Here is a 58,291-nt window from a genome sequence, read left to right as displayed (position 1 = left end):
GCAAGCTGCTTGGTAATGGAACACAGCAGCTATTTTATTTTCGGGAGCGATTGAGGGAGTAGTCTAGGCGGTGTATACACGCGGTGTGTAGGCGGTGTATACACGCGTATACACCGCCCAAATAAAGATAGACGTCTGAAGAATGTGCTGTATGTTTGGAACAAGATCGCCTATAGGGCAGGTACTCTGCTAGTACCAGCAAAAAACGGGAAGGAATAATGGAAGAAAGATAGAAGGGGTTTAAAATAAGGAAGGAGGGAAGGAAGTAGGGAAAGAATGAGTGCGTGTGGTAAAATAATGAAGGAATAGGTAAAGTAAGGCGATATTGAAAGAAAGATAGGTGAGGTAATACCAGTACAATACAGTACTGTAATACAGTATGGAAAGACGAAAAGAATGAAGGCGTAGTAAGAAGGAAGCACAAAATGAATGATGGCTGTAAAATTGGAAATATTACATTTGTATCATTAAATTGGACTGCAGGGCAGAAATAAAGAACGAACGTTCGTAATAGTTGTACGCTTCTGCCCCCAGAGCAGTTACAAAAACAATAATCTTGGCAAGACAGGTCTTCAGTGGGAGATTGGTAACGTTGAGTACCGGTAGTTTAATATTAAACAAACAATAGGTTCGGGATGGAGAATCGCTGCTATTCTTGTGCTTCTGGCTTTGGGTTTTTGAGAAAGGAGGTGAGTTTCACATATTTTATTCAACTCTACAGCGCCTCAAATCGGTTGGAAAAATCCTTCAAACAGACAAAATAACTAAAATTTGTAATTGTTGAAGTCCCAGACACCATGTTGGACACGTTACACGAAACACATAGTTAGGCCTACACGATTCGTTAGCGTGGTGGCCCTGCTCGTTCAGTCTCTTCATGTGAAGATACAACTGCGTACGGTACTGCCACTGCACTGGTCTCTTGGGACATTACATAGCGTCGATATACGTTGGCGGATAAGACAAGTAATGGATTCTGCTAATTATAGGTTCATGAAAATTCTGTATCGATGATAACCGCAGTGAGAAACGAGTTACGCCGGGCGTTTCGAACATTCGCCCTTCATCTTGGGTTGTGTTCGTTTACTAAGCAGCTATCTAGCGCTTGCCAGGCCAGCCGTTCCTGAGCAACGGTTTCGAATGGAGTGCTTGCTTGAATGCTTAAGCTGCTTGGCGAGCACCCGACAAGAAACATGGTAAATGAACACAGCCTTGAGCTCTTCTGGGGTGTGTTCCATAATGCCAACTACAACAGCACTCGGTAGAGAGCATATCTCCGTCAGGCTGAACTGTTTACATTTTGTATCCCACTGATTGAAAACTATCAAAAGTAATATACCAAAACTACCAAATACCAAAACCAACAAAAAGTCGAAAAACTACCAAATGTTTAAGTTACACCACACACACACCACACACACACACCACACACCACAACCATCTGTTTTCCAGAAATACATAACTACTTTACTACTTACCTTACCACCACAGTGATAGGGCAGATCTGGATCCAGACCCGAACCAAAATCTAATCGGTTTGTTCTTATCACTTACCAAACTCATCCACCAAGTTTTATAATCAGTCGTCCATAACTTTTAAAGATATCGTGATATATATCGTTTTTGACCCTGTCACTCAATGGTGAACTGAAGAATCTTAAAAACCCTCTGATCCGGATCCGGATGTTCACCAAAATCTAATGGATTCTTCCTTGTCACGCACCCAACCTGTCCACCAAGTTTTGTCATAATCCGTCCACAACTTTTTGAGATATCATGCTATATATCGGTTTTAGCGCTATCTATCACTAGTGAAGAAGCATTAAAAAATTCTCGTATCCCGATCCAAATCTTCACCAAAATCTAATCAATTCTTCGTTGTCATATACCCAACCTGTCCACCATGTTTCAGCCGAATCCATCCATAACTTTTCGAGATATCCTGTTCACAGACAGACAGGGATGAAAACATAACCCACGCCCGGTGCTCACCAAGTGGCTAGGTTTTTCCGGAACATCATTTGATTAATTTTAATAATCGAGCCTTTATTACCCGCTTGAATGAAGAAAATAAATAATGGTAAACAATGTTTTTACAAAAACATTTTTGGACTGGCAGGATGGTCTAGACTCTAGACTCTAGAGGTTAGAGCAGTGGTTGTCAAACTTTGTTTTCATGGACCACCTAAACATTGCTGAGGGTCTTGGTGGACTGCTCAATAAACGTTTTTTTTTTTGTTTTTTTTTGTTTTTTGTTCGACAAATCAAAACACACAACTCATGCTTTAATATCGTCGTCTTACTTTTCTAATGCAATGGGTGTGCCTGATTTTTTTTGAGCAAACTTCTGGGAAGTATGGTGTAATGTTTTAGCCTTAGGTTAGGTTCAGCATTCATCCTGCTTTTGTATTTGGACTTTAGGGCGGTAAGTGATGGAAATCCTGTCTTGCCCAGGTACGTCGAAGCAAAATTCATCAGGAAACGCACTGCTTTGTCTGCAAATTCCGAGTACTCTCCAGTTTTTGAATCCAAAACTCAAATAGGGAATGTGTTTTATATTCTGATGTTGATGTTCATCACGAGAAAGCTCCAACAAGGGCCCCATGCCTTATTGGAGAAACCAAAGGGCAGCTCACTGATTTCCATCCCGAAAAGATTGCGTATCCAGTTTTGTTTCAGCTTCCACTGAAAATTAATCTTCAAATTGTTTCTTCAGGGCAACAAGATTTTCTTCAGTCATTTTTTTTGGTCAAAAACTAGTTCATTTTGCCTGGCCAAAAAATAAACAAGTACAGGGCCAAGTACAGATATTTTAGATTGTTCTGTGGACCATATGAATGGTGCTCACAGACCACAGTTTGAGAACCCCTGGCTTAGAGGTATGCACACTCGAATCTGCGCTGTCTAGCCTGAGTTGGAATCTCAACCCAACTATACATATACACTGTCATCCCGGTCTTTCACAGGCACTGGCACAGTGATCTTATTCGCGATCAATGACACAATGTTATCCGCGATGAGTAGCCGAGCTATCGCCGGCACTGAACACGCTCCAAATTGCTGCCCTGACTTCCTGTGTCGGGAGAGGCGACTCGTCCGGGATTGTAACCCAAGCCAAGAAACTTCTTCGGCAGCACCTGCTCTCTTTACAAAGCATGGTCCTCTCCCACCCCCTTAATGTTTTATTCACTGATCACTTCCTTTGAGAGATATGTTAAGACTTTGTCATTGTGTCCTGCTTAATCCCACTTGCCTTTCCTGTCAGATCAAATCTCCATTTGGTTGTGCTTTGGCTGCTGGTTGCATCATTACTCTGGAAGTGCGTTTGTGCCGCTGACGCAGTGCCCCAATTACCATTGAGCCGGTACTCAATTTGCCGACCTCGGAAGGATGACAGGCTGAGTCGTCAATTCTAAATAATTAATGGCGTTAATTAATTATTTGGCGTTAATTCAACGATCAACCAGGATTCAAACTCAGGATCCTAGCTAGGATCCCAAGCCAGATCTATAATTTTGAACTTGTCTTGTATTGCTAATGTAATTTCACACATCCCTTGACTTGTTTCCATCTGAAGTTACATATCAAATAACTGACCAAATACAGCACTGGAGTATCAGAAGGAACCCAATTAGACAAAGATGGAGTCCACCAGGAGGAATCTGGATAGGATTTGGGTTTTTACTGCTACTCCTCTATCCTCAACCCCATCCAGACACAGCCAGGTGAACCTGACAAAAACTATTTGCAAGATTCACCTCACCGTAGACACAGAAAAAGAAAGAAAGAAGGGGAAACGGAGGACAAAAAGAAACCACCCACACAATCACAAGTCGCACGCACACACACGCACAACACACACACAACCATCTATTGTTCAGAAATCTCTTGTCTTCCCCCATCCAAAACCTCGATCTCTTCTACGCCCGTTAATTCACCCCAGATCCACTTTTTTTTTGAAATCCCGACTTCTTTCTTTCCTGGAAGTTCTAGCAGTGTGCATGTGTTTTATACCTTTCCCACCCCACCCCACCCCCTCCAGCCTTCCCGTGCCTCCTCCCCCCAAGCCCTCTCCCTCCCACGGATCTTCCGTTGTCCCTGTTCTCTGCTGTTGTACTTGTGTGCTTCCCTCTCTCTCCCCATCTTGTCTTCCGCTCCCCTTATTGCATGTTTTGTGTGTCCGTTTTTTTTTTGTGATTAATGTTAGCTCTTGCACGAGCCTTGATCTTGTATACAAAAAAACAAAAACAAAACCTTACTACCTTACCACCACAGAATACACACAGGAATTCAACAGCATATAAATGAATACACAAACCTTCTATTTATAATGAAGTTCCCTTTCCAGTAAATGCTAATGACATTGAAGTGAATGCATCAAATCAGGAAACGATGAATAAATTTTATATGATCCCTCCATGTCATTATAAGACCTGCCATTTCACAATAGGTTGATCCCCTGAAAGTACTGCATGGATGTAAATGAATTTGATGCAAAGTTTGTTTTCTTCATATGAAAGTTATTGCCTCTTGGTTTTCTGTGAATACATCTTCATACCGGTGGTTGCTGTCCCTCCCCCAGCTGGGCTGTAAGAATTGTGGACGTGCCTTCTGCTCCACCTGCCTGCCACATAGGATAACCTTATCTGGGCATGGAGATAAGTGTCATCGTGTCTGTGCAAAATGTTTCCAAAGCCTTACAGGGTGAGCAGTGTCAGCTTTGCTTTCATTTCAGTTTTCATTTGGGTTTTAGCTTCATTAAAGGGACCAAAGGAATGCTTTTTAAATTAACTCCATAAAGTATTTGATGATTTAGTCAGTAATGCTAATTGTCTGCAACATACTTTTCGCCAATTTGATGGCGATGACTGTTATATAAAGATGCCTCTAGTTATGCCGATGTGTACTGCAACAAAATAACACCGATGGGACAGTCTTGTGGTAGAGAATATGAAGATTAGAGTGATGACAGCAATATGTTAGTTTTTTAAAATAGATTTGAAGGTGGTGTGGTTAAAGTATGCATCTCCAACGGATATTTTTTGTTATTTTCTATGTGAATCTGATTATGCCCTTTGAAACGTAGTTAGAAGAGGGTTATGGGGGAATGCGTGGAGTTGGGAAATGGTTACTTCAAGGTTCTTCTCCACTACAGTGTGTGGTCATTTTACAATGTTTTTTTTATTGTCCAAATGCCCTTTTTAGACTCGCTTATCCCTGATGGTGTGTGTGTGTGTGTGTGTGTGTGTGTGTGTGTGTGTGTGTGTGTGTGTGTGTGTGTGTGTGTGTGTGTGTGTGTGTGTGTCACTTTTTAAACCATTTTAAAGCAGATGAACTACACAGATTCTGTGCAGCATGTGCAGCCATAACAGATAGTGTTTCAACATTGAATTTGCAGAGCACCTTATACCACTGGCTTCACTCGCTTGCCTGGGTGGCCTTTGGCATAGTTCACCAAAGTTATCAAATTTAACCACAAGTTGATTATTTCCAAGTTAACCACACAAATTCCCATGTGTGTGTTTGTCTGCACTGAGATCTACAGTAATCTATATCATTCATTCTAAGACATTTAAAAACACCATGTCGCATGCACACACACAAACACACACACACACACACACACACACACACACACACACACACACACACACGGAGGTGCATACTTTGAGACCTGGTAGGTCTCCGTTCCATCTCCTGAAACCCACCCATGTGTGGAGATAGCAACCAACAACAGCAACTTGCATGCGCAATACCCCATAATGTATATAATACATGTGCACGCACACACGGAGTTGGATACTTTGCGACCTGGGAGGGCTGAAACCTGCATATGGAGATAACAACCAAAGACACACACACACTTTACCACAGCAATTAAATATTTATAAAATCTTGCATTTAAAATACGTGTACTAAATCGCAAAAACGTGGTTTTGATCTATCATGTGGTCACACTCAGTGGTCTGTTACATATGAAAGAGGTCACCCGGACAAATCCCCATGTGAGAGTCTCCATTGGTAAATGCTCTGTCTTGCTTTCTAAATCTTGTAAATGCTCTGACAACATTGAACTTCCATTGTATGCTTTCTTTGCAGAAACCAAAGCAAAGCTTACCAACCTGGAACACGTTCACCACCTGCAAACTACAAAAAGTATGCTACAATTTAAGTGTCTTTCATGAATATATTTCACAATAATATATTCTTATCTTTGATTTACTTACATTATACGAGGCATATGTATGTACAGTGCTTTTAGAAAGTATTCACACCCCTTGACGTTTTTCACATTTTGGTTGGTGTGTTGTTACAGCCTGAATTTAAAATGGATTAAATTGAGATTTTTTTTGTCACTGATCTACACATAGTACTTCATAATGTCAAAGTGGCATTTAAACAAGTAATTTTTACAAATAATTAAAAGTGAAATACAGAAATATCGAATTTACATAAGTATCCAACCCCCTGAATAAATACTTCGAAGAAGTGCCTTTGGCAGTGATTACAGCTTCGAGTCTTCTTGGGTATGTCTATATGAGCTTTGTACATCTAGATTTGGAGAGTTTCTCCCATTCTTCCTTACAGATTTCCTCAAGCTCTGTCAAGTTGGATGGGGAGTGTCGGTGAACATTAATCTTCAAGTCTTTCCACAGATTCTCAATAGGATTTAAGTCTTGGCTTTGGCTGGGCCACTCAAGGACTTTCATGTTCTTGTTCTGAAGCCATTCCAGTGTTGCTTTGGCTGTATGCTTGGGGTCATTGTCCTGTTGGAATGTAAATCTTCACTGCAGTCTAAGGTCTTTTCCACTCTGAAGCAAGTTCTCCTCAAGGATTTGCTCGTATTTGTCTCCTTTCATTTTTCCCTCTATCCGTACAAGTCTCCCAATCCCTGCCACTGAAAAGCATCCCCATAACATGATGCTGCCACCACCATGCTTCATGGTAGGGATGGTGTTAGATAGATGATGAGCTTGGCTTGGTTTCCACCAGATGTATAGTTTGCATTCAAGCCAAAGAGTTCAATTATAATCATCTCATCAAACCACAGAATCTTTCGCTTCATGCTCTGAGTATTTCACGTGCCTTTTTGTAAACATCATTCGTGCTGTCATCTGCCTTTTTCTCAGGACTGGCTTCCATCTGGCCACTCTCCCGAAAAGCCTAGATTTGTTAAATGCTGCAGAGACTGTCATCCTTCCGGCAGGTTCTCTCAACTCTGTAGTTTGGGTTTTTGGTCAACTCCCTGATCAAGGTCCTGATTGCCCAGTTGCTCAGTTTGGTCAGACGGCCAGTTCTAGGAAGAGTCTGGGTAGTTCAATATTCTTTATATTTCCTAATGATGCAGTTCACTGTGCTCTTGGGAACTTTCAACACTAGAAATTGTTTTATACCCTTCCCTAGATCTATGTCTCTAAAGGTGGTTCTTCCTAGATCTATGTCTCCTCACAATTCTATATCAAAGTTCTACAGACAGTTCATTGGATTTCATGGTAGAGTTTCTGCTCTGACGTGCACTGTCAACTGTGAGACCTTGTATAGAAAGGTGTGTTTCTTTTTAAATCCTGTCCAATCAATTGAAGACCATAGAATTATAACCAGGCTGAGTCACATTTTAGTCATTTCGAGAAAAACGTGAAAAATATTTTGAAAAACGTGAAAAACGGGGGGGGGGGGGGGGGGGAGATGACTTAGCCTGGTTATAATTCTATGGTCTTCAATTGAATTGGCCACAGGCGGACTCTAATGAAGTTGTAGAGACTCCTCAAGGATGATCAAAGGAAATTGGTTGCACCTGAGCTCAATTTGGAGCATTATAACAAAGGGTTCAACACTTATTGACTCGACATTTCAGCTTTTCATTTTTAATTATTTTGTAAAAACTTCTAATAACAAAATTCCATATTATAATGTGAATATAATTATTATGTGTAAATAGTATTATTATGTATTATGTGTAAATATTTATTATGTGTATATCGGTGACAAAAAATCTCAATTTTATCCATTTTATATTCACGCTGCAACACAACAAAGTGTGAAAAATAGTCAAGGGGTATGAATACTTTCTGAAGGCACTGTATTTGCATTATAACTAGTACTAGTGCCTGAGCATGTGATCTGTGAGAGGAATTTGGTAAAAGAGGTGATGCAAAATGACTGTTATTGGTCTTATTGGCTGAGATTCTGTATCGCAATCTGGTATAGTGTCATCTATTCATTACTATCGGTAGGCACTGGGAGAATGATTGCTATCTTGATGTCATTGCATCATTTTGAATCATATTTACAATAGTTTATCATTGTGACAATGGCGACCTGAAACGAGTGTATCTGACTGTTCATGCTCTAGTTATACGGCCAATGAAAAACTTGTGTTTAATCAGCTAATATTATTGGATCTTGCTGGACAGTACCAGCATGGAAGCTCAGCGGATTTGGCAGGCCTGGCATTTCTGCATCATGTTGCGATGCAGCTCGGTAAGGCCAATGCGAATTGGTCTTATTCCGTGCAAGGGATTCCCAGCTGTCGTATAGTGGATCGTCACCAGGGAAAAGTAAGATAGACCAAGAGGTCAAGAAGAACAGTCAAACAAAAAAATTGTTTCTGATACAAAGAAAATGAAAATAAAATGAGTTGTTCATGACAAAAATCAGACTGTTTCACCAGAGGTGCCAAAATGGGTCCCAACAAAGTGGTGGCAATTCTCACTGCCCAAACATTGTTTATTTTGTGGAGTGGGCCATGTTTTGTCTTTGGTTTTTTTTTTTTAATCCCTTTTGTCAGTTTTGAGAGGCTTATTGGCTAATGCAGACCATAGTCTGCCAGATAACTCAAGGCAATTTACTCCAATCACATCACCCAAGTCAATCATCATGCTTTCAGGTCTATGCACACTGTTACGAATGTAGAAGGTTGAATTTTATGAGTGGTTGTGTTTGTTGTCGACATTGACCCTAGGAGGGTTGCAGCACTTCAGAAAAACGACATGAAATGGAATGCTACTGCTGTACCTGCTCAACCCCCAGCAAACAGTGTGAAGGGACTTGACTCCACAGACAAAGAAATTGCAGAAAGGCTTCAAAAACTCAAAGCCAACACCAAATCCAGTAAGATCACCATTGTAATGTGTGCAGGTGTGATTTGATGCAATTTGGTTAATTACCCTCGCCAGAGGAGAAAGCATTGCATTTGAGTCCGTTTGTCTGTCTGTCTGTCTGTCTGTCTGTTTGTTTGTCTGTCTGTTTGTCCGCACAGAATAAATATGATTTTCTCTGCAACCGTTGTCTGAAGGTCAGATTGACAGGAAATTTTCACGATATATCGTGAATTTTTTTTCAAGCCTCATCCTGTATAATTTTTTAATGATAATTATGACGTCATAGGTAACGTGGTATGGGTGCCATCTTGGAAAAAACAAAAAACTTTGCTCCTCTACATCTCCAAAAGCCATGCATAGAAAAAATTTCGACATGGCTCATTCTAAAATCACAATGGGGAATAATATATGTCAATGATGATGTCAATGAACCCTGGTGTTGGGCTAGCGGCAAGGGTGCCAGCTTAGGATCCTAGGATCCTGGATTCGAATCCCGGTCGATCGCTGAATTAACGCCAGGGGGGTTGACTCAGCCTGTCATCCTTCCGAGGTCGGCTAATTGAGTACCAGTTCACTGGTAATTCCCTGCTTGTCGTAAAAGGCGACAAAAAGGGTTGGCGGCAGGAAGGGCATCCGGCCGTAAAACATTGCTTCAAAAAGGGGACCGAAAAACAACAACAACCACGGTCCCCGAAAAAGGCCAACCCCCGCTTGCGGGGGAAAAAATGGCCTCTAAAGGTGGTTTTTTAAATGATGATGTCAATGGTACCTCCATTATGACGTCATCATTCGACAAGTACAAAACTTCATCCGATCAAGATGAAATTTCTTGAGCGTCATCTATGGATAAATTGGTGGAGGAAAAAAATGATAACGTCATCGGTCACGTGGTTCTGCCGCCATATTTGTTTTATTTTATATTGAGGACAGGATGTTGCATTCATCTTTGAGTAGTCTAGTCTGAGTTTGATCAATTGTGGGATTGGTGCTTCACAGGCAGGATGTTGTATCATAAAAAGCACCATCCCTTGGATGAATGTGAAGCTGGGAACCCATCTCGCCAGCATTAGCTAGTAGATGTTAACATGGTTCTCACAGTCCTCGAAAGTCCTGGAAAGAACGATGCATTCCGAGAATAAAAAGAAAATATTTTTCAGTACCGTAAAGTCCTGGAAAAATTGTCCAAGTACTGGAAACTCCTGTGAAATCGAGAAAAATGTGAAAATATAAAAATGTGCCACCTCCGGTCAATTCTTAATTGTTGACATTACCAATACCAATAATTAAATGTTAATTAGAGAACCTTTACGACTTTTATCTCCCCCTCGGGATTTTACAAAGCCAAGTCGAAATATTTTCGAACGTGTCATGCATAAATTATGCAAGTGTTTCCAGAAAGTCCTAGAGCAGCTATTTAGCATATACAATCCTGATGTGAAAGCTTTGCTATTTTAATTCCTTGTGGCTGAGTAATGTTGACTTCCAGGATCGGCTCATGAAGGAGTCTGCTCACAAGGCCAGATGCAGAGTCTGTGAGAAGATATTCTGTATCGGGAATATGGGGGAAAACGCACTTAGGAATTATTTTGAGAGGTGCCAAGCACCTAAGCATGGTGACACATGTGATTGCAAACGAACAGTCCAACTCCCCTATTATAGAAAAAACATTTTTGTCTCCAGGACAGGACTGGTATTTATGCTTCACTTGTATATTTCGTTTATATTTATTGTCTATTGTACCGAATCTATACCAAACGTTCATCTATATTGATTTGTTCTATCAAAAAATGTACCTTGTATCATCAGCTTGGACGATTGATTTTTAGGGGAGGGGGGGGGAATCTATGTTCAAGTGACATTGAAACAAGCCGATTCGACTTTGATTAAGGTCCAGATCCAGATCCGGCTTATAAGTGGTATACAAACTGTTCGCTGTGGCAGAGGCATGTGCTCCACCGAGTGCTGTTCTAGTTTATGTACATTTTTTTTTCTCTGTCACTTCTCTCTCCCACCCCTCCCAATTCCCTTCAAAATGAATCAGATAAAATAGTCTAAGACAAGCCAAAAAGATGTTTTAAGGTGTGTGTACATAAATAAAATAATATACATTTTACACAAGAATAAAAAGTACATTGAAAAATAAAACTCATTTGTGTGCCTTGGGCTGTTGTGAATATCTCAGTCGTATTTCTTTATTGAATGGCCTTTATATCCCTTCTCATCTCTTCTGTTTCTTCTTGTGCTTCCCCCATTACAATTTGTGGAAGCAAGTTGTACATTTGAAATGCACTCATTAAGATGACAGTTTGAAACTGTCCCATTGTAGGCAAAATGCCCTCAGACCAAGAGATGGCATCCAGGCTAGCAGCGCTTGGCCGTGATTATACGAGTGATCTCCCATCTGCATCCGAGATTGAAGACAGACTGGCCAAGCTGCAGGGGAAACTGCCAGCTGGCAGTCGGGGTCAAAGGCCAGTAAGTAATTAAAACTCTTTTTTGATAGTCGAAGGAAATTTTATAGACTTGCTCTCCATACCCAGAACAGTATATTTAAATCAAACGTTCAAGACAAGTGAGCATTTGTTTAATGGCATGTGTAACATATCTCCTGTAGATGTTTTATCACATTAAAGTTTGGAGCATATGAGACAGTGTATCATACAGTAATGTGAAAAATTCGTCGTGGCCAAAAATATAGGCACCCTTCCACTTTTTTCAAATAATGCACCATTTCTTCCAGAAAATTATTGAAATAAAAAAATATTTTGTTATCCACATATGTATGTCTTTGGTTTGCAGTGGAGCAAAACAAAAAAAGCTGAAAAAACTACTAAATCTTAGCTTATTCCACACAGAAATCCTAAAATGGCCCGGACAATATTGTCGTGTCCGTGGCCGATGAAAACCGGCTTCAGACATATAGCCGATCGGTTAACTTTGAGGCAGCAGTTCGAAACTTGGCGGAATCTTTTTGGCATGCACGGTCAGAAAGGTAAAGGTTATACTATGCCCAATAGTAGTAGTCGTGTGAATCCAACAATTAAATAATTTCCAGGGCTGACATATCACATGACAAACATGTAGAAATCAAAGTATAGGCTGGTGACAATATTCATTTTTTATCCCAGTGCGACGACTGCTTGTTCGCAGGTGCATCTCCCACCCGACTCGAGAACTCAGACTGAGCAAATGACTAATCTCCTTCGGCAGATGGCAGAGGAAGCAGAGCTGGACAACCACCAAGGAGCAACTGTGTCTGCAGATGGCGAGTTCTGTTCATATGTTGTACTGACATTATACTTGAATTTGGCTTCTTTCTTTTTTCAAATGGTAAAGCTTTTTTTTTCCCGAAATATACTGTACATGGGGATTTAATTTCTTATTGATGTGAACACAGCTTATCTGAAATGTTTGCATAATTTATTCATAGCATCATATTTATTGATTTCTGATTGTGGACAATTTATTATTCTGCAGCTGTATTGGAATATTTGTATAATGAGTTGGTTTATGGCTTTGATTTTGTTCCTTGGAGAAAGGTATGTTGTCAGGATCAGCCTAGTTCTATGCAGGTATTCTTTGGTAATTGTTTTCCGCATTTGTTTGTGACATATTTGGTGGCCCTCTTCTACTCCAAAGTATTTGTATGAGGCTTTTGTTGTCTTGCTTCTGTATCGATGTACAGTCATGGCCAAAAATATTGACACCCTGGCACTTTTTTCAAATAACGCACAATTTTCTAGAAAAATAAGTTGAAATTGACAAAAGTATTTTGTCACCACAATTCTTTATTTCACTGTTAATATTACAGAACCTTTGTTTTTGATTTAGAACTTAATATATACCCTTTTAAATCATAAAATAAAAAGAAATGGCGTTGACAAAATTATTGACGCCCTCGACTTAATATTTGGAAGCACAACCTTTGGCCAAAATAACTGCAGTCATGCTCTTTCTATAGCCATGAATGAGTTTCCTACACCTCTCGACTGGCAGTTTGGCCCATTCATCTTGTGCAAACTGGTCCAGTTCTTCCAGATTTGAAGGGTGCCTTCTCCCAACTGCTGTTTTCAGATCTCCTCACAGGTGTTCAATGGGATTTAAATCTGGACTCATTGCTGGCCACTTCAGAACAGTCCAGCGTTTTGTCTTGAACCATTCCTGGGTGCTTTTTGAAGTGTGTTTGGGATCATTGTCCTGCTGCAAGACCCATGACCTTCGACGGGCACCCAGATTTCTGACACTGGGTTGAATATTTCGCTCCAAAATGCCTTGGTAATCTCCTGATTTCATGATGCCTTGCACACATTCAAGATACCCAGTGCCAGAGGCAGCACAGCAACCCCAAAACATCACTGAACTTCCTCCATGTTTGACTGTAGGGAAGGTGTTCTTTTCTTTGAAGTCTTCATTTTGTTTTCTGTAAACAGAGATAATGTGCTTTACCAAAAAGCTCTAATTTGGTCTCATCTGTCCACAGGACATTCTCCCAGAAGGATTTTGCCTTGTTCAGGTGTGTTTTGGAAAACTCCAGTCGGGCTTTCTTATGTCTCTCTCTCAGTAGTGGGGTACTCCTGGGTCTCCTACCATAGAACATAGTTTCATTGAGTTGGTGATGGATGGTGTGAGTTGAAACTGTCGTACCTTGTGTCTGAAGGTCAGCTTGAATCTGTTTGGAAGTTGATCCAGGTGCTTTCTCCACCATTCAAACAATCCTTCACTGCAATATACGATCAAGTTTTCTCTTGCAGCCACGTCCAGGGAGGTTGGCTACAATGGCATGGGCCTTAAACATCCTGATAACATTGCGTACGGTGGACACAGGAACATCAAGGTCTCTGGAGATGGACTTGTAGCCTTGAAATTGTCCATGCTTGGCTAAAATCTGGTGTCTGACCTCCTCAGACAATTTTCTGGTTTTCTTTCTTTTCTCCATGCTCATTGCAGTACACACAGGGACACAAAACAGCAGAATGACTCCTTTTCTCTCTTCAAACTGGTTGAATGAGTGATTTTTATATTGCAGGCACCTGCAACTCACCACAGGTAAGTTCAATTCCAAAGTAAAGGAGAATCACCTGCTTAAAATCTAATTATTTCTGACAACTTCTAAAAGGTGCCAATAATATTGTCCGGGCCATTTTAGCATTTCTCTGTGGCATGAACTAAGATTTTGTAATATTTTCAGCTTTTTTTTATTTTCTTCCACTGCAAACCAAAGAACTACATTTGTGGATACCATAAGATTATTTAATTTCAACAATTTTCTGGAAGAAATGGTGCAGTATTTGAAAAAAGTGCAAGGGTGTCAATATATTTGGCCACGGCTGTATATGTGTCAATTTTATGTTGTCCGTTTTTGTTGGTCTACTTGTATGAATGTTCACTTGGCAGCACACTTATCCAGGGCAAATACCATTTGAATGTCGTCAGAGTACCGTTCCACTAATTTCAGTTGTTCTGCCGCTTTTTCATCGTTTGGTGCAGAGTTTTAAATCATCCATGTACAGTAGATGTGTCACTTTTTCTGTCTTTGGATGTTCTTTCATTTGATGTCAGGGTGTATCTGTGTCCTTGCTCGTTATTGAGGTTGCTCAGTAGATCCAGGGCCATGCAAAACGGGAGGGGCGAAAGGCTGTCTCCCTGGAAGATTCTTCGATGTATCTTCAACAACAACAACAACATGCATTTTAAGGCCATTTTCCCTGCAAGAGCGGGGCTAGCCTTGCGGTCCCCATGACAATCTTCTCCATTTTGTCCTATTTTCTGCATCTCTCCTTGTTAACCCCCTTGCCTGCATTTCTTCTTCCACCATCTTTAGCCAAGTCTTTCTCGGTCTTCCCCTTCCTCTACTTCCTTCTACGTTCATTTCCATCACTCTTCTCAACCAGTCACTTTCATCCTTCCTCAACACGTGACCAAACCATCTCAACCTGGTCCGCTTCACAGCATCAATCACAGGCTCTATTCCCATCATCTTTCGCAATTCATCATTTGTCTTCCTCTCTCTCAACGACACTCCGCACATCCACCGAACCATTCGCATTTCCACCCTTTCCAACCTTCGTTGCTGCTCTACGTTCATTACCCATGTCTCACTCCCATAAATCATAACACTTCTCACACATGCAGCATAGCATACACCTTTGCCTTCAGCTTCAACGACACTCCCCTCCTCATCAGCACGCCACTCAGTTCCCGAAACTTCATCCATGCACATCTCACTCTAGCAACCATTGCCGAGTCTGATCCACCTTCTCCATTCAGTATGTCTCCGAGGTAGCAAAATGTTTTCACACCTTCCAGCTTCACGCCATCTCCAAGATCCAACTCAACATTTCCTCCATCTGCAGCTCCCTCTGTGCACACGTTACATTTGAATGTAGCTGCCACACTGGTTAATGACCCTCTCAGACCACTACATTTTTGATGAACCCACTCAGCGCACATTGTACATTGAATGGAGTTCACTCCGACACCCTTCCTGCACACAGCATATGGCCACTTCCCAGTTCTTTCCACCTCACCACATGCTTTACCACTTGCCATAACCTTCGTCTTTCCTATATTCACCTTCAGACCTTTTGTCTCCATACATTCCTTCCACTTGTTCATCTTTTCCTTCAGTCCATCCATACTTTCCGCAATCAACACCAGATCATCTGCATACAACAACTCCCACGGTAAACCCTCCTTTACGGTCTGAGCCAGCACCTCCATCACAGCTACAAATAGTATTGGACTTGGTACCGACCCCTGATGCACTCCCACCTTCACCTCAAACTCACCACTGTTCCCGTCCTTCGTCCTTACAGCTGTGCGCGCTCTTTTGTACATTGCCATCACAACTCTGATCAACCATTCCTCCACTTCTAACTTCCTCAATGCCCATGTCAATACTTCGCGTGGAACCCTATCGAATGCTTTCTCCAGATCAACAAACCCAAGAAACAACTTCTTCCTCTTCTCCATGTACTTCTCCTGCAACTGCCTCACAATAAAGAGTGCGTCTGTCGTTCCTCTTCCTGGCATAAATCCAAACTGCATTTCGTCGATCTTCACCTTCTTCCTTATCCTCCTCTCCAACACCCTTTGCAATACCTTCATTCCATGCTCCAATAACTTTATCGCTCGTTACGAGCCACACTCCAGAGGGTCACCTTTCCCCTTGTATAGAGGGACGAGGGTACTCAGTTCCCAATCCACTGGAATGCGGCCTTCTTTCACCACCAGATTGCAGATCTCTGTCATTCTCTTCACACCCCTACTTCCTGCTGCCTTCAACATATCTCCCACAACTCCCGTCGGCCCTCCCGCTTTTCTACTCTTTATTGCTTTTATCGCTTCCTCAACTTCCTTCTCAGTTATCTTCTCTGCTGGTCCTAAAACTGGGCTACTCTCTATGTTGCCATCCCATTCATTCTCTGTATTCAACAGCATTTCCACATATCTTTTCCATCTTCCTTTAATTCCATCCCTTCGATGTATCTTCACTCCTGGAATTTCGATCTTTGCTTCCGAGTGCTGTAATATCAATGTGGTATTCCGAAGCTCCATTGCTTTCTCTATCAGTTTGATTATTCTGGGGTTGATCTTGTATAATAGCATGCATTTTATCATCCATGAGTGTGGGACACTATCAAAAGCTTTTTTGTAGTCTATCCATGCTTTGAATAATTTGGTTCTTCTTGTATTGCAATTTTTGAGTATAGTTTAGTATGAGGTGATCTATTGTTCCATAGCATACTCTTTTACTTCCCTTCTGTTCTGCCTCTAGGGCCCCTTCTGTTGGGTGATGGCACTGTATGTACTTCTGTGATGATTCCCGTCAGGAGTTTTTACATTGTTGGCAGACATGTTATTGGTCGACACTTGAGGTAGTTGGGTTTCTTCAGACTTTGGGCCACCAAACAGGATCTCCTCCCCTTGGATTAGTTTGTTGAATGCTCGAGCGTAGCGGTTGTGGAGAACATCTAGTTGCTTTAACCAGAAGTTTGGAATTCCATATGGGCCTGGGCTTTTAAAGTTTGGCATTTTTGCTTGTTGTTTTTCATTTTTTTTCTTCATTAAATATCACTGGAGGTATTTCCTTTAGATGTTCTGCCTCTTTTTGTGTTTTTTTGGGTCCTCATCGATTTATTTATATAAAATTTAAAGTTTATCTTTATTGGGGGAATTTGAACGTCATATTGTTTTGCTTTTGTTTCCCTTGTTCGCGGTGGAATATTTTTGGGTTTTAAACGTGCGGTTTTGTTTTCTCCCCTTTGTTGACTTTGTCGTAGTTTTTTTAATCTTCCTTGCGATCATTTATATTTTGAGTTTGTTTTCAACAGCATTACCTCCAGGTCCTTATTTACAATCTTCCTCCCGTTTTTTGTGTTCTCCTCATTAGCTTTGGGCTTTGATTTCCCCTTATAAATTGCTGTATTTTCCTGTTTCTTTTCTCAGTTGCTCCCTTTGTATCTCTTGCCTCTGTGGGAGAAATTATCAGCAAAACAACTGAATTTCTTGTTTTAAATTCATTTCTCGGGATAGAGTAACTCTTACGGAGGCAATGTTAGACCACCTCTTGTCATGGTTCCTTACAAAGCAAGCAATGGCAAATCAATTTGGTGTAGTTTTAATAAAGGTACTGTAATTATTTCTTCATGAATAAGGGTGATATAGTTAGATATACCACCTTTAGAGGCCATTTTTCCCCGCAAAGCGGGGGTTGGCCTTTTTCGGGCACCGTGGTTGTTGTTGTTTGTTGTTGTTGGTCCCCTTTTTGAAGCAATGTTTTACGGCCGGATGCCCTTCCTGCCGCCAACCCCGTTTGTCGCCTTTTACGACAAACAGGGAATTACCAGGGAACTGGTACTCAATTAGCCGACCTCGGAAGGATGACAGGCTGAGTCAACCCCCCTGGCGTTAATTCAGCGATCGACCGGGATTCGAACCCAGGATCCTAAGCTGGCACCCTAACCGCTAAGCCAACAGTTAGATATATACAACAACAACAACAACAACAACAACATGCATTTTAAGGCCATTTTCCCTGCTAGAGCGGGGGTTAGCCTTGCGGTCCCCATGACAATCTTCTCTATTTTGCCCTATTTTCTGCATCTCTCATTGTTAACCCCCTTGCCCACATTTCTTCTTCCACCATCTTTAGCCAAGTCTTTCTCGGTCTTCCCCGTCCTCCACTTCCTTCTACATTCATTTCCATCACTCTTCTCAACCAGTCACTTTCATCCTTCCTCAACACATGACCAAACCATCTCAACCTGTTCCTCTTCACAGCATCAATCACAGGCTCTATTCCCATCATCTTTCGCAATTCATCATTTGTCTTCCTCTCTCTCAACAATACTCCGCACATCCACCGAACCATTCGCATTTCCACCCTGTCCAGCCTTCGTTGCTGCTCTTCATTCATTACCCATGTCTCATAACACTTCTCACACATGCAGCATACACCTTTCCCTTCAGCTTCAACGACACTCCCCTCCTCATCAGCACGCCACTCAGTTCCCAAAACTTCTTCCATGCACATCTCACTCTAGCAACCGTTGCCGTGTCTGATCCACCTTCTCCATTCAGCATGTCTCCGAGGTAGCAAAATGTTCTCACACCTTCCAGCTTCACGCCATCTCCAAGATCCAACTCAACATTTCCTCCATCTGCAGCTCCCTCTGTGCACACCTTACATTTGAATGTAGCTGCCACACTGGTTAATGACCCTCTCAGACCACTACATTTTTGATGAACCCACTCAGCGCACATTGTACATTGAATGGAGTTCACTTTGACACCCTTCCTGCACACAGCACATGGCCACTTCCCAGTTCTTTCCACCTCACCACATGCTTTACCACTTGCCATCACCTTCGTCTTTCCGATATTCACCTTCAGACCTTTTGTCTCCATACATTCCTTCCACTTGTTCATCTTTTTCTTCAGTCCATCCATACTTTCCGCAATCAACACCAGATCATCTGCATACAACAACTCCCATGGTAAACCCTCCTTTACGTTCTGAGCCAGCACCTCCATCACAGCTACAAATGGTAGTGGACTTAGTACCGACCCCTGATGCACTCCCACCTTCACCTCAAACTCACCACTGTTCCCGTCCTTCGTCCTTACAGCTGTGCGCGCTCTTTTGTACATTGCCATCACTACTCTGATCAACCATTCCTCCACTTCTAACTTCCTCAATGCCCATGTCAATACTTCGCGTGGAACCCTATCGAATGCTTTCTCCAGATCAACAAACCCAAGAAACAATTTCTTCCTCTTCTCCATGTACTTCTCCTGCAACTGCCTCACAATAAAGAGCGCGTCTGTCGTTCCTCTTCCTGGCATAAATCCAAACTGCATTTCGTCGATCTTCACCTTCTTCCTTATCCTCCTCTCCAACACCCTTTCCAATACCTTCATTCCATGCTCCAATAACTTTATCGCTCGGTACGAGCCACACTCCAGAGGGTCACCTTTCCCCTTGTATACAGGGATGAGGGTACTCAGTTCCCAATCCACCGGAATGTGGCCTTCTTTCACCACCAGATTACAGATCTCTGTCATTCTCTTCACACCCCAACTTCCTGCTGCCTTCAACATATCTCCCACAACTCCCGTCGGCCCTCCCACTTTTCTACTGTTCATTGCTTTTATCGCTTCCTCAACTTCCTCCTCAGTTATCTTCTCTGCCGGTCCTAAAACTGGGTTACTCTCTATGTTGCCATCCCATTCATACTCTGTATTCAACAGCATTTCCATATATATTTTCCATCTTCCTTTAATTCCATCTGGGTCCACAACAATTTGTCCCACTTCATCCTTCAAGCAACTCACCCCCATCACATCACACCTCTCTTTCGCTATCTGCTTTGCAATCCTGAATACCGCTCTCTGACCCTCTTCCGAATCCAAGCGTTCTCCGAACATTTTCCTACATGCCTCCTGCGCCTTTGCTACCTCTTTCTTTGCAGCCTTCTTGGCTGCCTTATAACTTTCATGCTCTGCTTTTTCTGCTCCCGTACCCTTCGCCTTCTGCCACTCCTTGAACTTCTTCCTCTTCTAGTCAATCCTCTTTCCAACTTCATCATCCCACCACCATGTTTCCGAGTGCCTCGGTGGTCCTTTTGTCCATCCACATACCTCACCAACGGCTCCCAACAGACTATCTTTCATTGACATCCAACCACGTTCAAGCTCAACCACATCATCCTCTATCCGACTCAGCCTCTCTTTTAATGCCTCCCTTACTGTCACCTCTTTCAACCTCCACACCTTCATTCTCGGTTGGTACTTCACCCGCCGAGCTCTCCTCGCACCTTTCACCCTTATGTCGCAGACAACCAAGTGGTGCTGTGAAACAGCCTCCTCCCCCGGGATCACCTTTGTGTCCCGGAGGTGCCCCCTATCTCACCTATGCACCATCAGGTAGTCAACGGTTGTCGTCGACCCACCTGACGTGTATGTAACAAGCTTATTATTTCCTTTCTGGAACGAGTGTTACAAATCAACAAATCAGCTCCACCAGCAAACTCCAAAATCCTTTCACCTTCTCCATTTCTCACACCATATCCGTAACCCCCATGAACTCCCTCAAAACCGTCCTTACTCCTTCCCACATGTCCATTTAGGTCTCCTCCTACCACAACAACTTCCTCATCTTTCACGTTTTCCATCAGCTTCTCTATCGCACACCAGAACTTGTCCTTCTCTTCATCGCTCCGACCAACCTGCGGAGCATATCCCGAGATGACGTTCACCAAGAGCTTTCCAATCATCATTTTCACCATCATCAACCTATCACTAACTCTAGTCACACTCACCACACTGTCTACAAACTCCTCAGAAAACAGGACACCAACACCATTCACGCACTCCGGGCACCCTTGCCACACAAACTTGTATTTCTGTCCCTTCCTACCCTTCACCATTCTCACACCACTTCCCTTCCATCTCGTCTCTTGCACACAACATATGTCCACTCTTCTTCTGACCAAAGCTTCCACCACTTCTCCTGATCTCCCTGCCATGTGCTGTTTTTGTCTTTCCCTCGCGGTCCCCATGTACTGTCTTTCCCTCGCGGTCCCCATGTACTGTCTTTCCCTCGCGGTCCCCATGTACTGTCTTTGTCTTTCCCTCGCGGTCCCCATGTGCTGTCTTTGTCTTTCCCTCGTGGTCCCCATGTACTGTCTTTGTCTTTCCCTCGTGGTCCCCATGTGCTGTCTTTGTCTTTCCCTCGTGGTCCCCATGTACTGTCTTTGTCTTTCCCTCGCGGTCCCCATGTACTGTCTTTGTCTTTCCCTCGTGGTCCCCATGTACTGTCTTTGTCTTTCCCTCGCCGTCCCCATGTGCTGTTTTTGTCTTTCCCTCGCGGTCCCCATGTGCTGTCTTTGTCTTTCCCTCGCGGTCCCCATGTGCTGTCTTTGTCTTTCCCTCGCGGTCCCCATGTGCTGTTTTTGTCTTTCCCTCGCGGTCCCCATGTACTGTCTTTCCCTCGCGGTCCCCATGTACTGTCTTTGTCTTTCCCTCGCGGTCCCCATGTACTGTCTTTGTCTTTCCCTCGCGGTCCCTATGTGCTGTCTTTGTCTTTCCCTCGCGGTCCCCATGTGCTGTTTTTGTCTTTCCCTCGCGGTCCCCATGTACTGTCTTTCCCTCGCGGTCCCCATGTACTGTCTTTGTCTTTCCCTCGCGGTCCCCATGTGCTGTTTTTGTCTTTCCCTCGCGGTCCCCATGTACTGTCTTTGTCTTTCCCTCGCGGTCCCTATGTGCTGTCTTTGTCTTTCCCTCGCGGTCCCCATGTGCTGTCTTTGTCTTTCCCTCGTGGTCCCCATGTACTGTCTTTGTCTTTCCCTCGCGGTCCCCATGTGCTGTCTTTGTCTTTCCCTCGTGGTCCCCGTGTACTGTCTTTGTCTTTCCCTCGCGGTCCCCATGTGCTGTTTTTGTCTTTCCCTCGCGGTCCCCATGTACTGTCTTTGTCTTTCCCTCGTGGTCCCCATGTACTGTCTTTGTCTTTCCCTCGCGGTCCCCATGTGCTGTTTTTGTCTTTCCCTCGCGGTCCCCATGTGCTGTTTTTGTCTTTCCCTCGCGGTCCCCATGTACTGTCTTTCCCTCGCGGTCCCCATGTACTGTCTTTGTCTTTCCCTCGCGGTCCCCATGTGCTGTTTTTGTCTTTCCCTCGCGGTCCCCATGTACTGTCTTTCCCTCGCGGTCCCCATGTGCTGTTTTTGTCTTTCCCTCGCGGTCCCCATGTACTGTCTTTGTCTTTCCCTCGCGGTCCCTATGTGCTGTCTTTGTCTTTCCCTCGCGGTCCCCATGTGCTGTTTTTGTCTTTCCCTCGCGGTCCCCATGTACTGTCTTTCCCTCGCGGTCCCCATGTGCTGTTTTTGTCTTTCCCTCGCGGTCCCTATGTGCTGTCTTTGTCTTTCCCTCGCGGTCCCCATGTGCTGTTTTTGTCTTTCCCTCGCGGTCCCCATGTACTGTCTTTGTCTTTCCCTCGCGGTCCCCATGTACTGTCTTTGTCTTTCCCTCGCGGTTGTCAGCTCTTTCACGAGCCTCGATTCAGTATAGAAAAAAAAAAAAAAAAAAAATTGTCCCTACATTCCACGTCCCAAACCTCAGAAACCGATCTCCACTTCGGGCTGTACCCTACCCATATGTAGTTGTAATTGTCATGGTTCTCTTTTTGAGGCAATGTTTTTATGGCCGGATGCCCTTCCTGACGCCAACCCTCTTTGTCGCCTCTTACGACACGCAGGGATACGGTGTACCTATTCTAACTAGGGTACACACCGGGGAAATATAGTGTTGGGATTATGTATTCCTAATGATGAATTCATCTGTACAATGTTGAAATACATGTTAATAGGATTTAGGAAATCTTGTAACATGTTAAAGATATGTCTATATAAATGTTTTACTTGAGTAAGGAAAATACATTGGCGCCAGAATGTCTGACATTACGAATGGTGTCTGGTAATCTGCATGTCCTATTGATCTAATCTGCATTTCAGACAATACCAACTATTTGCAAAGGCTTGCACGCCCTCTATGTCTCCTCTAGAGGTCAAATTGATCATTGTTAACTTTTTGAAAGTTAATTAACTTGAAATGCATTATTGTGTTACAATCTGCATATCTTTCCTTGCAAACATGCGGTGAAACAGACTTCCATTGTATCAAGTAACTTGCTGCCATCAGGATCAGGCAGCAATGCAAATATCCCTTCCCCCTGTTTGAGGATATGAAGGTATATAAGGACTGATTCTTGAGACTATAAGTCGGAGCGAGCTATGATGTCGGGCAGGCAACGTGACTGTCTCTCCTATCAATGATGTGCACATTATGATAGCTTGCGCTGTAAATAGATTATTTTTTAATAAAAACGATTCAATGAACCTTTGAGCCAGTCTTTGGGGAATAAGACCCCTGATTTCCTTCCACACCTCAGTTTCCATGGTGGTGCCTGGTCTCTGTCTGTCTGTCTGTCTGTCTGGGCTGGATTACTCTTCTTGGTGTGTGTGTGTGTGTGTGTGTGTGTGTGTGTGTGTGTGTGTGTGTGTGTGTGTGTGTGTGTGTGTGTGTGTGTGTGTGTGTGTGTGTGTGTGTGTGTGTGTTAGTTAGTTATATATAACTTTTTACGATTTGAGCTTTTGTCATGAAATTTTCAGTAAACTTTTATTGTGAGACCATGGAGAAAGCTAATTAATAATTGGTTCATATGGTCAAAGGTCATGGTCACATACAATCGTCAAGTTTCATTTGATTGACTTCAAATTTTAACATAATTTGCATATTGGATCACTGAATTGGTTCACCAATCAAAAGGTAAAAGCAAATTCCTTATGAGGTCCAAAGTTGAAGGTGCAAGCGTCGTTTATGATATGACAACTTGTTTGTTTCGCTCTGTCTTGGCCATAACGCTTTTTACCATTTAAGCTTTTGTCACCAAGTTTCCTTGTTGTTATTTGTTGAAATCTGCCTTTTTTTGTGTTTTTTGGGGGTCCTCATCGATTCCTTTATATAAAATTTCGAAGTTTATCTTTCTTGGGGGAATTTTATAATTGGATCATATGGTCAAAGGTCAGGGTCACATACAATCGTTGACTTTGTCACGTGGACCAAGACCACCAAATAGGGACAAAAACGGACAAAAATAGGGCCAGGGAACATCCCTTATTTTTATGATTTAGCCTCCCCATTCCTTGAGTCACTGAGCAATCACGTCCGTCCCCCGCTGCAAGACATCCTACCGGATCCCGCATTCTGAGCTGCGTCAAGCGAGTACTGCATCAAGGAAATCCCAGGATATGTGTTATCTTTGGCTGAGCTTACCAATGGTCCACATAATGCTGGGAACTCTAATGGTACCATACCATGACCAATCGCTATCTTTAACAGATTATACCAGAGCCCCCAGATGAAACTGTCGGATGAAGTCAGGTTTATATTTGTATTATAGAAGAATGGCACATCTATACACAAGCAGTGAACAACAACAATCCCAATTACTCGACATTCGCACCCACAGAACAGATCACATATACACGACCGGTCAAAAGTTTTAGAACACCTCAATTTTACCAGTTTTTATTGAAATTTATGCAGTTTAATGTCCAGTGTGTTGTAAAAAGTCAAATCCACAACATTGTCCTCAAGGTAGGTTTAATTCAAATTCGATCTCTGGCAACACCTGTAAAATATAATCAAGCCATGTATCAGGATTACATAATCATGGAGAAGCCCAGCAATTATCAATCAATACAAGCAAGCCTGGAACATCTAGATATACGCACCATTCGAGTATACGCTGTCACACAGATTATATGTCACAGGAATGATTCGGAGCGATGAGTGTCCGAGTTCTTATAGACGCCTCTCAGTGGTTGGAGAGAGCATCACACCTGGGTTCAACTTAGATACAATTTCATTACACAGTGAATAACCTGAAATGGTACAAAGTTAAGCAGTAAACTGCGCGAGGTTAAAATAAAAAGTTTAGGTCAGCAAAAACGGGAAAATAATGTAAATTGTACAGTTATATTGTAAAAAAAAGGCCTTCTTCAGGGAACAAATAATGGGTTAGCAACTTACAGCTGTTCTGCAGCAATGTAAGTAAATTGAGCCTTGAAAATTGATGCAAACAATTCCTGCAGGTGTCCCAACCTCTGCTGATTACTTGATTACAAACCTCCTATCTGTATAAAAGCAGTATTGGAACAGACTGTTATTACACCCTCTGAAGCATTATTTGGACAATATTGCACTGCAGGAAGTAGTATATTGGAAACTGGAGGAAACTCTGTCAGGAAGAGGTCTGGCAGACCCAAAGCCACAACAGAATCAGAAGACAAGTTTCTGAGAGTCAACAGCTTGCATAATACGCGGCTCACAGCACAACAGCTTCAAGCACAGCTTAACACTGGTCGAAGTAAGCAAGTCTCAGTTTCAACTGTGAAGAGAAGACTTCGAGCTGCAGGTTTGACAGGTCGAGTGGCAGTAAGAAAGCCATTGCTAAGATGGCAAAATAAGAAAAAGAGGCTGGCCTGTGCCATGAAGCACCGCCAGTAGATTACTGAAGACTGGAAGAAGGTCTTATGGACCGATGAATCAAAATTTGAAATCTTTGGTTCATCACGCAGGGTTTTTGTACGCCGTCGAGTAGGCGAAAGGATGGTTCCTCAGTGTGTGACACCAACTGTCAAACATGGAGGAGGAAGCGTGATGGTTTGGGGCTCTTTTGCTGGATCCAGAGTCGGCAACTTGCACAGAGTGACTGGCACCCTGAACCAAAAGGGCTACCACAGCATTTTGCAGCACCATGCAATACCCTCTGGTATATGCCTAGTTGGTCAGGGGTTCATCCCACAGCAAGACAATGACCCTAAACACACCTCCAGGCTATGTCAAACCTACCTTCGAGGAAAATAACAAGACGGTAGGCTTCACATCATGGAATGGCCAGCACAGTCTCCAGACTTAAACCCCATCGAGCTGGTTTGGGATGAACTGGACAGAAGGATGTAAGCAAAGCAACCTACAAGTGCAACACATTTGTGGGAACTCCTGCAACAGTGTTGGGAAGAACTTCTTGAACAATATTTGATTTCCTTTATAGAAAGAATGCTACGAGTGTGTTCGGCAGTTATATCTGCAAAAGGTGGCTACTTTGCCGAGTCAAAATGTTAAATTAAATTTTGTTAAACAAAATGATTCTATGATTTCTTTTTTATTGTTTATTTGTTCTATGCTTAACTTCAGAGTACATTGAGACATTAAACTGCATCAATTTCATAAAAACTGGAAAAATTGAGGTGTTCTAAAACTTTTGAATGGTAGTGTATACTTATATATACTTATATATAGTCACATAACTAAATATGTTATGGGCCCACATTTGCTTGACAGACAGACAGAGAATGAGCGAGAGAGACTATTGGGGGATAGGACGTCTCCCCCTGACCTGGTCTGATGGACTCTGAAGAGCCCGGCATGTCCTTTTAGGAGGTTGCACAAGCTTGGAGCCTCACAGTTCCTGGAGGGGAGAGTGGTCTTGGTCCACGTGACTGCGGTGAACAGTTTGACACCCAGTCTTTAATGTTTGATACTCAGTTGTTTGGCGCTATTGTCCAACAGCTGCGAGGTTCGTGCCAGCTCCACCCAGGGCACTGAGATAGCGATTGGTACCCCAGCATTTTCAGAATTCCCGCGTTGGGCCTGTGCAGCACGGCACAGCACACCAAGCATGCCCAGTTCAGCAGTCAGCACAGCAATCAGGGTGTGGAGATGACTTGCAATTTTTTCATGCACATGTGGAATAGTGCAAGTGATTTAACCACTGATCTGTTTGCCTGAGATAGGAGTATTGATACCATATTTCCTTCCTGGAGGGAGCGGGTATTATTACTGCCTATAAATCCAGATATCTAGATATTGTTGTTTTTAGAGGAAATATCGAAGTTATGCTGTCTTGCTATGATATTTTTCAATGAAATTGTGCATTTATCCAGCAGTGAATGATCTCAACTTGGAGAGGAGACCAGCTTTCCCAATGAATATCCCTGTTCTGGATCTTGAAGAGGAAAAACGAAATATTCTGGTTGCAGCGCAAGCTGATGTGGATCAGGAATCGCAGCTAAGAGCTGAGGACCTGGCATTGGCACGGAGCTTGGCCTTGATAAAGGGGGAAGATCCCGAGAAAGGTCTTGCAAAGCTCCCTCTGCCCTGGCTATGGCACACATACACTCAATACAGGGTGTTTCAAAAAGATTGATACAACTTTGACTTCCTGCCATTTCTTTGTTTTTTTACCTATACCGTTTTCCTTTTCAGGCTTTGGTGGTGTTATTGTGGTATTTGTTCCCTGGGATTTCTATCTCCGTAGCTCAACTATGCCATTGGCAGTGGAGCAGAAGACAAAAGTGGTAGCTCTTTGGTATGGGACTAAATCAACAACCACATTTTCCGGGGGGGGGGGGGGCAGAACCACCTGTGGAGATCATTAGGTAACTGAAAGGGGCTAAGGCCACATGGGGAATGCTAGGGCCTTACTGGTTTGAGAACGACAACAGCAGGACTGAAGATCAACGGTGAGCGCTACCGGGCGGTGTTCCAGAAGTTCCATAATGATGTAGCCCAAAAGGTCACCCCAAACCAGCTCAACATGACCTGGTTTATGCAGGATAGTGCACCCCCGCATACAGCTGGTGACACCATCACTTTCCTGCAGCAGCTCTTCAGAAACCGCTTCGTTTCCCTGGGTACGGCTCTGTCTAAGTCAACCGCCCTGCCACACTGGATGATCTGAAGCAGGAGGTGTCAGACTATCTCCAGGCAGTGCATGAGACCTACAGGAAAGTTGTACAGAACTTTGGAGTCAGGATCAATGCCTGTGTGAACCACGGAGGGGTACACATCGAGAATGTCAATTACAAGGATTTTGCGTAAATGCCAATTTCAGACCTTGGCCTCTCACTAACTCCAGCAATGACTTAATGTGATGGAAAATACCATGTCATAAGCTTTCAATAAATGTTTGGTTCACGTTCCTGAGGTTTCTGTTTCTTTGTAAATAAACATTTAAAGTTGTATCACTCTTTTTGAAACATCCTGTAAATGTAAAGTTGAAATGTTAGAATGTGCTGGCATGTATCCAAACGGTTTAAAATAATTTTTTTCTGAAAATTATTATATTTGGTAAAAATACAACCTACTTCTTTTTAATGACTAAACTGATCCATTTATAGTTTTGTGCTATCAAAATGTCAAGTTGTAGAGGTTCATTTTTTGCATTCATTCATCTGTATAGAGCATGTGACTGCTGGTTCACATCCTGTCTGGGGGCACCACTGTGCAGTTTCCCTTATAGGATCAGGGCAGATATTTAGAATTGGGGTACTGGCACACAATGGCTTGCTTTTTTCAAAAAGGTACGTAGGATTTGTAACATCGACACGTGAATGCCAGAAAATGGAACCGCCAGCTTCACATAGGGACAGCAATAGTTATTGACATAACGTACTTCCCAGAAAGCAGGAATAATACATTTGTAGTCAGGCCTGCAGTTCAACCCAGACTAGATGTCTTAAAGCCTAAGAGACTCTTGGCTCTGGTTTTAGTGCTGCAAGAAATTTCTTGCACATGTCTGGCATCATAGTTGCTCAGTATTTCTTCATGATCCTGTTGACAGTTGTAAACTGGGAACACAATGAAGAGTTGAGTGAGGAAGAGAATGACGATGTTGCAGTGAATCAACTCATGAAACAGGTTTGCAAGATGCAAAAAATATTTTGTTTGTTTGTTCCTCTTGTTGAGATTTTTCTGAAATGTCTTGAATGTACTGATTCCCTCTTCTAGTTCGTTGATGAAGCTGCATTGGACGAGAGGTCTGGCATTGCGGAAAGACCGTGTATGGAGCGCAAAGGATCACAGAATGAAGAGGTGGTAGGATTTCCAATGCCATTTTAATTAGCTTGTACAACTCAACTTTTGGTTTGAATTTATTAAGTATTGTTGCTTGAATAATGAGCTTTGTACATTTAATCAGACTGAGTTTTATTACCTGCGCCACCAAAAGTGGATGGAGGTTATGTTTTCGCCCCTGTTTGTGTGTCTGTCTGTTTTTCTGACTGCAATCAGGATATCTCAAAAAGTTATGGTTGGATTCGGACGAAACTTGGTGGATATGTTTTACATGTGATAAGGACTAATTGATTCGATTTTGGTTCAGGTCCAGAATAATCCAGATATCCAGATATAGAATCCGGATCCGGCCTATCAGTGGGATACAAAATATAAATTGTTCCGTGATGGAGGTTTGCGCTCTACCGAGTGCCCTCCTAGTTTGTGTTGTTGTTGTTTTTTTGTTCTTTGTTTTACTAATAACTAGACTCTTAAAATCGATGAATGCATTTTCCTGTTGTAGATTTGATTTGTATTTGGTGATTATGCTTTGTGCTGCTCCAGACCAGGCCAAGACAAATGACATCAGGAAAGTTTGGATGGAGCACAGAACAGGAACCACAGGAGGAAGAAGAGGAAGAATTACCCTGGTGCTGTATTTGTAATGAGAATGCATCACTCCGGTGCCATGGCTGTGACGGCGATCTTTACTGCAATCGATGTTTTCGGTAAGACCTTCCTTTCCATCAGGTTTCTGTTTATATGTTCATTGTATAGACATATAGCACATTAACGAATAATAGTTTCTTGTATAATACCATAGTCCAATGGTCAGGAAAAATGGCAGGAATGGAGAACCATTCCATAATTTGTTTTATTGGGAATACAATATTACATCACCCCAATTGAAAGGAATTGCCTTCAACATAGCAATAGGAGAGTAGGAGTACACTTGGAGGAATGATAGTAAGGGGAGGAGAAGATACAGGGGAGGGGGGGGGGGGGTTGGAGAAGCTGAATACAAGCTCAAACACACCAAATACGTACATGGCTGGAAGGACCGGAAGGGAAAACCAGGAATGGAAAAGCGATGAAACAAATAAACAGAAAGGTAGATTGAGGGATAGGAATATATATGAATGAATGATCGTTTTAAGGCCATTTTCCCCGCTAGAGCGGGGGCTAGCCTTGTGGGCCCCATGACAATCATGGTTCTCTGTTTGAGGCAATGTTTTTATGGCCGGATGCCCTTCCTGACGCCATCCATTAGTCGCCTCATACGATGCGCAGGGATACGGTGTATCTATTCTAAACCGGGGTACACACCGGGATCATTCATCCCAGCAAGCTGGTACTCAATTTGCCGACCTCGGAAGGATGACAGGCTGAGTCAACCCCCCTGGTGTTAATTTAGCGATCGACCGGGATTCGAACCCAGGATCCTAGGATCCCAAGCCGGCACCCTAACCGCTAAGCCAACACCAGGCTTAAATTGAGGGATAGGAGAGAAAACATAATAACCTGGAAAGGAAGGGGTGGGCTTAGGGAAGGTTAATGTGGGTAGAAAAGATAATGAGTATGAATGGGGATACAGGATCGACTAGCTCTGTTCATGGCAGTCCCAATAATCATGTGCCTGTACAATCATCAATAGATCTGTTTTATTATGAAAGTATACAACACTATCCGAGGAATATTTCCTTTTCACATTTTCAAAACGGGGATCATGCAGACATTGCATATACAGCACCTGAAAGCAGAAACCCCCCTCATACTAGGGGAATTTTATCTGCAATTTTAAAGTGTGCACCTGGTATTGCTCCACCCAAGTAGATTCTACACGATCTTGTGGCACACATTCAGTCAACAATCCGATACAATTTCCACCCTAGAACATTTAAACTAAGGAATTAAAATGCAAGGCAAAATGAGTACGGTACGTTTTTCAATAGACACACACACGTTTAACATTTTATTTATTTTTTACTGCAATTTACCACAAAGTTTAAATGTATTGTGGTTAATTTTGTTTTGTTGTTTGTTTTTTTACAGGGAAGGCCACGACAAATTCGACAGAGAAGAACATTCCACTGAAGCTTACAAACCCAAGAGACGGCGAGTTCCGTGAATTGAACTTGGCTGGGTAGAACTTACAGAAAAATTACAAATATCGACGAAACAAACAGCAATCTGCATTGATCCGGTGGTGCTGTTCATAACTCGTTGATGTACTTTAAAACATTGTACATTATAATTTCCTGGTTTGAACCTGCAAAGAAGGTTTCACATGGCTTCATGTATTTATTTATATATGCGGGAATGAAGTTATTGAAATATGATTATACCAGTCTCTTACACATTTGTCATGTCTTATATGCTGGGCTGGATATGATTGGGGTCTTGGTTTTTTGTTTCCTCAATGAGTAACAATTTGGTTTCATGTTGTGTGATGGTGAATTTTTATTCATGACATTGAGGTGGAAATCTTGCAGGTTATTTATTTTAACCATAAATGGTTGAATTGCTGGGGTTTCTGGCAGAATGGCCTTGAGGAATGCACACTCGTCTCTACGTTGTTTAGCCTGGGTTCGAATCCTAACCCAGCTATAAAGTGTTCCACAGGCAGGGAAATTCATCAATGTGTATGCTTTCCCTCGGATGGACGTTAAACTGAGCATCCTGTCTGCCGGCATTAGTTAGTGGACGTTAAAGATCTCACGGTGTACTTTGTGAGGAGTAGAAGAGTAGGCGAACTATCGCCTATCCGAACTACCGAACTATCGGCGAACTATCGAACTACTTAGTTGATCAAACTTGACAGAGTTTGAGCAAATCTACAAGGAATAATTGGAGAAACTCCCCAAATCCAAATTATGCAAAGCTGATACAGACATACCCAATAAGACTCAAAGCTATCATCACTGCTAAATGTGCTTCCATGAAGTATTGACTTAGGGGGTTGAATACTTGTGCAAATTAGATATTTCTGTATTTCATTTTTAATTACTTTATCAAAAATTATAAAAAAATTTAAAAATTCCACTTTGACATGATGGGTTATTATGTGTAGATCAGTGACAAAAAGTCTCAATTTAATCCATTTTAAATTCAGGCTGTAACAACAAAATGTGACAAAAGTCGAGGGATGTAAATACTTTCTGAAGGCACTGTAGAAGTCATTTTCCATTCATCCATCCTCTCCCAACTCAAATTATTCCAGAATCTCATACCTGGTTACTGAACCCAATCCTAAGCTGATGTTCTCCTCCATCACTTCTTACCCTGCATCCTTTAGCATGTGTACCCTCTCTCCAATCTCTCCAGAACACTGCCAATCATTACCTGCTTTTTCTGCTGTACCCTCTCCTGCCTTCTTCCAGTCTTGTTGACAAAAAGTTGACTTGTTGACTTGTTGACACTCTCCACCTCCTCACCCTCCCCTTTCTCCTTCTCCATTGCTTTTTTTTTTTTTTTTTGCCTTTCATGCGCAATGTCTTTGTCTCTCTGTTCCTGTTAGATCCTCTATCGTTACGTGAAGCTTTTGCCATCTGAAGCTTAGCTCTTTCATGTGCCTAGATTTCTGTATACAACAACGAAAGAAACCATATATTCTGGAAATTCTGTTTTGCAGAAATACCACATCCAAAGTTCTTGAATGCACAAAGTGGCTCAATTTCGACCCCAATACCTCCTCACTTTCCCCATGTCATCAGCAAATCTCTCTTTCTTCTCTACCCCCCTGCCTGCCCCTCCCTTACATTGCTAAATTGTGTCATGTCTATGTAGATGGAACCTTAAAGACGCAAGCACCATATGATGGATGAAAAAAGTGCTAACTTGTTTGGCCACAGTGCTAATTGCTTATGAGACAGGTTTTAATTTCACCAACGGTGTTTTACAAAAGATTGTCATTAAGAAGTGAGGCTTAATATTGTTGTGGTCACGGTCGGTCCGGATAACTCCAGTCAACATCTGTGAGTCGCGTTAATGTGACCGGAAGCGCCAGTCAACCCCACGTCCCCTGAGCAAGTGTTCGGGCCTATGTGCTGCACTGCCGCCTGGTGGAGTCACAGGTTCAAGCGAGTCACCACTTCACCGACAATGATTAAGGAGGCCAAGCTTTCTTCGTCACATGATAACCTTGGACCGATGAACTAACCTTTAAAGCACCGCACCACCATACACCGCTGATTTGGCAAACAGAATGCACCACGTTTGTAGAGACCAAGCAGTTTTATTACATTATCGCTATCTGCACAATCACATATGTACATCAGCAATGATCAATCAAGCAAACATTCCCTATTACCCTTACACTCACATCGCCGCCCTCAGAATATCGGATATGTACAATCACTTAGCACTTTCAACATATGGGCTTGCTTTTGTTTGACAGGGATAGAGGTAGAAACACAGTTGGGGAAAAGACGAGATGGTCCCCCCCATACCTGGTGTGACAGTTCTGGGGAACCGGCACGTTCTTGCTGGGTGGTTGCACAAGCCTGCGGCTATTGGAGGGTGCAGGTGTTCCCCCACGACCATGGTAAATAGCACCCTTGCACTCTGCAGTAGCGTGAAATAGGGTAGTGGCATGAGGTAATTTGGGGCACGAAGCCGACTGGGGGTTATGTGCTTGCACGGTGTGTCGCACTGCCTGACCTGGGCGACAAGCTCAGTGTTGTGTCACTCAACGAAGATTGTCCATGGTCAAAGACCTCCGATACCTTAAAGGAAGTTCACTGCTCATCTATATGACAGCAATGAGTCCCCGACCCACGGTGGCTACCACACCACGCAGCCTGGGCTACGACCTCACTGGGCACCCAGCAGCACACCGCTCTTTCAGTACCGACGTCCACGGACCGACTAGCAGCCACCGAAGCAGCAGCAACCCAGGAAGCAGTGGCGAGCTCAGCATCAGGTTCAAAACAGGACCACAACAGGCAATCGGCGACAGGTGAAAGGCGACCCCCACACTCAGGTGAACAAGAAGCGAACTCTTAGGCATCCAAGAAGATGAAAAAAAACTGAGCCTCTGTTCTCTTTTTTACCAGGCCCCTTCAGCCATTAGACACATCACCAGCACATTCTTGATCTTCAAATCCGCATGCAGTTGTTTGAGACTGCAAAACTGGTCTGTACTGGTTTGGTGGTGGTGTTAACAGTGCAAGCTCTTGCGAGAGTCTGCTGTTGTTGTCTCTCGTGACGTGTTGTTGACAAGTCCGCCGCAGAGAGACAGCCGATCAATCTCGCAGGAGCGACCCAGAGATCTCCCACATCCAGGATGGTGTACCCCTCCTTCACGAAGTCAGGGCCACGACGGTTAGAGAGAGAAAGAGACAAGAGGGAAAGGCCCGGTCCATGGGGACCAATGGCATTCTGACCATGACCGCGCTGCCCTGACGAATCTGGACAGCAGGGAAGAATGGGGAAGATTTGGCCCTCAACTTGCATTGGCGGGTACAACCACCGTGAAGAGGCGTCCCCAATAGTTGTAGAGCCTATGTTGTTAATAGTGCCGTATTTGGGGTTTGATGTTGGGGGAATCATGAAAGGCAGATGCGGGAAAAGAGCATGTAACATAAAACGGAAAACTGGGATTAGGAATACACTAAGGTTGGGGAAGGGACAATCTATCTAATCCAGTCGCAGCGCATACATGTTGCATGAATAGTATGCTACTTATGCTAACACGTATTAAGAAATAACTCAGTTTACTCTGTTCAGTTTTACCCCGTAGGCCCATTCCCACAACAAAGGATACATTTCGTTTTTTTACAGATCAAGATGTTTAGGATTATCAATTATATAGAAAAAGGCACAGCCAACCAACATTCGTACTAAATGCTGCTCTACAGATTTAATTAATGGTCCAATAACTTCCTTAAGCTAATACTCCACCTCCGGCACATGACGGATGGGATCCCACCTGCCTGCTCTGAAGTGCTTCTATGAATATGTTTGCATTAGCACTCATGTACATCACATCCCGAACACCAGATTATGCCAGTTACGATTTTAGAAAGAGCAGAACCGCAATGATGATGGAATGACAAAAACTAGAACGACACTCAGTGGAGAGCATACCTCCACCTGTTGAACAGTTTATGTTTTGTATCTCAGAGTAGACAAGAAAATCACAATACAGAATTTATATAATGTAGCAACATTATTTGATTTTTCCTTGTCACACACACAACCTGTCCAACAAGTTTCGTTCAAATCCGGCCATAGACTCTTGAGATATCCTGCTATCTATCGTTTTTAGCCCGATCTCCCAATGGTGAAGAATCACTTTAAAAATCAAATAATTCTCATAACCGAATCCATATTCAGATCTTCACCAAAATGGAATCGATTTTTCCTTGTCAGACACCCAACCCATATCTTTTTGAGATATCCTGCTATGTATCGTTTTTCGCCCTTGAAAGAAGGCAGCATTCCGGTGGATTGGGAACTGAGTAACCTCGTCCCTCTATACAAGGGGAAAGGTGACCCTCTGGACTGTGGCTCGTATCGAGCGATAAAGTTATTGGAGCATGGAATGAAGGTATTGGAAAGGGTGTTGGAGAGGAGGATAAGGAAGAAAGTGAAGATTGACGAAATGCAGTTTGGATTTATGCCAGGAAGAGGAACGACAGACGTGCTTTTTATTGTGAGGCAGTTGCAGGAGAAGTATATGGAGAAGAGGAAGAAGTTGTTTCTTGGATTTGTTGATCTGGAGAAAGCATTCGATAGGCTTCCACGTGAAGTAGTGACATGGGCATTGAGGAAGTTAGGAATGGAGGAATGGTTGATCAGAGTGGTGATGGCAATGTACAAAAGAGCGCGCACAGCTGTAAGGACGGAGGACGGGAACAGTGATAAGTTTGAGGTGAAGGTGGGAGTGCATCAGGCGTCGGTACTAAGTCCACTACTATTTGTAGCTGTGATGGAGGTGCTGGCTCAGAACGTAAAGGAGGGTTTACCGTGGGAGTTGTTGTATGCAGATGATCTGGTGTTGATTGCAGAAAGTATGGATGGACTGAAGGACAAGATGAACAAGTGGAAGGAATGTATGGAGACAAAAGGTCTGAAGGTGAATATCGGAAAAACGAAGGTGATGGCAAGTGGTAAAGCATGTGTTGGGCTGGAAAAAACTGGGAAGTGGCCGTGTGCTGTGTGCAGGAAGGGTGTCGGAGTGAATTCCATTCAATGTACAATGTGCGCTGAGTGGGTTCATCAAAAATGTAGTGGCTTGAGAGGGTCATTAACCAGTGTGGCAGCTACATTCAAGTGTAAGGTGTGCACAGAGGGAGCTGCAGATGGAGGAAATGTTGAGTTGGATCTTGGAGATGGCGTGAAGCTGGAAGGTGTGAAAACATTTTGTTACCTAGGAGACATGCTGAATGGAGAAGGTGGATCAGACTCGGCAACGGTTGCTCGAGTGAGATGTGCATGGAAGAACTTTCGGGAACTGAGTGGCGTGCTGACGAGGAGGGGAGTGTCGTTGAAGCTGAAGGGAAAGGTGTATGCTGCTTGTGTGAGAAGTGATATGATTTATTGGAGCGAGACATGGGTAATGAACGTAGAGCAGCAACGAAGGCTGGAAAGGGTGGAAATGCGAATGGTTCGGCGGATGTGTGGAGTATCGTTGAGAGAGAGGAAGACAAATGATGAATTGCGAAATATGATGGGAATAGAGCCTGTGATGGATGCTGTGAAGAGAAACAGGTTGAGATGGTTTGGTCATGTGTTGAGGAAGGATGAAAGTGACTGGATGAGAAGAGTGATGGAAATGAATGTAGAAGGAAGTAGAGGACGGGGAAGACCGAGAAAGACCTGGCTAAATATGGTCGAAGAGGAAATGCGGGCAAGGGGGTTAACAAGGGGAGATGCAGAAAATAGGGCAAAATGGAGAACATTGTCATGGGGACCGCAAGGCTAACCCCCGCTCTTGCAGGGAAAATGGCCTTAAAATGCCTGTTGTTGTTGTGTTGTATCGTTTTTCGCCCTATCTCCCAATGGTGAAGAATCACTTAAAATTCTGGAAGCCGGATCCGAATCCGGATCTTCACCAAAATCTAATAATTTCGTCCTTGTGATATACGCTACATCTCTGCCAAATTTCGTCCGAATCCGTCCACAACTTTTTGCGATATTTTGTTCACAAACAGACAGACAGACAGGGGTGAAAACATAACCTCCATCCACCTTTGGTGGCAGAGGTAAAAAAAATTCCATGTTTTGGAATGAGCTCTGAATCACATACAAAATGGCTGCAGGGCTGGAGAATAGGCTTAAGGAAGTTATTGGACCAATGATGAAATATCAGCTAAGGCTAAGTCTCCACTTTCTTGTTTGATTGTCGGATTTGTTGGTTGGCTCTGCCTTTTTTGGAACAATAAATACATACTCTGTATAGTGCATGCAGGTGGTCCCTCAATCTGTGAAGCTGTGGTTCAGACGTTCGTCGTTTCAGATATGGTTTTGAACTTCTGGGACATCACCAAAGTATCAATATTTGATTCTTTTGGAGGTTCCGTGTGCTTCTTCTCTCCGATTACCTTGCTCCTCTGGTTGATGCTGCTGTAGGCCATAGGGTCAGAATGCCTGGGGCCCAGAAGAAAATGGGCGCGAAACAGGACCCAGTCTGCAAGCCTCATGTTCAGCACTGCTTGAATCTCAGACTCCGAGCTGTGGAGAAGTACTTTGCCAGTGATGTCCTCTTCCATAATACACTGCTTGTACACACTCAGACGTTTGTTGTCCTTAAAAAAATTTTCGAGCTGTTATCGGACAGGGAGGGAAAAAAAAGGTAGAGATAAAGTAGCAATAAGATAGAGATAAAGTAGCAATTAGATAGAGATAAAGTAGCAATAAGATAGAGATAAAGTAGCAATAAGGTAGAGATAAAGTAGCAATAAGATAGAGATAAGGTAGCAATAAGGTAGAGATAAAGCAGCAATAAGATAGACATAAAGTAGCAATAAGATAGAGATAAAGTAGCGATATATGAGACAAAGTATCAATAAGATAGAGATAAAGTATCAATAAGATATAGATAAAGTATCAATAAGGTAGAGATAAAGTAGCAATAACATAGAGGTAAAGTATCAATAAGATAGAGATAAAGTAGCAATAACATCGAGATAAAGTAGCAATAAGATAGAGATAAAGTAGCAATAAGATAGAGATAAAGTAGCAATAAGATAGAGATAAAGTAGCAATAAGATAGAGATAAAGTAGCAATAAGATAGAGATAAAGTAGAAATAAGATAGAGATAAAGTATCAACAAGATAGAGATAAAGTAGAAATAAGATAGAGATAAAGTATCAACAAGATAGAGATAAAGTATCAATAAGATAGAGATAAAGTATCAATAAGATAGAGATAAAGTATCAACAAGATAGAGATAAAGTATCAATAAGATAGAGATAAAGTAGCAATAAGATAGAGATAAAGTAGCAATAAGATGGAGATAAAGTAGCAATAAGATAGAGATAAAGTAGCAATAAGATACAGATAAAGCAGCAATAAGATAGAGATAAGGTAGCAGCAATAAGATAGAGATAAAGTAGCAATAAGATAGAGATAAAGTAACAATAAGATAGAGATAAAGTAGAAATAAGATCCAGATAAAGTAGCAATAAGATAGAGATAAAGTAGCAATAAGATGGAGATAAAGTAACAATAAGATAGAGATAAAGTAGAAATAAGATACAGATAAAGTAGCAATAAGATAGAGATAAAGCAGCAATAAGATGGAGATAAAGTAACAATAAGATAGAGATAAAGTAGAAATAAGATACAGATAAAGTAGCAATAAGATAGAGATAAAGTAGCAATAAGATGGAGATAAAGTAACAATAAGATAGAGATAAAGTAGAAATAAGATACAGATAAAGTAGCAATAAGATAGAGATAAAGTAGCAATAAGATGGAGATGAAGTAACAATAAGGTAGTGATAAAGTAGCAATAAGACAGAGATAAAGTAGCAATAAGATGGAGATAAAGTAGCAATAACATGGAGATAAAGTAACAATAAGATAGAGATAAAGTAGAAATAAGATAGAGATAAAGTAGAAATAAGGTAGTGATAAAGTAACAACAAGATAGAGATAAAGTAGAAATAAGGTAGTGATAAAGTAGCAATAAGGTAGTGATAAAGTAGCAATAAGGTAGCGATTAAGTAGAAATAAGGGAGAGATAAAGTAGCAATAAGGTAGTGATAAAATAGAAATAAGGCAGTGATAAAGTAGCAGTAAGGTAGCGATAAATTAGAAATAAGGTAGTGATAAAGTATCAATAAGATAGCGATAAAGTATCAATAAGATAGAGATAAAGTAGAAATAAGATAGAGATAAAATAGAAATAAGGTAGTGATAAAGTAACAATAAGATAGAGATAAAGTAGAAATAAGGTAGTGATAAAGTAGCAATAAGGTAGTGATAAAATAGAAATAAGGTAGTGATAAAGTAGCAGTAAGGTAGAGATAAATTAGAAATAAGGCAGTGATAAAGTATCAATAAGATATAGATAAAGTATCAATAAGATAGAGATAAAGCAGCAATAATATAGAGATAAAGTAGCAATCAGATAGAGATAAAGTAGCAATAAGATAGACATTAAGTAGCAATAAGGTCGTGATAAAGTAGCAATTAGGTAGAGATAAAGTAGAAATAAGGTAGAGATAAAGTAGCAATAAGATAGAGATAAAGTAGAAATAAGATAGAGATTAAGTAGAAATAAGGTCGTGATAAAGTTGAAATAAGGTCGTGATAAAGTTGAAATAAGGTAGTGATAAAGTAGAAATAAGGTAGTGATAAAGTAGCAATAAGATAGAGATAAAGTATCAATAAGATAGAGATAAAGTAGCAATAAGGTGGAGATAAAGTAGCAATAAGATGGAGATAAAGTATCAATAAGATAGAGATAAAGTAGCAATAAGATAGGGATAAAGTAGCAATAAGGTAGAGATAAAGTAGCAATAAGGTAGTGATAAAGCATCAATAAGGTAGTGATAAAGCAGCAATAAGGTCGTGATGAAATAGCAAAAAGGTAGAGACAAAGTAGCAATAAGATCGAGATAAAGTATCAATAAGATAGAGATAAAGTAGCAATAAGATCGAGATAAAGTAGCAATAAGATAGAGATAAAGTATCAATAAGATCGAGATAAAGTATCAATAAGATAGAGATAAAGTATCAATAAGATAGCGATAAAGTATCAATAAGGTCGTGATAAAGTAGCAATAAGATAGAGATAAAGTAGCAATAAGATAGAGCTAAATTAGCAATAAGATAGAGATAAAGTAGCAATAAGGTAGTGATAAAGTAGTGTTACGGATTCGTCATTTCCGTCATTGTGGTTTTCATCCACTGTAAGCATTTTTGGTTCCATGTACTATTATTGTTATCGTTTGAGTGAAATGGAGATAACTGTTTTCAAAAGGTAAAAAATTAGTGTTTTAAAAGAAACCGGAAACCGGATCGGGAGAAACCGGAATAAGAGGAGGAGGAAGCGAAAAGCGGAGCAAGAGAGGTCGGGAAGAAAAAGCCGAGCTGCTTTGAAGTCTCGATGAGACGCTGGCGAACGTGGGTCACGAGCGAACTTTGGTTTTCCCGGGAAAGGGATTCCTGTGACAGAGTTGTGATCGCTGTGACAGATAAACCTGCGTGACGGGTTTTGCGGTTGATTCCGAAGAGAATCGTTGTTGGAGAGCAGGTACGCCTCCATTACGGGCCCGCCCGCCATTTCGCCTCGCTCCCGCCATTTCGCATCGCTCCAGCCTTTTCACCTCGCTCCAGCCATTTCACCGCACCCAGCCGTTAGCCTGGTTTGCGTGTGTAACGTGGATTTCGAGTGGGAATTTGCGGTCCTCCGTTTGGGAGCCGTTGAATGGTCATACCCGAAGGTGTGATTTCCCAGTCGCCTTTTGGGTGCTCCTTTGCGCCTCTTTTGCAGCGTTGACTGTCAGCCGACCTGGATTCTGGTCTCGATACGACCTTTTTCTTGCGATCACCGGAGCGTGGATCGACTTTGGCTTGGTGCCGGGACAGAGACTTTGGGGAATGTTCTTTTCGCTCACTTGGAGCACAGTGAGTTATTGAGTAAGAAACTGATGGCACCATTATAGGAATTATATGGTATTTTGGTTGTGCAATTGAAAGTATATTGTACTTGTGCTGTTATTCTTGTGTGACATTAATACAATACTTGTTTTTTGGTAACAATCGATTGGTGTGGTTTCACCATTGGTCATTGACACACATAATAACACATCTTTCTGCCGTGACTCCTTTCGGGGCTCGGAGGTACACCGTGACCGGGGTTTGGGGAGGAGCATGTAACAGTAGCAATAAGATAGAGATAAAGTATCAATAAGATAGAGATAAAGTTGTCATGAATCATTAGTTCCATCTGAGTAATGGCCTTCATTACATACATGCACCTCTTATGATGCTATTCCTGTGTCCACCACGCGGGGAAGGATTTATATACTGTCTGTGCGTAAGGGGGTTTCATTCAGCTGTTCTGTGCCTTCAAGTTGGTAAGATTGCTAAAGGACGTGCTTTATATATTTGCTTATATGCCTGTAATGGCGTAATGTTGATGAAGGTGCTCTGGGATGCTTGCTTATTAGCTTTTGTGTTTTCTTTGTAGATGAGTTGCATTCAAGTGAATAAAAGCTCACGTTAGGAGTTTTCCTGGTGAATCGTTTCATTTCACCACAAAAGTATCAATAAGATAGAGATAAAGTATCAATAAGATAGAGATTTTTTTTTTTTTTTTTTTTTTTTTTTTTTTTTTTTTTTTTTTTTTTTTTTTTTTTTTTTTTTTTTTTTTTTTGTATACAATATCGAGGCTCGTGAAAGAGCGAACATTAATCACACAGAAAGACAAACCGACACATAAAACATATAACATAGGGAGCGGTAGACAAGATGGGGAGAGAGGGGGAAGGACACAAACACAACATTTGAGAGCAGGGACCGAGAGACATGGAGACATCGAGAGATCTGAGAGAGGGCGAGGGCTTTGGGGGGGGGGGGGCGTGGGAAGGGGGCAGTGGGAGAGGTATAAAACATATGGACACTGCCAGGACTTCCAGGAAAGAAGTTGGAATTTCAAACAAGGTGGATCTGGGGTGAATTAGCGGGGGTAGAAAAGATCAAGGTTTTGGATGGGGGAAGATAAGAGATGGTGGTGAACAGCTGTTTTAAAGACCTGGAGGGAGGAGTGGGATTGAAGGGAGTGAGGGAGTTTGTTCCAGAGGCGGGAGAAAAGAGGAATGAAAGAGTGAAGGTGAGCGGAGAGCCGAGATTTCGGCAGTTTAACCATCAGAGGGTTGCTGGCAGATCTTGTGCGACCTGTAGGAATATTTGGGGGACAGAGCACAGAGAGAGCTGGGGGTGCAAGGCCGGAGAGGAGTCGGTAGAAGACAGAAAGACCACCTACCTGCCTGCGGTGAGTGAGTGAAAGGCCCTCAGAGATAGCTTCATCGCGGGAGATTCCAATAATTCTGAAAGCTTTGGTTTCAACAGCGTGAAGCCGAGCTAGGTGTGAGGCAGGAGCACCGGCCCATAGTGGAGAACAGTATTCCATTGAGCTGCGGATGAAAGCCTTGTATGTGGTGAGGAGCTCAGGTGTGCCGAGGAAGGACTTCGCACGACGGAGGATGCCCAGTCGGCGACTGGCTTTGGAGGCCAGCTTGGAAATGTGGTTTTCCCAAGAAAGATCATGGCAGATAGTGAGACCCAAAATCTTGAGCGACAGAACTTCTTGGAGAGGATTGTTGAGAAAGTAGATGGGAGGGTTGTCCAGTCGATCTTTTCGGAGAGACATAGTAAGAGTGTGAGATTTGTCACAATTGAAAGACATGTTCCACTTGTTTGACCAGTCTGTGATTTTGTCCAGGTCTTCAGAGAGTGAGGAGGCAGCAGACTGCCGATCTGAGGGAAGAGGAATGGAGCGGCAGAGAGTGGAGTCATCAGCAAAGAGATAGAGAGGATTTTCGAGAGAGTCAGAGAGATCATTGATGAAGACCAGAAAAAGCACGGGGCCCAGAACACTGCCTTGGGGAACTCCAGCCTGAACAGGAAGAGGAGATGAGAGAAACCCATTCAGGGCCACACGTTGACGACGACTAGAGAGGAAGTCCGCCAGCCATGCGTGGAGATTTCCATCTCCACGCATGGCATCAATAAGATAGAGATAAAGTATTAATAAGATAGAGATAAAGTATCAATAAGACAGAGATAATGTAGCAATAAGATAGAGATAAAGTAGCAATAAGATAGAGATAAAGTAGCAATAACATAGAGATAAAGTAGCAATAAGATAGAGATAAAGTATCAATAAGATAGAGATAAAGTATTAATAAGACAGAGATAAAGTATCAATAAGATAGAGATAAAGTGTCAATAAGATAGAGATAAAGTAGCAATAAGATAGAGATAAAGTATCAATAAGACAGAGATAAAGTAGCAATAAGATAGAGATAAAGTAGCAATAAGATAGAGATAAAGTAGCAATAAGATAGAGATAAAGTATCAATAAGATAGAGATAAAGTATCAATAAGATAGAGATAAAGTATCAATAAGATAGAGATAAAGTGTCAATAAGATAGAGATAAAGTAGCAATAAGATAGAGATAAAGTAGCAATAAGATAGAGATAAAGTCGCAATAAGATAGAGATAAAGTAGCAATAAGATAGAGATAAAGTAGCAATAAGATAGAGATAAAGTATCAATAAGATAGAGATAAAGTATCAATAAGGTAGAGATAAAGTAGCAATAAGATAGAGATAAAGTATCAATAAGATAGAGATAAAGTAGCAATAAGATAGAGATAAAGTAGCAATAAGATAAAGATAAAGTAGCAATAACATAGAGATAAAGTATCAATAAGATAGAGATAAAGTAGCAATAAGATAGAGATAAAGTAGCAATAAGATAGAGATAAAGCATCAATAAGGTAGTGATAAAGTAGCAAAATGGTAGAGATAAAGTAGCAATAAGATAAAGATAAAGTATCAATAAGATAGAGATAAAGTGTCAATAAGATAGAGATAAAGTAGCAATAAGATAGAGATAAAGTATCAATAAGATAGAGATAAAGGAGCAATAAGATAGAGATAAAGTAGCAATCAGAAGTGATAAAGTAGCAAGAAGCTTTTTTTTGTTTGTTTGTTTTTTGTATACAAGATCGAGGCTCGTGAAAGAGCGAACATTAATCACACAGAAAGACAAACAGACAAACCGACACATAAAACATCGGGAGCGGTAGACAAGATGGGGAGAGAGGGGGAAGGACACAAACACAACATTTGAGAGCAGGGACCGAGAGACATGGAGACATCGAGAGATCTGTGGGAGGGAGAGGGCTTTGGGGGGGGGGGGGGGCGGTGGGAGAGGTATAAAACATATGGACACTGCCAGGACTTCCAGGAAAGAAGTTGGAATTTCAAACAAGGTGGATCTGGGGTGAATTAGTGGGGGTAGAAAAGATCAAGGTTTTGGATGGGGGAAGATAAGAGATGGTGGTGAACAGCTGTTTTAAAGACCTGGAGGGAGGAGTGGGATTGAAGGGAGTGTGGGAGTTTGTTCCAGAGGCGGGAGAAAAGAGGAATGAAAGAGTGAAGGTGAGCAGAGAGCCGAGATTTCGGCAGTGTAACCATCAGAGGGTTGCTGGCAGATCTTGTGCGACCTGTAGGAATATTTGGGGGACAGAGCACAGAGAGAGCTGGGGGAGCAAGGCCGGAGAGGATTCGGTAGAAGACAGAAAGACCACCTACCTGCCTGCGGTGAGTGAGTGAAAGGCCCTCAGAGGCCCTCAGTGAGTGAAAGGCCCACTTCATCGCGGGAGATTCCAATGATTCTGAAAGCTTTGGATTCAACAGCATGAAGCCGAGCTAGGTGTGAGGCAGGAGCACCGGCCCATAGGGGAGAACAGTATTCCATTGAGCTGCGGATGAAAGCCTTGTATGTGGTGAGGAGCTCAGGTGTGCCTAGGAAGGACTTCGCACGACGGAGGATGCCCAGTCGGCGACTGGCTTTGGAGGCCAGCTTGGAAATGTGGTTTTCCCAAGAAAGATCATGGCAGATAGTGAGACCCAAAATATTGAGCGACAGAACTTCTTGGAGAGGATTGTTGAGAAAGTAGATGGGAGGGTTGTCCAGTCGATCTTTTCGGAGAGACATAGTAAGAGTGTGAGATTTGTCAGGATTGAAAGACATGTTCCACTTGTTTGACCAGTCTGTGATTTTGTCCAGGTCTTCAGAGAGTGAGGAGGCTGCAGACTGCCGATCTGAGGGAAGAGGAATGGAGCGGCAGAGAGTGGAGTCATCAGCAATCAGCATCAGCATATCGAGATAAAGTATCAATAAGATAGAGATAAAGTGTCAATAAGATCGAGATAAAGTATCAATAAGATAGAGATAAAGTATCAATTAGAGATAAAGTGTCAATAAGATAGAGATAAAGTATCAATAAGATAGAGATAAAGTATCAATAAGATAGAGATAAAGTATCAATAAGATAGAGATAAAGTAGCAATAAGATAGAGATAAAGTAGCAATAAGATAGAGATAAAGTAGCAATAAGATAGAGATAAAGTAGCAATAAGATAGAGATAAAGTAGCAATAAGATAGAGATAAAGTAGCAATAAGATAGAGATAAAGTATCAATAAGATAGAGATAAAGTATCAATAAGATAGAGATAAAGTAGCAATAAGATAGAGATAAAGTAGCAATAAGATAGAGATAAAGTAGCAATAAGATAGAGATAAAGTAGCAATAAGATAGAGATAAAGTAGCAATAAGATAGAAGAGATAAAGTAGCAATAAGATAGAGATAAAGTATCAATAAGATAGAGATAAAGTAGCAATAAGATAGCGATAAAGTATCAATAAGATAGAGATAAAGTAGCAATAAGATAGAGATAAAGTATCAATAAGATAGAGATAAAGTAGCAATAAGATAGAGATAAAGTAGCAATAAGATAGAGATAAAGTATCAATAAGATAGAGATAAAGTATCAATAAGATAGAGATAAAGTATCAATAAGATAGAGATAAAGTAGCAATAAGATAGAGATAAAGTAGCAATAAGATAGAGATAAAGTATCAATAAGATAGAGATAAAGTAGCAATAAGATAGAGATAAAGTATCAATAAGATAGAGATAAAGTATCAATAAGATAGAGATAAAGTAGCAATAAGATAGAGATAAAGTATCAATAAGATAGAGATAAAGTAGCAATAAGATAGAGATAAAGTAGCAATAAGATAGAGATAAAGTCACAATAAGATAGAGATAAAGTAGCAATAAGATAGAGATAAAGTAGCAATAAGATAGAGATAAAGTATCAATAAGATAGAGATAAAGTATCAATAAGATAGAGATAAAGTAGCAATAAGATAGAGATAAAGTAGCAATAAGATAGAGATAAAGTAGCAATAAGATAGAGATAAAGTAGCAATAAGATAGAGATAAAGTATCAATAAGATAGAGATAAAGTAGCAATAAGATAGAGATAAAGTAGCAATAAGATAGAGATAAAGTATCAATAAGATAGAGATAAAGTATCAATAAGATAGAGATAAAGTATCAATAAGATAGAGATAAAGTAGCAATAAGATAGAGATAAAGTATCAATAAGATAGAGATAAAGTAGCAATAAGATAGAGATAAAGTAGCAATAAGATAGAGATAAAGTCACAATAAGATAGAGATAAAGTAGCAATAAGATACAGATAAAGTAGCAATAAGATAGAGATAAAGTAGCAATAAGATAGAGATAAAGTATCAATAAGATAGAGATAAAGTAGCAATAAGATAGAGATAAAGTAGCAATAAGATAGAGATAAAGTAGCAATAAGATAGAGATAAAGTAGCAATAAGATAGAGATAAAGTAGCAATAAGATAGAGATAAAGTAGCAATAAGATAGAGATAAAGTAGCAATAAGATAGAGATAAAGTAGCAATAAGATAGAGATAAAGTAGCAATAAGATAGAGATAAAGTAGCAATAAGATAGAGAAAAAGTAGCAATAAGATAGAGATAAAGTAGCAATAAGATAGAGATAAAGTAGCAATAAGATAGAGATAAAGTAGCAATAAGATAGAGATAAAGTCACAATAAGATAGAGATAAAGTAGCAATAAGATAGAGATAAAGTAGCAATAAGATAGAGATAAAGTAGCAATAAGATAGAGATAAAGTATCAATAAGATAGAGATAAAGTAGCAATAAGATAGAGATAAAGTAGCAATAAGATAGAGATAAAGTAGCAATAAGATAGAGATAAAGTAGCAATAAGATAGAGATAAAGTAGCAATAAGATAGAGATAAAGTAGCAATAAGATAGAGATAAAGTAGCAATAAGATAGAGATAAAGTAGCAATAAGATAGAGATAAAGTAGCAATAAGATAGAGATAAAGTAGCAATAAGATAGAGATAAAGTATCAATAAGATAGAGATAAAGTATCAATAAGATAGAGATAAAGTATCAATAAGATAGAGATAAAGTAGCAATAAGATAGAGATAAAGTAGCAATAAGATAGAGATAAAGTAGCAATAAGATAGAGATAAAGTAGCAATAAGATAGAGATAAAGTAGCAATAAGATAGAGATAAAGTAGCAATAAGATAGAGATAAAGTAGCAATAAGATAGAGATAAAGTAGCAATAAGATAGAGATAAAGTAGCAATAAGATAGAGATAAAGTAGCAATAAGATAGAGATAAAGTAGCAATAAGATAGAGATAAAGTAGCAATAAGATAGAGATAAAGTAGCAATAAGATCGAGATAAAGTAGCAATAAGATAGAGCTAAATTAGCAATAAGATAGAGATAAAGTAGCAATAAGGTAGTGATAAAGTAGTGTTACGGATTCGTCATTTCCGTCATTGTGGTTTTCATCCACTGTAAGCATTTTTGGTTCCATGTACTATTATTGTTATCGTTTGAGTGAAATGGAGATAACTGTTTTCAAAAGGTAAAAAATTAGTGTTTTAAAAGAAACCGGAAACCGGATCGGGAGAAACCGGAATAAGAGGAGGAGGAAGCGAAAAGCGGAGCAAGAGAGGTCGGGAAGAAAAAGCCGAGCTGCTTTGAAGTCTCGATGAGACGCTGGCGAACGTGGGTCACGAGCGAACTTTGGTTTTCCCGGGAAAGGGATTCCTGTGACAGAGTTGTGATCGCTGTGACAGATAAACCTGCGTGACGGGTTTTGCGGTTGATTCCGAAGAGAATCGTTGTTGGAGAGCAGGTACGCCTCCATTACGGGCCCGCCCGCCATTTCGCCTCGCTCCCCGCCATTTCGCATCGCTCCAGCCTTTTCACCTCGCTCCAGCCATTTCACCGCACCCAGCCGTTAGCCTGGTTTGCGTGTGTAACGTGGATTTCGAGTGGGAATTTGCGGTCCTCCGTTTGGGAGCCGTTGAATGGTCATACCCGAAGGTGTGATTTCCCAGTCGCCTTTTGGGTGCTCCTTTGCGCCTCTTTTGCAGCGTTGACTGTCAGCCGACCTGGATTCTGGTCTCGATACGACCTTTTTCTTGCGATCACCGGAGCGTGGATCGACTTTGGCTTGGTGCCGGGACAGAGACTTTGGGGAATGTTCTTTTCGCTCACTTGGAGCACAGTGAGTTATTGAGTAAGAAACTGATGGCACCATTATAGGAATTATATGGTATTTTGGTTGTGCAATTGAAAGTATATTGTACTTGTGCTGTTATTCTTGTGTGACATTAATACAATACTTGTTTTTTGGTAACAATCGATTGGTGTGGTTTCACCATTGGTCATTGACACACATAATAACACATCTTTCTGCCGTGACTCCTTTCGGGGCTCGGAGGTACACCGTGACCGGGGTTTGGGGAGGAGCATGTAACAGTAGCAATAAGATAGAGATAAAGTATCAATAAGATAGAGATAAAGTTGTCATGAATCATTAGTTCCATCTGAGTAATGGCCTTCATTACATACATGCACCTCTTATGATGCTATTCCTGTGTCCACCACGCGGGGAAGGATTTATATACTGTCTGTGCGTAAGGGGGTTTCATTCAGCTGTTCTGTGCCTTCAAGTTGGTAAGATTGCTAAAGGACGTGCTTTATATATTTGCTTATATGCCTGTAATGGCGTAATGTTGATGAAGGTGCTCTGGGATGCTTGCTTATTAGCTTTTGTGTTTTCTTTGTAGATGAGTTGCATTCAAGTGAATAAAAGCTCACGTTAGGAGTTTTCCTGGTGAATCGTTTCATTTCACCACAAAAGTATCAATAAGATAGAGATAAAGTATCAATAAGATAGAGATAAAGTATTAATAAGATAGAGATAAAGTATCAATAAGACAGAGATAATGTAGCAATAAGATAGAGATAAAGTAGCAATAAGATAGAGATAAAGTAGCAATAAGATAGAGATAAAGTAGCAATAAGATAGAGATAAAGTAGCAATAAGATAGAGATAAAGTAGCAATAAGATAGAGATAAAGTAGCAATAAGATAGAGATAAAGTAGCAATAAGATAGAGATAAAGTAGCAATAAGATAGAGATAAAGTAGCAATAAGATAGAGATAAAGTAGCAATAAGATAGAGATAAAGTAGCAATAAGATAGAGATAAAGTAGCAATAAGATAGAGATAAAGTAGCAATAAGATAGAGATAAAGTAGCAATAAGATAGAGATAAAGTAGCAATAAGATAGAGATAAAGTAGCAATAAGATAGAGATAAAGTAGCAATAAGATCGAGATAAAGTATCAATAAGATAGAGATAAAGTAGCAATAAGATAGAGATAAAGTAGCAATAAGGTAGAGATAAAGTAGCAATCAGATAGAGATAAAGTAGCAATAAGATAGAGATAAAGTATCAATAAGATAGAGATAAAGTATCAATAAGATCGAGATAAAGTATCAATAAGATAGAGATAAAGTAGCAATAAGATAGAGATAAAGTAGCAATAAGATAGAGATAAAGTAGCAATAAGATAGAGATAAAGTAGCAATAAGATAGAGATAAAGTATCAATAAGATAGAGATAAAGTATCAATAAGATAGAGATAAAGTAGCAATAAGATAGAGATAAAGTATCAATAAGATAGAGATAAAGTAGCAATAAGATAGAGATAAAGTAGCAATAAGATAGAGATAAAGTCACAATAAGATAGAGATAAAGTAGCAATAAGATAGAGATAAAGTAGCAATAAGATAGAGATAAAGTATCAATAAGATAGAGATAAAGTATCAATAAGATAGAGATAAAGTAGCAATAAGATAGAGATAAAGTAGCAATAAGATAGAGATAAAGTAGCAATAAGATAGAGATAAAGTAGCAATAAGATAGAGATAAAGTATCAATAAGATAGAGATAAAGTAGCAATAAGATAGAGATAAAGTAGCAATAAGATAGAGATAAAGTATCAATAAGATAGAGATAAAGTATCAATAAGATAGAGATAAAGTATCAATAAGATAGAGATAAAGTAGCAATAAGATAGAGATAAAGTATCAATAAGATAGAGATAAAGTAGCAATAAGATAGAGATAAAGTAGCAATAAGATAGAGATAAAGTCACAATAAGATAGAGATAAAGTAGCAATAAGATAGAGATAAAGTAGCAATAAGATAGAGATAAAGTAGCAATAAGATAGAGATAAAGTATCAATAAGATAGAGATAAAGTAGCAATAAGATAGAGATAAAGTAGCAATAAGATAGAGATAAAGTAGCAATAAGATAGAGATAAAGTAGCAATAAGATAGAGATAAAGTAGCAATAAGATAGAGATAAAGTAGCAATAAGATAGAGATAAAGTAGCAATAAGATAGAGATAAAGTAGCAATAAGATAGAGATAAAGTAGCAATAAGATAGAGATAAAGTAGCAATAAGATAGAGATAAAGTAGCAATAAGATAGAGATAAAGTAGCAATAAGATAGAGATAAAGTAGCAATAAGATAGAGATAAAGTAGCAATAAGATAGAGATAAAGTAGCAATAAGATAGAGATAAAGTAGCAATAAGATAGAGATAAAGTAGCAATAAGATAGAGATAAAGTAGCAATAAGATAGAGATAAAGTAGCAATAAGATAGAGATAAAGTAGCAATAAGATAGAGATAAAGTAGCAATAAGATAGAGATAAAGTAGCAATAAGATAGAGATAAAGTAGCAATAAGATAGAGATAAAGTAGCAATAAGATAGAGATAAAGTAGCAATAAGATCGAGATAAAGTATCAATAAGATAGAGATAAAGTAGCAATAAGATAGAGATAAAGTAGCAATAAGGTAGAGATAAAGTAGCAATAAGATAGAGATAAAGTAGCAATAAGATAGAGATAAAGTAGCAATAAGATCGAGATAAAGTAGCAATAAGATAGAGATAAAGTAGCAATAAGATAGAGATAAAGTAGCAATAAGATAGAGATAAAGTAGCAATAAGATAGAGATAAAGTAGCAATAAGATAGAGATAAAGTAGCAATAAGATAGAGATAAAGTAGCAATAAGATCGAGATAAAGTATCAATAAGATAGAGATAAAGTAGCAATAAGATCGAGATAAAGTAGCAATAAGATAGAGATAAAGTATCAATAAGATAGAGATAAAGTAGCAATAAGATCGAGATAAAGTATCAATAAGATAGAGATAAAGTAGCAATAAGATAGAGATAAAGTATCAATAAGGTAGAGATAAAGTAGCAATAAGATAGAGATAAAGTATCAATAAGATAGAGATAAAGTAGCAATAAGATCGAGATAAAGTATCAATAAGATAGAGATAAAGTAGCAATAAGATAGAGATAAAGTAGCAATAAGATAGAGATAAAGTAGCAATAAGATAGAGATAAAGTAGCAATAAGATAGAGATAAAGTATCAATAAGATAGAGATAAAGTATCAATAAGATAGAGATAAAGTAGCAATAAGATAGAGATAAAGTAGCAATAAGATAGAGAAAAAGTAGCAATAAGATAGAGATAAAGTAGCAATAAGATAGAGATAAAGTAGCAATAAGATAGAGATAAAGTAGCAATAAGATAGAGATAAAGTAGCAATAAGATAGAGATAAAGTAGCAATAAGATAGAGATAAAGTAGCAATAAGATAGAGATAAAGTAGCAATAAGATAGAGATAAAGTAGCAATAAGATAGAGATAAAGCAGCAATAAGATAGAGATAAAGTAGCAATAAGATAGAGATAAAGTAGCAATAAGATAGAGATAAAGTAGCAATAAGATAGAGATAAAGTAGCAATAAGATAGAGATAAAGTAGCAATAAGATAGAGATAAAGTAGCAATAAGATCGAGATAAAGTATCAATAAGATAGAGATAAAGTAGCAATAAGATAGAGATAAAGTAGCAATAAGATAGAGATAAAGTAGCAATAAGATAGAGATAAAGTAGCAATAAGATAGAGATAAAGTAGCAATAAGATAGAGATAAAGTATCAATAAGATAGAGATAAAGTAGCAATAAGATAGAGATAAAGTATCAATAAGATAGAGATAAAGTAGCAATAAGATAGAGATAAAGTATCAATAAGATAGAGATAAAGTATCAATAAGATAGAGATAAAGTAGCAATAAGATAGAGATAAAGTAGCAATAAGATAGAGATAAAGTATCAATAAGATAGAGATAAAGTATCAATAAGATCGAGATAAAGTATCAATAAGATAGAGATAAAGTAGCAATAAGATAGAGATAAAGTAGCAATAAGATAGAGATAAAGTAGCAATAAGATAGAGATAAAGTAGCAATAAGATAGAGATAAAGTATCAATAAGATAGAGATAAAGTATCAATAAGATAGAGATAAAGTAGCAATAAGATAGAGATAAAGTATCAATAAGATAGAGATAAAGTAGCAATAAGATAGAGATAAAGTAGCAATAAGATAGAGATAAAGTCACAATAAGATAGAGATAAAGTAGCAATAAGATAGAGATAAAGTAGCAATAAGATAGAGATAAAGTATCAATAAGATAGAGATAAAGTATCAATAAGATAGAGATAAAGTAGCAATAAGATAGAGATAAAGTAGCAATAAGATAGAGATAAAGTAGCAATAAGATAGAGATAAAGTAGCAATAAGATAGAGATAAAGTATCAATAAGATAGAGATAAAGTAGCAATAAGATAGAGATAAAGTAGCAATAAGATAGAGATAAAGTATCAATAAGATAGAGATAAAGTATCAATAAGATAGAGATAAAGTATCAATAAGATAGAGATAAAGTAGCAATAAGATAGAGATAAAGTAGCAATAAGATAGAGATAAAGTAGCAATAAGATAGAGATAAAGTCACAATAAGATAGAGATAAAGTAGCAATAAGATAGAGATAAAGTAGCAATAAGATAGAGATAAAGTAGCAATAAGATAGAGATAAAGTATCAATAAGATAGAGATAAAGTAGCAATAAGATAGAGATAAAGTAGCAATAAGATAGAGATAAAGTAGCAATAAGATAGAGATAAAGTAGCAATAAGATAGAGATAAAGTAGCAATAAGATAGAGATAAAGTAGCAATAAGATAGAGATAAAGTAGCAATAAGATAGAGATAAAGTAGCAATAAGATAGAGATAAAGTAGCAATAAGATAGAGATAAAGTAGCAATAAGATAGAGATAAAGTAGCAATAAGATAGAGATAAAGTAGCAATAAGATAGAGATAAAGTAGCAATAAGATAGAGATAAAGTAGCAATAAGATAGAGATAAAGTAGCAATAAGATAGAGATAAAGTAGCAATAAGATAGAGATAAAGTAGCAATAAGATAGAGATAAAGTAGCAATAAGATAGAGATAAAGTAGCAATAAGATAGAGATAAAGTAGCAATAAGATAGAGATAAAGTAGCAATAAGATAGAGATAAAGTAGCAATAAGATAGAGATAAAGTAGCAATAAGATAGAGATAAAGTAGCAATAAGATAGAGATAAAGTAGCAATAAGATCGAGATAAAGTATCAATAAGATAGAGATAAAGTAGCAATAAGATAGAGATAAAGTAGCAATAAGGTAGAGATAAAGTAGCAATAAGATAGAGATAAAGTAGCAATAAGATAGAGATAAAGTAGCAATAAGATCGAGATAAAGTAGCAATAAGATAGAGATAAAGTAGCAATAAGATAGAGATAAAGTAGCAATAAGATAGAGATAAAGTAGCAATAAGATAGAGATAAAGTAGCAATAAGATAGAGATAAAGTAGCAATAAGATCGAGATAAAGTATCAATAAGATAGAGATAAAGTAGCAATAAGATCGAGATAAAGTAGCAATAAGATAGAGATAAAGTATCAATAAGATAGAGATAAAGTAGCAATAAGATCGAGATAAAGTATCAATAAGATAGAGATAAAGTAGCAATAAGATAGAGATAAAGTATCAATAAGGTAGAGATAAAGTAGCAATAAGATAGAGATAAAGTATCAATAAGATAGAGATAAAGTAGCAATAAGATCGAGATAAAGTATCAATAAGATAGAGATAAAGTAGCAATAAGATAGAGATAAAGTATCAATAAGGTAGAGATAAAGTATCAATAAGGTAGAGATAAAGTAGCAATAAGATAGAGATAAAGTATCAATAAGATAGAGATAAAGTAGCAATAAGATCGAGATAAAGTATCAATAAGGTAGTGATAAAGTAGCAAAATGGTGGAGATAAAGTCGCAATAAGGCTCATTGTAACGAACTCCGCATGGGGAATAAGTGTTATTAACGATAACATCATTGGTTCCTGAATTATGACGTAATTCGACGAGTGCAATGCTTCGTCCGATGAGAGTGACATTTTTTAACGTGATCTTCACGACAATTATATTGGAGAATGTAAATTTATGATGCCATTAGTCACCTGGTCTGACAGCCAAATTTAATCAACGGAAAAAAAATAACCCTAAAAAAAACACAAGAGTTGGCTCGCACCAAGTTGACTGCGTGGGGTAAGTGTTCTGTGAATACCATCGAGTTGATAAATAAAGCAAAGTGACATTTCAAAAGCTAAATATTATTTATCAGATCATTATCAAATATTTCCACTTCGTATCATCACATGCAAAACAACAATGGAAATCATTGTAGACGACACATTCCCCAACTGCAGATATTTACATATATGAATGGTAAGACCACCTGACTGTGTATAGTAAGAACAAGACACAATGGTGGCCCATCACAGCCATTGCTGCCCCAATTTGTGACAAACAAGGGTCGTCTGCCACACAAACGCATTGCATATTGCCTTCGCACATCTCCATTAAGGGGACAGTTTTGCGATTGGGAATACATTACCCATAAGGTTTGATTCCCGATCCGGCTATAATCGATCATCCCGGTTTTTCACAGGCACGGTGATTCGTCAATGTGTGCCATCCCACGGATGGACGTTAAACAAGCGTTCCATCTCCCAGCATTAGTCGGAAGACATTAAAGATCCCATGGTGTCCTTCATGACGAGGAGGTGAGCTATCGCCTGCACTGTAACAAATTCCTCATTCCTGTCCCAACTCCTGCTGGGAAGTCAATGGCAAAGTACCCAGTAGAACACTTCCTCAGGAAGCTGATTTGGCAGTATCAATGCTCTGTGAAGAGTATTCAAACCTTTTATACCCAAATCACACCCAATAAAGGGTTTTAAAACGTCTCAAAAAGGGTATCAAAGTCGATGGGGGTCCAAAGTGACAAAAGGGTATTAAAAGGTTTGAAATGTGTGAATGTCTCAAGGTATTAAAAGGGTCTGCAGGGTTGAAAGGGATTTAAAGGTTCTAAGTATCTGAAGATGTCTAAGGGGTCTGTCTGAAGGGTATAAAGCAATCTCGAGGGTCGAAAAGGTATGTTGCAATAGTACGTAATTCATGGATGTAGTTAATGGAGACATAGTCACGGTCCAATAACACGTAATTAATAGACGTCGTCATGCTCCAATAATACGTAATTAATAGATGTACATATCGTTCAACTCAGGTTTAAGCAATACGTAATTAATAGACGTAGTCACATTTCATTAGTATGTAATTAATAGACGAACTCGCATCGCATTAGTACGTGATTAAAGAACATAATGACGTTCCAATTGTACTTAATTAATAGAAGTACTGCACTGACGTTCCAATAGTACCTAATTAATAGACATACTCACGTACCATTATTTTGATATACCATTATCGTTATCTTTATTATCATCATTTTCAATATTGTCATTATTATCATCATCATCATTATGGATAATTATCATCATTTTTATTATCATTATGTATCATCATTATTATGTATGTCATAGTTTACAACTTTACATAGTTTATTAATAAGTAACTAACAGGAGTACCCTGCATTGCCCAGCACCTCCTTCTGATCCTGTTGGCATTTTGAAGAAATCAATGGGTTTTTTTTTTCTATTTTTTGTAGGTGCCTAAAACACTTTCCTACCTACACCCAATAAGGAAAATTTATATTTAATATGATATTGCACACACACACTAATTGGGAATAATTGAATATTCATATACAGTGCATTCAGAAAGTATTCAGACTCCTTCACTTTTTTCACATTTTGTTATGTTGCAGCCTTATGCTGAAATCGTTTAAATTCATTTTTTCCCTCATCAATCTACACTCAATACCCCATAATGACAAAGAGAAAACAGGATTTTAGAAAGTTTTGCAAATTTATTAAAAAGAAAAAAGGGAAATATCACATTGACATAAGTATTAATACCCTTTGCTATGACACTTTAAATTTAGCTCAGGTGCCTCCCATTTCTCTTGATCATCTTTGAGATGTTTCTACACCTTGATTGGAGTCCACTTGTGGTAAATTCAATTGATTGGACATGATTTGGAAAGGCACACACCTGTCTGTATAAGGACTCACAAATGACAATGCATTTCAGAGCAAAAACCAAGCCATGAGATAGAAGGAACTGCCTACAGAGCTCAGAGACAGGATTGTGTCGAGGCACAGATCTGGGAAACCTACAAAATAATTCTGCTGCATTGAAGGTTCCCAAGAGCACAGTGGCCTCCATAATTCTTAAATGGAAGAAGTTTGGAACAACCAGGACTCTTCCTAGAGCTGGCCGCCCGGCCAAACTGAGCAATCGGGGGAGAAGGGCCTTGGTAAGAGAGGTGACCAGGAACCCGATGGTCACTCTGGCTGAGCTCCAGAGATCCTGTGTGGAGATGGGAGAAACTTCCAGAAGGACAACCATCACTGCAACACTCCACCGATCTGGGCTTTATGGCAGAGTGTCCAGACGGAAGCCAAACAGTTCAATCTTAGTTTCATCAGACCACAGAATCTTGTTTCTCACAGACTGAGAGTCCTTTAGGTGCTTTTTTGCAAACTCCAAGCGGGCTTTCATGTGTCTTTCTCTGAGGAGAGGCCTCCGTCTGGCCACTCTGCCATAAAGCCCAGATCGGTGGAGTGTTGCAGTGATGGTTGTCCTTCTGGAAGTTTCTCCCATCTCCACACAGGATCTCTGGAGCTCAGCCAGAGTGACCATCGGGTTCCTGGTCACCTCTCTTACCAAGGCCCTTCTCCCCCGATTGCTCAGTTTGGCCGGGCGGCCAGCTCTAGGAAGAGTCCTGGTTGTTCCAAACTTCTTCCATTTAAGAATTATGGAGGCCACTGTGCTCTTGGGAACCTTCAATGCAGCAGAAATTTTTTGTGGGCTTCCCCAGATCTGTGCCTCGACACAATCCTGTCTCTGAGCTCTGTAGACAGTTCCTTCGACCTCATGGCTTGGTTTTTGCTCTGATATGCATTGTCAGTTGTGAGACCTTATACAGACAGGTGTGTGCCTTTCCAAATCATGTCCAATCAATTGTATTTACCACAGGTGGACTCCAATCAAGGAGGAGAAACATCTCAAAGATGATCGAGAGAAATGGGAGGCACCTGAGCTCAATTTCAAGTGTCATAGCAAAGGGTATGAATACATATGTCAATGTGATATTTCAGTTTTTTTTTTTTAAATAAATTTCCAAAACTTTCTAAAATCCTGTTTTCTCTTTGTCATTACCATTCCATTACCATTGTCATTTGTATTGAGTGTAGATTGATGAGGGAAAAAATGAATTTAATCGATTTCAGCACAAGGCTGCAACATAACAAAATGTGAAAAAAGTGAAGGGGTCTGAATACTTTCTGGATGCACTGTAGCTACAAAGGCTCAGGCACTACTATAAAGCAAAAAAAATTTAAACTCCAAAAAAAACGAACGATATATGTATATATATATGTATATATATATATATATATGTATATATATATATACATATATATATATATATGCAT

General features: G+C 40.1%; 2 protein-coding genes across 7 annotated transcripts in view; one reads left to right on the top strand and one right to left on the bottom strand.

Moving 5' to 3' along the window:
- The first annotated feature begins 237 nt into the window (after positions 1–237).
- On the top strand, positions 238–31,352 carry ZFYVE19 (zinc finger FYVE-type containing 19). Of its 6 annotated transcripts, none has more exons than XM_068130125.2 (11): positions 238–689; positions 4,583–4,704; positions 6,100–6,156; positions 8,963–9,111; positions 11,428–11,576; positions 12,252–12,366; positions 27,107–27,298; positions 28,786–28,862; positions 28,953–29,039; positions 29,562–29,725; positions 31,050–31,352. In XM_068130125.2, the coding sequence occupies exons 1-11, from the start codon at positions 636–638 to the stop codon at positions 31,123–31,125; spliced, it is 1,242 nt and encodes a 413-aa protein (XP_067986226.2). In that variant the 5' UTR covers positions 238–635; the 3' UTR covers positions 31,126–31,352. The 6 variants fall into 6 exon arrangements, with proteins under 6 accessions (XP_067986226.2, XP_078642157.1, XP_067986245.2 ...); XM_078786031.1 differs by having other exon boundaries at positions 533–689; positions 27,110–27,298; positions 28,953–29,036; XM_068130144.2 differs by having other exon boundaries at positions 533–689; positions 27,110–27,298.
- A 5,940-nt stretch (positions 31,353–37,292) lies between these two features.
- The window catches only part of LOC137436385 (NTPase KAP family P-loop domain-containing protein 1-like), an 87,086-nt gene continuing 66,087 nt past the window's right edge, over positions 37,293–58,291 (bottom strand). The window contains exon 5 of the mRNA XM_068130113.2: positions 37,293–37,765. Within this exon, the coding sequence (XP_067986214.2) occupies positions 37,439–37,765 (327 nt within the window). The 3' untranslated portion in view covers positions 37,293–37,438. The remainder of the gene's footprint in view (positions 37,766–58,291) is intronic.

This window comes from Myxine glutinosa, chromosome 1, assembly GCF_964187855.1.
Source record: "Myxine glutinosa chromosome 1, kmMyxGlut1.1, whole genome shotgun sequence".
NCBI classification, from domain to species: Eukaryota; Metazoa; Chordata; class Myxini; order Myxiniformes; family Myxinidae; genus Myxine; species Myxine glutinosa.
Note: the sequence above shows the minus strand (reverse complement) of the source record. Positions and strands in the feature narration are given on the sequence as shown.

Bases quoted from the DNA above. Each gene is read 5' to 3' on its own strand.
- ZFYVE19 (XM_068130125.2), top strand. From the start codon at position 636: ATGGAGAATCGCTGCTATTCTTGTGCTTCTGGCTTTGGGTTTTTGAGA. The intron at 9,112-11,427 runs GTAAGATCACCA...GTCCCATTGTAG, and splicing joins CAAAGCCAACACCAAATCCA to GCAAAATGCCCTCAGACCAA. The intron at 12,367-27,106 runs GCGAGTTCTGTT...GCATTTATCCAG, and splicing joins AGCAACTGTGTCTGCAGATG to CAGTGAATGATCTCAACTTG.